This window comes from Lycium barbarum, chromosome 1, assembly GCF_019175385.1.
Source record: "Lycium barbarum isolate Lr01 chromosome 1, ASM1917538v2, whole genome shotgun sequence".
NCBI lineage: Eukaryota > Viridiplantae > Streptophyta > Magnoliopsida > Solanales > Solanaceae > Lycium > Lycium barbarum.
The window spans coordinates 20,792,767-20,864,855 of NC_083337.1; the positions used below are offsets into that span (position 1 = coordinate 20,792,767).

A 72,089-nucleotide genomic window follows, 5' to 3' on the forward strand; every position below is an offset into this window, starting at 1 on the left:
TGGTTTTCTAATATAGATTTGCGATCAGGTTATCACCAAGTTAGAGTTAGAGAAGCAGATGTTACCAAAACTGCTTTCAGGACCAGATACGGCCATTATGAATTCCGAGTAATGTCGTTTGGGTTGACTAATGCCCCGGCGGTTTTCATGAATTTAATAAATAATGTATTCAGGCCATTCCTGGATCTTTTCGTGATAGTATTTATTGATGATATCCTGGTATATTCTCGCACATAAGCAGAACATGCAGATCACTTGCGAACTGTGCTGGGAATCCTCCGAGCTCGGGAGTTATATGCAAAGATCCCAAAGTGCGAGTTTTGGCTAAATTCTGTGAAATTTCTATGCCATATTATTTCAGATGACGGTATACGGGTTGATACTCAAAAGATTGAAGCTGTAAAGAATTGGCCGAGACCTACGACACCCACAGAAGTGCGTAGCTTTCTGGGATTGGCAGGCTACTATAGAAGGTTTGTAGAGGCATTTTCTTCCATCGCAGGCCCATTGACGAAGCTAACTCAGAAATCAACCAAGTTTCAATGGAGTGATGGCTGCAAGCGCAGTTTTCAAGAGTTGAAAGACAGATTGACTTCAACTCCAGTTCTAACACTTCCGAACGGGCCAGATAGTTACGTTATATAGTGTGATGCTTCTGGTGTGGGATTAGGATGCGTTCTGATGCAGCATGGCAGAGTTATTGCATATGCCTCGAGACAGTTGCGGAAACATGAAAAGAATTACCCCACTCATGATCTCGAATTGGCTGCGGTTATTCATGCGTTGAAGATATGGAGGCATTATTTGTATGGTGTGCACGTCGATATTTACACAGATCACAAGGGCTTTCAATATATTTTCAAGCAGAAGGAGTTGAACCTGCGGCAGAGGCGGTGGCTAGAATTGCTGAAGGACTATGACGTGAACGTTTTATACCACCCCGGGAAGGCGAATGTAGTAGTCGACGCGCTTAGCCGCCGATCAATGGGCAGTTTAAGTGAAGTCCCTCCAGAGAAGAAGGAAATAGTTCATGATCTTTACCAGTTAGCTAATCTTGGAGTGCGAGTGACTGATTCGGGAAGCGCAGGAATCAGTGTTAGTGATCCTATAACCTCGCCTTTGAATATTGAAATAAAAGAACGCCAGTATGAAGATCCACAAATGTGTCATAACAGAGAAGTGTCTCGTGAAAAAGAGAAGTCTCCATTTGAAGTTTCCACAGATGAGGTCCTTAGATATCGAGGCAGACTATGTGTGCCGGATGTGGCAGAATTGCGTCAACGGATTATGGAGGAAGCACACTATTCTTGGTATTCTATTCACCCGGGTGCAACAAAGATGTATCACGATCTCAAAATGTTATATTGGTGGGATGGCATGAAAAAAAATATAGCAGAGTTTGCGGCTCAATGTCCGAATTGCAGACAAGTGAAGATTGAACATCAGAAGCCAGGAGGCTTATTGCAAGAGATGGAAATTCCTATATGGAAATGGGAAGTGGTCAACATGGATTTTGTTGTAGGATTACCCCGCTCCTGAGGCAAACATGATTCTATATGGGTGATTGTGGATAGGTTGACGAAAGCAGCTCATTTTCTTCAAGTCAGAACCACGTATTCGGCTGAAGACTACGCTAAATTGTACCTGAAAGAGATTGTGTGACTCCATGGTATTCCGATATCCATTATTACAGACAGAGGGGCACAGTTCACAGCTAAGTTCTGGAAGTCTTTTCAAGAGGGTTTAGGTACCCAAGTGAAGTTTAGTACGACATTTCACCCGCAGACCGATGGGCAGGCCGAGCGAACTATTCAGACTTTGGAGGATATGTTAAGGGCATGCATATTAGATTTTGGTGGTAGTTGGGAAGATCACTTACCCTTGATCGAGTTTGCCTATAATAACAGCTATCACTCCAGTATTCAAATGGCTCCATATGAAGCTCTATATGGAAGGAAATGTAGATCCCCGATTGGTTGGTTTGAAGTAGGAGAGGTACAACTAATAGGCCCTGAATTGATTCAATAAGCGGTGGAGAAAGTCAAAATGATCCGAGACCGATTGTTGACAGCTCAAAGTCGCCAAAAGTCTTATGCGGACAACCGCCGACGGGACCTGGAATTTCAAGTCAACGATTGGGTATTTTTGAAGGTGTCGCCAATGAAAGGGGTAATGAGATTCGATAAAAAGGGGAAACTGAGCCCAAGATATATTGGACCCTATAGAATTGTCCGTAAGGTGGGTCGTGTAGCCTACGAATTGGACTTGCCTTCAGAGCTTGAGTCCGTGCACCCAGTTTTCCATGTTTCGATGCTCCGCAAGTGCATTGGAGACCTAACAAGAATAGTTCCGGTTGATGATGTCCAAGTAACATAAAAATTAGCATATGAAGAAGTGCCTGTTGCTATTCTAGATAGACAAGTGCGAAGGCTCCGGAATAAAGAAGTGGCTTCAGTGAAGGTCTTATGGCGAAACAATAACAAGGAAGAAATGACTTGGGAAGCGGAGGAGAACATGAAAGCTAAATATCCGCATCTATTCCAATCTTCAGAAGAAGTCAATGATGACACGCCGAGATCATAAGATATGTATGCTTACTTTTTATGTTTTTGGTCGTGTGTGCCCATAGATATGTTGATGCTATGTTGTAGCCCGGTGAGGCAATGATATTGTGGGCTGTTGTGACAGGTTGGTAGTGCCCTATTACAGGGGAAACTCTAGCGAAAATTTTCTAGAATTCCCGAGTGTTTTAACATTCGAGAACGAATGTTCCAAAAAGGGGGGGGGGAGAATGTTACACCTTGTAAAATTCCCCGTACATGTACAGCGAATAGGACAGCGAAGGTCACAGCGAACGCGATGTTTTGAGAAGTACGAAATAGTAATTGATGACCCTAAACGAGAATTCAAAACCATCCGATATGAAGAAAGGAAGTTATTAAGGAAAGTGACTCGTATGTTGCATATCGGATAAACATTACGAGCAACGACTCAACAAGGGCATAATGATGTCGTAGAGTCACGTAATAACATCTCTTAGATTGGTATTGAAGTGCTAAACAAGTGTTAAGAAGGTTCCATAAGGATCGGAGATCAAACGAGTCGACGAGAACGGAAGTCGCTTCAGTTGGCATTATACGGCCAAACATACAGTCCGTATAAATTATACTGGCCGTATGTTGAACCGTATAATTGGCCAAGATGAAGATTGCATTCTGGACCAAATATACGGTCCAACATACGGTCAGTATAAATTATACGGACTGTATGTTGGTCCGTATAAAGTCCCACGGCCAGCTTTTTAAATTACATAAGGGATCATTTTTTTTCATTTCCTCCACTTCATTTCCCCTCTCTTCCATCCAAGAACACCCTAGAATATTCTCCCACATCCATCCACAAGAGAAATCAAAGGGGACCAAGATCAAAAACATCAAATTCATGAATCGAAGTCCATGAACCTCAACTAAAAGTCGTCCAAACTAAGAAATCCCAAAAGGGAAGAAACAAGGTTTTGGTGAAGAAGAAGGAATTCCACTCTAGACTTATTCCATCATCATCCAAGGTAAGTTTCATGGCTATATTAGGTTGTTTAGAGTATTGAAGGACTAAGGTGCTTGGATTGTAAGAAAATATAGGAAGTGAATTATAAACGAATGAGTAGTATTGTAATTGAATGGTAGCTAGAGGGAATCATGAGTATGAATAGGTTGTGGTTATGGATATGTTATAAAAGGCGTTTAGACGATGGGACAAGTACTAGATATGCAAAAAAATGCGATAACGAGACATAATCATAAATGTGGGAGAAATGGTGGATTTTGCTCAATGTGTACAAATGACGATTGCTGATATGATATTGTGCGTGTTGTTGTGAATGTTTGGGAGCTGAAATAGAATGTGGGAAAAGTCGTAGAAACAAAGGAAATGCTGCCCAATTCTCTCTAGAATTAACGATGTATTCTTATAGCCGATTAACTAATGTTAATGCGATCCTCTCGTGAAGGTAACGACGTGACATCGAAGGAAGGCAAGTGACCGATAACGAAGCTAAACGACAAGGTATGTGAGGCTCATCTCTTCTTTCAAAAGGCATGAATCCTTAAACCTTCCCTAATCCTTTTATAAGAGGAAGCTTATGAGTCTTCCGATATAACGTATCACATAAGGGTACGGAAGCGAAGGTGATGACGTTGTTCTTGTTAACACTCGCCTTACGTTCTATTCCCTTCAAGGCGAGGCACGATATTCACGGATGTTCATAATACGATCGGGGGTTTACGACCTTACGTCACCCCGATATACTGTGATCATTCTTAAAATCTAGAGTATACTGTTAATGCTAATGTATGACATGTAAATAAGATGATTAATGATGCTAGCTGATAATGTAACTATGTTACGTATATAATGCTAAGAATTGATAGGATGATGCTATGTTATGAGAGGTGTATTAATAATGTGAAATGTGAGTTGTGTGATGATATGATTTCACCGCACCTAGTTGGTCGGGCATGTCACCGCTAAGGCGGGCTGCATATGATTCCACCGCGCCTAATTGGCCGGACATGTCACCGCTAATGCGGGCTGCTATGTTTACACCGAGCCTAGAGGGCCGGACATGATCACCACTAGTGGGCGGCATTTAAGGGTTACCCGGACGCGGGTAACGATGTGGATTACGATGTGATGCTGTATGTGATGATGTATGAGAAGATATATTAGATATGATAACACATATACTATGATAATGTAAGATATGCTATATGTAAAAAGTATGTTGTTTATGACACTCATGCAGGTTATGTCCTTCTCTCATGACTTATGATCCTTCTAGTACGCTTGCTCATTTCATTCCTGCCTTACATACTCAGTACAACGTTCGTACTGACGTCCGTTTTCTTTGGACGCTGTGTTCATGCCCACAGGTAGACAAGGAGGCGAGCTTGACCCAGATTCCTAGTAGCTGCCAGCTGATTGAGAGCACTCCATCATCCGGAGGTGCTTATGCCTATTCTTTTGGTACATATATGCATTTTGGGCACGACGGAGTCTTGTTCCGTCTATATGTACAGTGTTTCAGTAGAGGCTCGTAGATACGCAGTGTGGGTTAGATGGTCTCACTAAATGACTACGACATATTTGTACATATTATTTTGTTAGCCTACAGAGGCCTATGTATATATAAATCAATCATATTTTTTTTTATATATAGAAAATGGTCATTTTATGATTATGCTCTACTGAATGACAAAGAAATGTAAAATGATTGTGAGGAAGTATGGGGTGCTCGGTGGTCAGCCCCGGGTACCCGTTGCGGCCCCTAGTCAGGTCGCGACAGTCATGTTGTCTTTTGCATGGTATTTTAAGAAAATGTCGATTAGAATTATAATTTGACTAATTTAACTTATTCATTATTTGATCTGCATTTGATATTTTTTTTACGACATTAATTTCTTTTCACATTTATTAGAATAAGAATAAAAATAAAAAATAATTAAATTCTATCTTATTTTAAAATATAAATATTTTAAGTATATTTATTTTAGTAAACATAACAAATAAATGACATGGCGGAACAGCAAATACAACAGTTTAATATCTAGATTAGATCTCAGGCTAATATAAAAAAAAAAAAAATTGTATGGTTTGACTACTTAACCTTTTGAAGAAAAACAATTTCATGGATTGACACGCACGTGGTAATGAATTCATAATTATTGACTTAATGAGATACATTGGAAATTACATGAATATTGTTTGATTTTTTAATAGGGGGTGCACTTTTTTTTTGGACATTATTAATTTGCACTATTTTTATGCATATATATATATATATATATATATATATATATATATATATATATATATATATATATATATATATATATATATATATATATATATATATATATATACTATGTTCAAAACACGATTAATGTAACATTGTAGTTTGTACTCCGTATCTAAAAGTTTATTATATTAGTGTTTACTACGAATACAAAGTCTGCACTTTTTTTTTTGACATTATTTTTTTTTAATAAACAAATAAATGGCATAGCGGAATAGCAAATGCAACAGTTTAATAGCTAGATTAGATCTCAGGCTAATATAAAAAAAGAAAGAAAATTGTATGATTTGACTACTTAACCTTTTGAAGAAAAGCAATTTCATGGATTGACACGCACGTGGTAATGAATTCATCATTATTGACTTAATGAGATACATTGAAAATTACATGAATATTGTTTGATTTTTTAATAGGGGGTGCACTTTTTTTTTTTTTTTGACATTATTAATTTGCACTATTTTTATGCATATATATATATATACATACTATGTTCAAAACACGATTAATATAACATTGTAGTTTGTACTCCGTATCTAAAAGTTTATTATATTAGTGTTTACTACGAATACAAAGTCTGCACTTTTTTTTTGACATTATTTTTTTTTTAATATGGGATTCGCTTTTTTTTGTTTTTTTTATATTACTTGATTTGTTAATATGGGGTCCACTTTTTTTACCGTGAGTTTGGAGATGGTGGGATCCACTTTTTTTTTTTATATTGCTTGATGTCGTTTAGTATGGGGTCCACCCTTTATGGAGTGCACTTTTTCTTTTTTGACATTATTAGTTTGTACTATTTTTATGCATATAATATATATATATATATATTATGTTCAAAACACGATTACTATAACATTGTAGTTTGTGCTCCGTATCTAAAATTTTATTATATTAGTGTTTGCTACGAATATAAAGTCTGCACTTTTTTTTTTAACATTATATTTTTTTTAATATGGGATTCGCTTTTTTTTTGTTTTTTTTTATATTGCTTGATTTTGATAATATGGGGTCCACTTTTTTTTTCCCATGAGTTTGGAGATGGTGAGTTCCATTTTGTTTCTTCCTTTTTTTTTTTTTGCTCGGTGTTATTTAGTATGCCCCCCCCCCCCCCCCCACACTAGTTTGTACTATTTTTATGCATATAATATATATACATATACTATGTTCAAAACACGATTACTATAACATTGTAGTTTGTGCTCCGTATCTAAAATTTTTTTCTTCCTTTTTTTTTTTTGCTCGGTGTTATTTAGTATGGGGCCACCCCCCCCCCCCCCCTTTTTTTTAAGGGACAGCGGACGATGAAGCATGGGTCTAAACCCATGCTTTATATAGTTTTTTTTTTTATATTGCTTGGTGTTGTTTAGTATGGGGCTCACCCTTTTGGACATTATTAGTTTGCACTATTTTTATGCATATATATATATATATATATACTATGTTCAAAACACGATTAATATAACATTATAGTTCGTGCTCCGTATCTAAAACTTTATTATATTAGTGTTTGCTATGAATACAAAGTCTGCACTTTTTTTTTGACATTGTTTGTTTTTTTAATATGGGATTCACTTTTTTTTTATATATTGCTTGATTTTGTCAATATGAGATACTATGTTCAAAACACAATTAATATAACATTGTAGTTTGTGCTCCGTATCTAAAACTTTATTATATTAGTATTTGCTACAAATACAAAGTCTGCACTCTTTTTTTTTACATTGTTTGTTTTTTTAAAATGGGATTCACTTTTTTTTATATTGCTTGATTTTGTTAATATGGAGTCCACCTTTTTTTTTTCCCCGTGAGTTTGGAGATGGTGGGTTCTACTTTATTTACTTTTTTTTTTTAAATATTGGTTGGTGTTTTTTTTTTTTTTAATATTGGTTGGTGTTTTTTTTTTTTTTAATATTGGTTGGTGTTTAATATGGGGACTGCACTTTTTTTTTAAATGCTTAATTGGTTGGTGTTTTTTTGAATTTTTTAATATTGGTTGGTGTATGTTGCTGTACAATAATTTCATTTGCTCCCACTAATGGGTTGATACGCATGTGGCAATAAATCCATCATTATTGATTTAATTGTTTGATTTTCTAAGCATTTTTGTATTTTAAGTATGTTGTTGTACAATAATTTCATTTGTTCTCTCTAATGGGTTGATACGCATGTGGCAATGAATCCATCATTATTGATTTAATTGTTTGATTTTCTAAGCACTTTTTTTTTAACATTGTTTGTTTTTTTAATATTGGATTCACTTTTTTTTTTCCGTGAGTTTGGATGTGGTGGGTTCCACTTTTTTTTCTTTTTTTTTATTACTGGTTGGTATTTAATATGGGGCCCACAATTTTAAAAAAAAATATTTATAGTTGTTTAAAATATGTGGGCTACAATTTTTTTTTAAATATTAGTAGTTTAAAATATGTGGGCCCAAATTTTTTTTTTTAAAAATTATTAGTAGTTGTTTAAAATATGTGAGCCCACAATTATTTTTTTGAGCCCACAAACGGACGACGAAAAAGTGGACGACGAAAAAGGTGCCCAACCCACCTTTCTATATAGTAGTAAAATGCTGTAAAATAACATTCCTATACACCGACCCTCTCTAAGTAACCAAGGATTAGGTATATTTGCGAGTTATTTTAGTAAAATTGGTAAAAGACAATAATCTGATAGCAATATTATTTAGATGTGAGTATTAATCCAATTAACCGGTAGGGATTGGTGAATTTGAGCTGAAGAAGATTGATATTTTAGACATGAAGGAATGCTCTTCCCCTGCTCCAACATGTTCTCTTTACAATTACTTTCCTTTTGTTTTTTAAGATAGGCTGTCCCTATTATGATACACTTCTTCATCATTTATAACATACAATTGAGTTTAATGGTTCAAAAGTGTAAAAAGTGGATCCACAAAAATAGATATAAATATATTATGTCAATAAATTGGAGAAGGTATTCATAAATAAGAGAAAAACAAAAAAAGTAGTGGACATGAATTTTTTGATTTAATCATAGGGCATCTAAGATTCACCTGCAAAACTTATGTGGCTATAGTCATGAGTTGGATGGATTAGTGCATGAACAGCTAAAGAAAAGAGAAAAAAATTACAATTAAGTGAGAATTGATACTTGTTCCTCTTGATAAATAATTAAGTTTTTAACCAAATGCATTATTAAGCCTCGTGAGTATTATTAGATCAATTCTAAAAAATATGTACATAAAATATCTAGTTTTACGGAAAGACTATATCTTCATGTGCCACAAAATTAGCTCTCTCGAGTTCAAGACATGAAACATTGATATATAGTTATAACCACAACAAGAAGTTAGGGGAAATTTCCCACATCTTTGGTCATTCTTACAAGCTTGGAGAGCTAGGATTTTTGCACCCACACTTGGGATTGAAGATTTAAAGACTTTGATGAGAAATTTCTTAATCTTTTACTCATTTAGTCAATTCCTTGCTATGTATTGACTATTTAAGTGTGTAGTATTTCATTCCAATGTTTGAAACTTGTTTTTGGAAATATACATGTCAAAGTTTTAGATTGAAACTCTTGTTATGCTTATGTATTGAATGATTTTTATTTCTAATGAAGTGGTCTTTGTTTCTTTGATTAATCTTGTTCTCTAATGTTTCTTAAGGAAGTAGCTAATCCTGGGACTCGCCCATTTACTTCGATTTGAGCTCGGAAGAGGAAAATTAAGGTAGGGAAAGATAAATTAACAAGAATTTGGGTTTTAAACCTCATCTAATAACTTGAGCCAAGAATACTAAAGTTAACTTCAATTGGTAGTGCTTAATATCATACTCTAAAGCTTGGAAAAGTTAAGAGTGAAATTCATTGATTTGGTTGGAAGACTTTCAACGAGATTTTAGAAACCATTATCTATTAACATAAACTCGCTCTTAGTTGTAAAATCGTGAAATACATTGGATCGTTACTTGAGAGTAATTTCCCTTGTATCCATGCTTGTGGCCATTGATCATTTTACTTGTTTTCTATGTTAGTTTACATTTTCGCATTAGTTGTAATTTTATTAAAAACAAAATATATCAAGTGTTCGGTTTAGTTTAGAAAGTGAAAAATCCTTACTTGCTTGATCCCATATTATATTGTTTTCAGTGGAATTCGACCCCGACTCATAGTTGAGTAAATTAAATTGCATACGACCGTGTACACCTTCTCTTTGAGGAGTGGATTTGGACGTTATCATATGCAAAGGAGAAACCAAGGGATCAAACTGATTCATTAAAGGAAAAAAAAACCCTCTTCATTGATCTATTTATTTTATTTTTCAATTTTTACAGCTTGTGATCTATAATTCACGATAGAACAAGACAACAAGTGAGCGTACTTTTATTCACTTTCTTCTAGCATTAAGAGCAAAAATATCTGTCAGGACCTCATGAACCAAATCATTAAACAAATCAAACTCCAAATCTAAGGTTAACTCTGCTTTCTCCTCTTCAAAATTGTTCCACCTCCCTACTCTATGCACATCCCTTATATAGGCCTCCCTTTTGTTCTCCATTTCCCACTCAAATTCCCCATTGTACTCTCCATTGATCCAAGATTTGGCTTCTCTCACTAACAATATTTCATCACTTTCATCAACATTGTTTTGAATCAATTCACGCCAAAAGAAATCCAACAAAAGTTGATCATCCAAATTTGTTTCAAAATCTTCCATACACAGGTTTCTAGTTTCTTTCAATTGGCTCAAGAGGTCATTTGCCTTTTCTTCAATGATCTCATTCATTTCTTGTTCTTGTTCTTCTTCATAATTCTCCTCTTTAAAGCTAGTGTTTCCTTTTGCAAACTTCTCAAACTCTTGAAATGTTTGCATGAGCATGCATGTTTCCCCTGTAACATAGTGGCAAATTAATCATCATTACTACGTATATATTACCTTGCCAGTTTAAATGTAAGAGATATAGTTTGAATCAACATGGAATTTATGAAAGAGATAATATACATTTTTTTTTTTGAAATTTCTAGTCTAAAAAATATGCTATGGAATGTGACTTATAAAACTTGTGGCACAAACATGTCATAACAGTTGTGCAGCTATAAAAGCTTCTCATTAAAGATAAAATGAGAAGTGTAAAGTTGATTGTTTTCAAATTTAGAAAAGTGTCATTCTTTTTAAAATGAACTAAGAAAGAAAGTGTGTCACATAAACTGGAACGGAAAGAACAACTACTAAAGAAAGTTAAATCGGAGGTAATTGATGTAATTGGAACTTACAAGAGAGATGTCCTCCTTGATCTTCACGAAATGGAGACTCAAGAACTGAGACTGGACTTTGCTGCTCATTTTCATCGGAGCATATTTGTTCCTGTTATAAGAGGCCATCAAATAAATATTATGTTATTATCTCAATTTGTTAAATCGATGACATGTATACTTCTTCACTTTTCTCCATATATTAATAATGTGCAACAATTAAACATTTATTATATCAGTCGAACAATCCATATCGCGGGGAACACCTAGTGGCAGAGCTATGTGATAGCAAGGGGGTCCAATCTATCTTTTTCTCTGAAAATTGTATTTTACAAATAGGACAAAAACTAATTCTTTTGATTATTTGTATACTGTTAAATTCCCTTGCTATAAGAGATGATCTAGGCGTAGACATTCTAATTTCTTTTCTCTTTTTAGAATTTCCTTGTATGTATTTCTGATCGCCACTAAGCACTGCTATCCTATCCTCAAAGAAAGAAAGAGGAAAGAAAGAAGGAGAGAGGGACAATTCATACCGTAAAAAAGAGCCTAGATTGTGTATATTTATCTTTGAATTTGGTATCATCTCTCGATCGAGATGCTTATTTGCTTAAAGTATTGGTAGGTACTTGTACTTATATATTTACTCAGATATGTATACAGTATATAGCTTTCATGAGATGAGGACTAAACGAGATTAATTACTCCATAATCCAATTTTTAAAAAAATTGTCAAAGTACTATATCATAGAGGCCACACCAAAAGAATAAAACTGATAACTCAGTAAATTAAACTTATACATCAAAGTACGGACGCAAAATTCATACAAGATGATGGCACAATATTAATAATAGTAATAACTCTATTAAGTTGAATATATATACATAAAAAAGAAGAACAAAATTAATAAAAAAGTTGAATAATTATTAGAGTTGAGATAGAGCTTTGAGACTCCATTAATGGAGTTATTGAAGCTTCAGCCATGGTTAGGCACAGTAGAGAAAATGATGAACCAAAAATGTGATAGTAGAGAGAGAAAGAGGAAATAAAAGTGGAATTGGGAAAATGAAAAGTGATTCATTTCTTTTGATGTGTCTTGCATATATTCACGATTACAAGTAAAGCAAAATATCTAATCTAGGCTCTAACCGACTAACTAACAAGTTAGTTGTATTCATTAAAATGTCACTGCTCAATAACTAACTTTGTGACAGACTGTCTAACTAACTTTGACTCAACTAATCAACTCAACTAGCATATAATAAATAATTGATCTCAACACGCCCCACCCCCCTCAAGTTGGAGGGGAAACATTCACCACCAACTTGTGCAAGATGGCAGAGTGCTTTGGTCCTGACAATGCTTTGGTCAAAACATCAGCCAGCTGATCGTCTGTTAGAATGTGATGAAGGCTGATAAGGCCTTCTTGCAGCTTGTCTCGAACAAAGTGGCAATCCACCTCTATATGCTTTGTTCTCTCATGGAACACTGGTTCTTTGCAATATGTACAGCTGCTTGACTATCACAAAATACTGATATAGGCAGCTTGCAATTCACAATCAATTCAGTCAGTAATCTTTCCAACCAAACTAACTCTCCTACCAATTTTCTGATGGCCCTGTACTCAGCTTCTGCTGAGGAGAGGGAAATGGTGGTTTGTTTCTTAGACTTCCAACTAATTGGATTGTTTCCCATAAGCACAACATAACCACTTACTGATCTTCTGGAGTCGGGGCATGCAGCCCAGTCTGAGTCATAATATCCAGTAATGGTGCAGTCTAGGTCCTTGGATAAGAAAATACCCAGTGTAGGATCATTCTTCAAATACCTCAGTACATGGAATGCTGCTTTCAGATGAGGTTCCCTGGGTGCTTGCAAGAATTGACTCAAGTGTTGAACACTAAAGGCAATGTCCATTCTAGTGTTGGTCAAGAAATTCAATTTCCCTATCAGCTTCCTGTAATATGTAGGATCGCTCAATAGTTTTCCTTCACCAGATCTGAGCTTCACCATGGGATCAAGAGGTGAAGCTACTGCTTTACAACTTGCACAATCAAACTCCTTAATTAGATCTGTGGCAAACTTCTTCTGAGATATTAGTACACCATCACTTTTATAGAGTATCTCAAGCCCCAGAAATAATGTAGCTTGCCTAAATCCTTAATCTTGAACTGTGCATGTAGAAAAGACTTCAAGGATGTAATCTCACTGAGGTCAGTTCCCGTTAATATCACATCATCAACATAAACAACAACAAAAACTGTAGAATGACCACTTTTTCTGTAAAATAAGGAATAATCACTATTTGAATGGGAGTAACCTCTGGAGCATAATGCTTGTGCTATCTTATCATACCATTGTCTACTTGCCTGTTTCAGGCCATATAATGATTTATTCAACTTGCAAACTAACCCTTCTTCATTCACCAAAAGGCCTTGTGGGATGTCCATGTACATTTTCTCATGCAAATCACCATGAAGGAAGGCATTGTTGACATCCAACTGGTATAGATCCCATCCCCTCTTTACTGCTAAACTAATTAATGTTCTAAGTGTGGTCATCTTTACTACAGGTGAGAAAGTCTCATTGTAGTCTACCCCAGCTTGCTGTGTGTATCCCTTCACTACTAGTCTAGCTTTGTATCTTTCAACTATGCCATCAGCCTTATAATTAATTTTATATACCCACCTGCATCCTATTGCTTTCTTACCTGTAGGCAACTTCACTAGATTCCAAGTTTTGTTAGCATACAGTGCTTCAAATTCAAGTGTCATTGCTTCCTGCCAAGCAGGTTCCATAACTGCCTCCTCATATGAGCATGGCTCATTATCATGTGAAATGTGTTTAATTGGTTGCTGACTGTTGGTGGTGAGGCTGGTGAGAGACATGTGATGGTCAGTATTATGATCATGGTCATGAGATGTCCTAGGCTGTAACTCTGGCAAAAGGTAATTGTAGTCTCTCAGAGTGCTAGAAATAGTGTGAGTTCTGCTAGTTCTTCTAGGTGCAGGGGTGTGGTGTGTATTGGTTGGTTGAGTGACATGTCCAGTGATGTGCCTAGGGGAAGATGAGTCTATATGTTCACTGTTGGTGGTTGAGGGGTTAGGTTCTGTCACATGATGGATATGAGTATTTGGCAAGGGGTGAGTAGTTTCAAGAGGTGTTGGTACAACAGTGTTGGTGACAGTATTGGTGGTGTGATCATTCACTTTAGAGAGCTTGACAAGGGCACTGATTGTAGAGTCTAAAAATTTTGAATGCACATCAAGTCGTTTCAAAATTGTATTGAAATTAGAATCAGGAAATGTAATAGCACAAGGAAACACATTTTCATAAAATGACACATCTCTGGAAATGTGGATTCTTTTGGTGCTCAAGTCTAGTACTTTGTATCCTTTTGTGTTGAAGGGGTAGATCTTGGTTCAAATTTTTCTAGATGAGTCTTAAGGTTATTAGGAAAACAAAGGCAGCCAAAGGATCTAAGATGTGAGTATGTGGGTTGTTTTTTATACAAATTTCAAAAGGGCATTTGTCCTGGAGAACCAAAGTAGGAAGTCTGTTTATGAGGTAAGTTGCTGTTAGAATGCACTCACCCCAATATCTGAGTGGAAGTCTGGATTGATATAATAGTGTTCTTGCAGTTTCAAGGAAATGTTTGTGTTTTCTTTCCACTACACCATTTTGTTGTGGTGTATATGGACAGGTCTTTTCGTGTATGATTCCCTTTTCTTGTAGGAAATTGGTGGTTTCATTATTGGTGAATCCTGATCCATTGTCAGTTCTTATTTTTTTTATTTTTTTTGTCTTGAACTGATTTTCTATGAGTGTGACAAAGGCTTTCAATGTCTGTAGGGTACTGCTTTTGCAACTTAACAGTTGAGTCCAGGTTGACCTACTAAAGTCATCAACTATAGTCAGAAAATACTTGTGATTGTCATGAGTTGGTATATGATAGGGACCCTATATGTCCAGATGCAGTAGGTCAAATACTTTGGTTGAGGTAGTGGTGGTCTTTGGTGGGAAAGGCAACCTTGCCTGCCTGGCCATGGGACAGACAGTGCATAGGAAAGGTTGCTTGGGTGAAAACTTGGCTGGTATGGTTTTGATGCTCATCATCTTCACAAAAGGTACATGACCTAGCCTGTTATGCCATAAGTGATCCACACAGTTTCCATGAGACATGCAGGACATAAGAGATTTAACAGAAACATTAGAAGAAACAAATTCATTGATATATGCAGGTTTATTATGACAAGTTCCTTTATTACATGAATGACTACTATTGACACATGAACTAGAACCAGTGGGTGGAACTTGTTTACTGTAGTTAGAAGAGTAGGGAGTAGAAGTAACAGTACGGCAATTGTGACATCTTGAGCAAAGGAAATAGAGCCCATTCTTTGCTCTACCAATCTCCAGAGGGCTCTTCATTGAAGGGCCCTGCATTAAACAAGAGAAACTGCTGAAACTAACAATTCCTTTTATTTGCAAGGCAAGACAATGCACAGAATTAAGTTGAATTTAAAACTGGGAACAAACAGCACTTTGTACAAGGTCAGTTTTGAAGTCAAACATGCATCACCAACTTTTGTCACCCTTACTCTATATCCATTTGGTAATGTGACTAGGAAGGGGTAAGGTAATGGTCTAATGTTGGTAAGGAGGGTTCTGTTATAGGTCATGTGATGTGATGCCCCTGAGTCTATAATCCATGAACACAGTCACATAATAGATTGTCAATCTCAGTTATAGAGGAATAGCAAGCTATGATACCTGCAAAATTGACAGCTCCACCAATGATGTTATCTGCAGCTTCCTTTGCAGACTGTCCAGTTGAGTTTCCACCTTGGATCTGGATGTGTTCCAACAGGTTGAGCAACTGATCATATTGTTGTTTAGTCAGTACATGGCCCTGCTTACTATAAGTTTGATTGTTGGTAGTCTCATAGTTCTTCCTTTTGTTAGTGCCATCATGGTTTCTTCCCATTTCTTCTGGCATCCCATATGCATTTGCAGCTGAACCAGTGTGTGAAGTATTATTCTTTCCCTTTGTGAACTTAAAATCAGCAGGAAAACCATGCAATTTGTAGCATTTATCCTTAGTGTGACCAGGTCTTTTTCAGAACTCACAAAACAAGTTGAACTTGTTTGGGGGCCTGCTACCAGAGCCTTTATATGAGTTGTGGCCTGGATTGTAGTTTGGTTGTAATTTGTTCTGAAATGAGTGCTGGTACTTGCAGCATTTACATGCATTGCAGTGGACTCTAAATTCAGTCGGTTGTAAAGTCTAACTTCTCTTTGTTTCTCCTCTTGAGACAAAATGGAGAAGGACTAAGCCATAGTGGGCAAAGGATTCATCATGAGAATACTACATCTAATCACTGTGTACACCTCATTGAGTCCCATCAAGAACTGGATGAGTCTCCTATCTTGTTCTGCTTTATGCATTTTAGTTTTTCCACCACATGTGCATAGACAAGTGCATTGGGAGTTGATGTCCAAAGTACTGATTTCCTCCCACAATTTCTTAATTTTTGTATAGTATCCAGTAATGTCAAAGTTACCTTGAGTGAGTTCATTGATTTCTCGTTAGAGTTGGTACAATTTTGCTCCATTTGTTTGGTCATATCTATCCTCCAATTCCTTCCATAATTCCCTTGCATTGTTAACGTATTGTAAGCTGTCACTTAGGTCCTTTGATAATGAGTGCAAAATCCACGAGGTGACTATATCATCAGACCTTTCCCATTGTGCATAGGTAGCTGATTTTGGATTAGGTTTCTCAACCTTACCATCAATGAATCCCAATTTATTTTTCACAGAAAGTGCTCTAAGCATTCCTCGTCTCCAAGATCTGTAACCAGTTCCATCAAACACTGATGGCAAAATTGAAGATCCAGCATTCTCTGATGGATACATATACAAGGGATTGGTTGAATCTACTGTTTCTTGATTTCGATCACGGTTTGTTTATTCGACAATAGGTGTCATTATTTTCACTTGAGTTAGGGGATTGTAAACAGTTGATTTCGAATAGGATACTAAAAATTGACTTAGAATTCAAAAGAAATGAAGAAATATCAAGAGAACAACAATTGATATGATATTTATCAGACTAGTACAGAGGAGGTATCACGAGAACAACAATTGAAACTTGTTATCAACAGAATAAGTAGAAATCAAACAAAATTGTGATTGAGAACTGAGAAATTTGACAAGTTCTAACCTAAGAATCACAATTCAATGAATTAGGAACAAAACAAATGAAATTGACCTGTTAATGTGATATCTGATCGAAACTTTGAAGATTGAATGCGGAATTCGAGCTTCACAGGCTCTGATACCATATTAGAGTTGAGATAGAGCTTTGAGACTCCATTAATGGAGTTATTGAAGCTTCAACCATGGTTAGGCACAGTAGAGAAAATGATGAACCAAAAATGTGATAGTAGAGAGAGAAAGAGGAAATAAAAGAGGAATTGGGAAAATGAAAAGTGATTCATTTCTTTTGATGTGTCTTGCATATATACACGATTACAAGTAAAGAAAAATATCTAATCTAGGCTCTAACCGACTAACTAACAAGTTAGCTGTATTTACTAAAATGCCACAACTCAATAACTAACTTTGTGACAGGCTGTCTAACTAACTTTGACTCAACTAATCAACTCAACTAGCATATAATAATCAATTGATCTCAACAATAGTGCGGGTCGAGTTCGTCGCACCGAGCTTGCCTAGTGCGGGTTACCTCTCCTGTGTGGTTTGCGAGCTATTGCATAGGAGCTGGGTTTACCCTGTGCGCACCCGAAGGGTAGCGGTTGCGGGTTCCCATGTCATAAAAAAAATTAATAAAAAAGAAACATATTACCTTTGAGTCCAATTTGATTCCTCGTCTCTCCCATGCAACAACTACGACCGACACCTACTTCAAGTAGATTACTTTTACCATAACATTCATCAATTATTTCACTATGCCAACAAGATAAATCCTCAGCAGTAAAATCACTGTCACACCAACTAGATATCTGGCTGCTTGTGGCAATACTAGTGGTGGTTGTCGTGGCGGTGGCGGTGCACCTATAAGTGTAATCTAACGGTGTAGATTTCTTTTGCACTAGGTCCCTAGATGATTTCCATTGTAAGATATCTTTGACTTTGACTGTAACTGAGACTTCATGGTTCTTAATATAGTTCTCGTTGTTCTCTTTGTAGTTCCTTCTTGTTCTTGATAGTTTTCTTGAAATGCTTCTAGGTAAATTGGATGGGGATTTAACGGAGGAAAACAGTAAGAACTTAACAATGTTTATGATCTTGTGAATGGCTGATATAGTAGCTGAAGCAGCTCTAGATGAACGACTTCTGAGTAGTTGAGATGATTTTTTGTTCAAAACTCTGGAATTACATTGGGTGTGTTGTTGTTGTTTTTGAGGGTAAGAAGGGGAATCATCTTCGAGGAAATCTTTAAGAAATTTTGGTGGACACTCGAAAGAAAATCTTGCTTGCGGACTAGGACATGAAGAAGACATGGCACAATTTTTTTATTTTTCTGAATCGAGGGTGTAATAGAGAACTTGAGATCGATCTAAACAATCAATCGAAGGAGCAAATTAAGCTTAGACCCTTTACTTTATATAAGGTGCACTCACGAATAATGTCAGGAAATTGCAAAAAAGGTAGAAATTGGGAACTAGGATCTTTCTTTCTTTATGTTGTGAGTAAACCCGTTAACCGGGTTAACCGGAACAGGACCGGTAACCGGTTAGGGAACTGGACCGGTAACCGGTTAGGGAACCGGTTAGGGAACTGGACCGGTAACCGGTTAGGGAACTGGACCGGTAACCGGTTAGGGAACCGGCCGGTTTCCGATTTTTTAACCGGAACCGTTTAACCGGTTCCGGTTTACCGGTTTGAAACCTCAAATCGGAACCGGTCCGGTTCAAAGTCTCCAAAACCTTTTTGTTTTTTGTTTTTTGTTTTTTGTTTTTTGTATTATATATATATATATATATATATATATATATATATATATATATATATATATATATATATATATTATAGTATTTATTAGTATATTGTAGGTATATTTACATATGTTATACAAGTTTATAAGTAAAGTTTAAATATTTACTGACTAACAGGCTAACAGCAAGTCAGCAATACAGAATATAAGTGTATACATATACATATATATATATATATATATATATATATATATATATATATATATATATATATATATATATATATATTAGTGTTATACTACATATACCTAAAATATAGTAAGAATATACGTATATATATCAATATACTTAGGTTATATAACTTTTATATATATATATATATATATATATATATATATATATATATATATATATATATATATATATATATATATATATATACATAGATATATATACATAGATATATGTTTAAGTATACTATATATACTTATAACTTATGTTATTTATAGCTTAATTTTTTTCTAAGTTTATAAATTCGTATATACGTATACATACATACATATATATATATATATATATATATATATATCTGTGTGTGTGTGTGTTTAAGTTATACTTATAGTATACTATACATTATAAGTATATTCTTAATATATTTTAGTTATTTTTCAAGTATATAACTTTCTAGTTTTTATTTTTAATATGAACACAAGTAAATAGAAGAAAGCTCAATGAGCCATATATTTTATTCATTCTTGGATAACATTTATTTGCAAGTTGTAGTTTTATTTAACTTGCAAATAATACATGAGTTGTACAGAAATAGTAGAATAATAAAATCACCAATTTTGAACCATTTCGTTAATTTCCCCCACATCATATTCGGTCATGGAAATATCTTCAAAGTCTTCCATTTGGTCCGGTCCACTAGCTATCAAATCTTCAATTTCTTCCTCTTCGCCTTCCTCCGCTTCTAAGTTTTGGTTGCGTCGCTCCGATCTTATCTAATCGCGAATGCACACTAGTACTTGCAAGCTAAAGCCGGATAATGAATGTCTATGGTCTCCAATTTGCTGTCTTCCTTGGCTAAATGTGCTCTCCGAAGCCACAGTTGATACTTGAATCGTAAGGATATCTCGAGCCATTCTTGAAAGTACCGGATAGCTTGCCTTGTACTTCTTCCACCATGCTAAGACGTCCAAGTCATCCAGTTCCTTGATATCCACATTTGGCTGCATCAAATAAAAGTTATATTCATCAAAGTTTGCAGTACAAGAAGAAGTTGGCTGTGAATGTAAAACTTTTAAACCCGACAAGCCCTTTTTGCTACTCCGAGAAGTCGTAGGGCGTGGAGCAACGGGTGTAGCACGTTCTTCCAAACTAGAATAATGAGTAAAAACTTTTATAAACTCATCATCAATAGCGAGTTCGGCTTCAGCTAAAGATGGTTGAACTCCCTCTTCAATTTCTAAAAATGTATAAATTTGACTAACCAAACTTTTAGTATAAGACACTTTTAAACAAAGATTTAAAAGAGAACCCAATATAAATAAAGTTGGGATGGGAAAAAATACTTCTTAAATTTGATTATCATTTCAAAAATAGCCACTTGATAACCGGGTTTATATTTATACTCTTGTAAAACTCTAGCTATTTCCGCTAAGTAGGCTAAAATTCCGGTTACCGTGGGATAGAATTGTCTAGAAAAAGCAAGAGTTGCATTATAAAAAAATTCTAAGAGTTCAACACATTCTTTAACATCTTCCCAATGCGAAAAATTTAACCAATCATCACTATCAGTATTATATTTGTTGTGAACTTGTTGTATGGGAATCCTATACTCATATGCTTGTTGTAGCATAATGTAAGTGTAGTTCCACCTAGTCTCAATTTCTACTTGAATTTTCCTAGATCTAAGGTTATTTTCCACACAAGCATTCTTAAAATCTCTAATTCTTCCCCTATTAGCATTACAAAAAAGAAACACAACCGCATCTCTAACTTTTTGAACAGAATCTTCAAAATGCACAAGACCATATTTAACAATTAAGTTTAAAATGTGACAACTACATCTTGCATGAAAAATATTTCTTAGCGGAGGGTTTAGTTCTCTTTTTATAAGACCTATCGCCTTTGTATTATTAGAAGCATTATCTAAAGCAATACAAAGTGTTTTTCTATAAATGTTAAAAAATCTCATAATAGTAGACATTGAATCCGCTAAAAAAATTTCATCGTGACGACCTTTTCCTTCATCATATAAAAAAGCTATAATTATTTTTTGCATAACCAGTTGTCATCAACCCAATGACATGTAATAGCAAAAAAATCTAACTTGTTAAGACTAAGACCCAAATCAGCGGTAAGACAAACATTACAATTTAAAGAATTAAATACATGGCGCAAATAAAATCTATATTTTTTTAAACAAATCTATAGCATCGGCTCTATAAGTACTTCTAGGAATACCCTCAAATAACGGATTATAACAACGTTGAATGTAAGTAACAAACCCCAAACCTGAGGGAAAGGAAAATGGTAAACAATCATAAGCTACCATTTTAGCTATTTCTACACGCTCTTTTTTCTTGTCATACTTAAAATTTCTACTGGTTCGTGGGTCTAGCGTCATTTGAATACCCCCCCACATTTGAACCCGTTTGCTCTCCCCAAACATCCATATGTTTGGTTCTCATATGACCATTTAGTGTACCCGTTCCACCATCCTTACCAGTTCCTTGCTTAAAACTAAATACTTGTCCACATAAGGTACATGTAGCTGATTGGTTTTCCCTATTCTTAGTCATAAGTTTCCAAACTTTAGCTGTTGGCTTACGAGTTCTAGGCGGTTTGTCTTGTGTATATGATTGTGCAAGACATGTATCTCCTATAGGATTTTCGGGGGGTTGTGTTTCTTCATCATCATCATCTTCATTAAAAGTGTCGGTAAAATGTTGTTGCATTGCCTCATGACCTAAAAGTTGATTATTTCCACCAACATCAATACCTAAATTAGGTGTTTCTTCCACAAATGTTTCCTCATTAAGCCCACCCCTAACAATACCACTACTACTACCGACACCACGTCTTAATCTCTTTGACATTATTAAATAGAATTAATTTAAATCACAATCAAATAAATCACAAGAAAATAAATTACAATAAATTAAATTGCTAGAATTAAATTGCGAAAAATAAATTGCTAGAATTAAATTACGAAAAATAAAGATAGAGTTGGAACGAAGGTACCAAATTGCCGGATTAATTTCCAACAAAGTGAAGGCGGCTAGAATTGCAAATCCACCAAAGCTACTTCGGATTGTTGCAAAATCACCAACTCCACCAACAATATTATAATTGCAAAATTAATAATTGAAAGTTGAAACTATAATAAGACTTTGTGGCTAATTATTGCAAAGAAACTATAATTGAGAGATTGAGATTTGAGAGAAAGAGAAGAAGAGTGAATTGGTGTGAATTAAAATGAAAATGAAGAAGGGTTTATATAGGGGTGGGGGATGAGTTAAAGTGTTAAAAAAAAGTTTGGGGGTTGGGGGGCCAAAAATTAATTTTATGACCGTTTGGCAACGGCCATTTTTGCAAATGGACCGTTGCCAACGGTCCATTAACGGACAAGGCCCAACGCCCAACCCCAACGACTATAATTTTTTTTTATTTCACCCGTTTAACCGGTCCGGTTCCGGTTTCAAAAAAATCGGAACCGAACCGGTAATAATTAAACGGTTAACCGGAACTGGTTAACCGGTTCTACCGGTTCTAGTTCCGATTTTACCGGTCCGGTTACCGATTTTAACCGGTTTAACCGAACCAGTTGACGGGTTTAGTTGTGAGTTACTATAATAACACATATGTATGTGGAATGGTCCTCAAGGCGAAAAATCGATTCGATGAATCTAGAGAAAGAAGACAAACCACACGTAGAAGCATGGATGCTTCAATAACTAGGACTAGGATCTTTATTTAGTTCGTAGTATTATAATATTAAATATGTGTTCAGTAAGTCATAACTTGATCACAATATAATTACGCATGCGCTCAAAGAATATCGCACAGATCTAAGATTTTTAAAATATGGGTGCTCCAAAAATAAGAGAAAAAAAGAAGTATATATTAAATGGGAATTAATTGATCTCAATTCTTAAGGATAAATAACTCAACATTCAACTTTCAACTAAGTATACCATTTAGAACCTGTTTGGATTGACTTATTTTAGGTGCTTTTAAGTCAAAATAGCTTTTAAGCACTTTTGTATTGTTTGGGTAAAATAAAAAAGACTTTTAAACACTTATTTTTAAGCCAAAATGACCATTTTTTTGTGCGGATTGCCCTTCTTTTGGGGTGGTCTTTAAATTTTGCCCCTCATATTTGTGGTCTTTAAATTATGCCCCTCATATTGCTGGTCTTTAATTTTTGCCATTCGCATTGCAACTCTGAGCGTTCACACAGAAATCATGAGGTTCTGAGTTCGAAATCCCGCTCAAGCATAAATTTAAAAAAAAAAATTGCAAGGCAAAGTTTGGGTCATGTGTATGCCGGACCCGACATACTCTTAACAATTAAAGAATTACCAAATTTATGCCGGACCTGGCATACTCATGCCTTATGGGCAGATTTGGCATAAGTATGCCGGGTCCGGCATAACTTTGGTAATTCCTTCACAAGTTTATGCCAGTGGGGGCATACTTTTAATGGGCAAACTTTAATGCCAGACTCGACATAAACTTGTGAAGGAATTACCAAAGTTATGCCGGACCCGACATACTTATGCCAAGTCTGCCCATAAGGCATAAGTATGCCGGGTCCGGCATAACTTTGGTAATTTCTTCACAAGTGTATGCCAGTGGGGGCATAGCGAAATTTAAACTCTACCTTGCGATTTTTTTTTTTAAATTTTGACTGTGTGGGGGTTCAAACCTGGAACCCATGAGTTTTAGCCGAAGGGCAAAATTTAATGATTTTAAAGATGAGGGGCAAAATTTAAAGACCACCCCAAAAGAAGGGCCCTAAAATGACAAACATAAGCATAAGCTCGAATTTCTAACTTATGACTTTTGACTTATAAGTCAAAAATCATAAGCCCATCCAAACGGGCTCTTAGCCTTTTTAGAGCATGGTGCCAGCAGATAATATTAGACCAATTTTAAAAAATATATACATAAAATATCTAGTTTTAAACAGAGACCACGAGTTCATGTGCACCCTAATTTAGGCCTAAATCCGGCCCTGGGCATGGCGGATAAAAATATGAGCAATTAGGATTTATTAATTAACATAAAAAATATCAGGTGATTTTTTTTCTTCTAATCAATCTAAGTTTTATTAGGTAAAATTATTTGATATTTATATTAGTTGTAGCCAACACATATCAAAAATAGTTGAGATGTGCACGACTAGATCACTTTAACACCACCATTATTTTTATAAACCTCAGATTTAACGTGGTATAGTATTTGGGTGTTCGAAGGATGTCGGTAATGAGCCCAGAGAAGTAGAGATTTGACTGACTTCGTATTTACTGTATATATATCTGCAGATTTTTTCTTGTCAGTTTTTTGTTTCCAATCACACGTAAAGAGTCGAGGTAATTACTATGTGCCTTCATTATCAAAAAATTTAATTATGATGGACAAGTTTCTGAACAGTACTCAGCTTAAATTGTGTCAAGGATTATGGTAATACATAATTCTGGGGGTAAATGCTTCGAAATTGCAAATTTAATGCTTTATAACTTTCACTTTTAAATTTTCCTGCTTGTTATTATACACTCTTGAAGAATAATTTATTATCAACAGATTACATATATGTAATATGAAAAGTATTAATTTGGGAAACTTACGGTGCAACCTTTATTTTTTGATGGCTAACAAACAAATTAAACTTAGTTAAGCTTTAAGACAACGAATTATAAAATCATTTTTTCTTGAGGTTAATGTGTCGGCTTGTTAAGTAATAAGGATGTGACATAGCTTGATCCTAACTGGAATCTTAAATAAGATGATTGTGCTTCATTTTATAGTCGCAATCAGATCTAATTTATTTTGAGATATGAAAAGATTGACACCACAAACAAGCATCACTTTGTTTGACTTTGCTAACTTTGACGGTGTGTTTTGTCCTTTTGACAATTAAGGATGGTTTTTCCTAAGCCTTAGATTAAATAAACACGGAGATGCAAAAACTATCTGGCTTTTTGGAGCGTAGTGAGTTGAGGAAATATGACGAAGCATGGAAGACCCTTCCTTTGTGTTGGGTAAAAAATGTGAAGAGTTATGGACCAAAACATTTTTGTGTCCGTGCAACTTGATGTGCTAATGCCATATTCACAAAAAAAAAATATATATATTATGTGTTTCACACAGCTAGTGTTGAGAATGTATGCTATGAAAGATAGGATCGAGTTTGATATATCAACCGCTTATAAGTCCACAATGACTACACGATATGAATTTTGATTTGGTGAACTAAAGTTAGTCTTAGGTGTAATAGGATTCCCAGTTACTGCGCGCGATCGTATAATGAGGTGCTCCTCGTCGGTTATAATTGGAACGACGCGAGTTCTCAATTCAGAAAGATGAAGGCTAACTATTCCTTTTTGGAACGAAAAGAAGAAAGGATGGTCGTAGATCACTGATGTCGAATTCACAAAAAAGATCATATGTGAAAGAATCGTCATACAACTGACATTAATTGTGTGACTTTTTTCCTCACAAATTAGTGAACCCAAATCGTTAGCTTTTAGGTCCACTAACTCTTGATCCAGGCAAAAAAAATCTCACACAATTAGTGTTAATTGCATGAGACATAAAATAAAAAATTCCCTATAAACCTATTGGTGAAAGATTGAACATGCATTCCCGAAACAGTACATTTCGGACTAAATGATTAAACAGTGAAAGAATAAACAGATATTTATAAAAATAAAATCAACCTTGTCTCCTCTCACTCTATCATGAAAATCTGCCTAAGTGACAAATACTCACAGGCTAATGGCACGTGCAGTTTGGTCTCTTCCTAGATATCTAAGATCCAGTTAAGCCAAGGTATCCAATGTCATTATGTTGATCTCTTTTCGTTGGACGACCCCCGGTTAGGATGATTTCAAGTCGGTAAGAGAAAATTTCTCCAACTTTATCACTCAATCAGTATATTAACAGGAGCCTTAGGCCTCATTCGTTTGGACTTAACAGAAGAATGATTCAAGTCTGAGGTCATTAAGTACACTGTTAACGTTAAGATTTAAGTATTTATTTAGTCTGAATTATTAAGATCTTCAATAAAATCTTAATTTCATTAAGATGTACTAGTCTCTGGGCACGTGTGTGCCGAGTTATCTAGTATGCTTTGGAAAATAATATAAGTATTATCAAATTAAAATTTTGAATATATAATTATACATGAAAGATCATAGTACAAGTTTTTGTGAAGAGTCAATATCAATTGTTGGTGATTTGTTTTTCGAGGTCGAGCTGATTATATATTGAATATATGAAGATGAACAATCAAACATATCAAAAAAGCTGAGAAAACTAAGTCCGAAAAGTTTGAACTCAATTAAACGTTAGAGATATTTTAAAAAATATACAGCTTTTGAAAATATTTACGCCACTTAGCCCAATATACATATTATTAGTTTCTGTGAACGTGTATTGCACGTTGATCTCCAATCATTCTTATAATTAGTAGTAGAGCTAGAAATTCAATTAAGAGAATTCAAAAAATAAATTTCTTCTGTCAAAGGGATACACAATTCATATTCATGCAAAAAAAAAATAAAAAAAATTAGTATCCTATTTACATAGTACATTTTTCAACAAAGGGGTTCACTCACCCCTCTGCCTCCGTACCATTTTTTTTCTTCCCCCCTCCCCCTTTTTGTTTTTTTAATTCAACCACTAAGAAGACTTAGTGGGTATTTATTTAGGAATAATAAAAAAAAGCAATCCATCAGCTGTCTTAAAACATAAAAAAAAAAAAACAACAAAATTCAGCTAACTGTCGACCAACAAAAAACACCAAAGGAAAATTAGGAAAGTTCTCTATCAGTGGTTCTTCGATGTAACGCCGGCGACGCCTAATCGGACTTCACCCAAGTGCAAATGCAAGCTTCTATGCTTTGGATTCACTTTTTCGCATCTCAAACTCTCACCAGATGCGTGAAAACCATTGCCATGGAGTTGAATCTCTGAGAAGGCCAAATCTGTCCTTTCAGGTAAAGTTTCTACCACCCACTTCAAATCTTCCTAATAAAGTTCCCATGATGTTAATTGCTTGGAGTCTTGAGTTAGAATCTCCTCCTTTCTATAGAAAACATTTTCTAGTTACCGCTGAGAATGATTCTATCTACATAGATCTGTTGTGCTGCTACAATGATGATTATTGATCCTATATCACTCTGTAATCTGTCTAAATTTCTGATTAATTCCTCACACTCTTTATTCTCCCAGTGCTTAGAGTATATTTGAGTTAAGTTACCATCATCTAAGATAGATGATGTTAACATTCAATCCAAAATATCTCTAATCACCTATAGAACAAGAATGTAAAGTTTCAACACAGACCCTTCATTGTACTCTGAATGCTTGATATTGCTATTTCATTTGTTTCCCATCTATTGCTATTTCTACAATGGAATGAGCCACAGACGGATACCACCATTAGTAGTCCTAACAATTTCTGGGTTGCAAAGTCAAATCTGCATATCATTGTATCCAGAGTTTTTGCCATTCCTGAATCTTAAATTAGGGACTTGATGCTTGTCTAGATTAAGTAATTTCCTCCCTACACTAGGCAGATCAGAAAATGTGTTAAAACTTGTTGTACCAGCAAAACCAAAAGCTATGTTAGTTAAGAAATCAGCCACTGTATTGCCTTCCCTGAAATCATGCTGGATTACTACATTAAAACCTTCCATCAGTTTCTTTATTCTATCCACCAATGTAATAATACACCAAGGAGTTTCCCACTTTCCTTCCACTATGTTCTTCATCAACAAAGAGTCAGTTTCCATGATTAAAGGATGTAAATCCTTTTCCACACAATATCTTAATCCTTCCAAAACTGCTCTTGCTTCAGCCACCACATTGGTACTTTGTCCAACTCCCTGGTATTGTGCATATACTAAATCTCCATTACAATCCCTCACACAAAAGCCATAGGAACTAGGGCCTGGATTCCCTTTAGACGCACCATCAGTGTTACATTTATACCATCTCTCAAAGGGAAATTTCCAACATACAGTTTTAGTACATAAAATAGGCATGTATCCTTCTAAGAAAGAAATCAAATCAGGCCATAAGAAGGGATGTTATTAAGCCAAGGATAAGTCATTTTAGCAAGGTAATACAAATTATTATTGATTTCATGTATCGCCCTTTTCAGACTTACCCTTCCTCCATGTTTGATTATGTTTCTTCTCTTCCATAGTTCCCAAGTGATCATAGCTGGGACTGCATATAATATGGGCTTGAATTTCTTAGCACATTTTATCTTCCACCAGTTTCTGGCCACCTAATGAAACTGTACCATACTCATTTGTATACCCACTGCATTCTTGAACACTCTCCACACTTCTGAAGCAAAGTTTCCTGTTAGGAATAATTGTTGAACTGTCTCCTGTTGAGGATTAGAACAACAATAACATCTAGACACTACGGGAATTCTCATCCTCGTCAATTTATCATCAGTAGGCAATTAATTTCCAGAGTCTCCATAGAAAGAAGGAAATTTTAAATGGCATCCCTTTAATCCACATGTGTGTATAGTCCTCTTGTTCTTGTTTCCTGTGTGTCACTAAATTCCATGCACTATTCACTGTAAATTTCCCTGTGCTTGTTGGCATCCACCAGGGCCTGTCCCAAGTCCCTTGCAACTGATCAATATGAATTTCTGATTTAACGTGGTCTACAATATCAGAAGGGAAAGATTGATTCAACAAATCATCCTTCCAGCAATCTCCTTCTATTAGATCAATCACATCAACCAGTTCTTCATTTATTGGGTATTCTATGGGAAATAAATGATGTAATGCCCTCAATTTAGTCCAATTATCATACCACACATTGGTGTATCCCCCTTTGATTTCCCACCAAATCTCATGTTCCACAACTTCCCTCATTTCTAGCATTTTCTTCCACACTTGTGTTCTCCTCTTCCATTGAACCAAAGTAGGAATCAGTTTCTTATAGTACTTGTTCCACACGTAATTTGCCCACATAGTTGCAGTAGTTCTAAATCTCCACCATAACTTAGCAAATAGAGCATTAGAAATATCAAATAATGACTTGAATCCAAGGCCCCCTTCCTAAGTTGGTAAACATACATCCTGCCATGCAGCCTAGTGCCTACTTTTCTTTTCCTCTTATTACACCAAAAATATTTGGCAAAAATTTTATGGAGCTCATTTAAAACACATTTAGGAGGTGCAAGCACTGATAAAAGATGTCTAGGCATACTTTGAAGGACACTTCTAATCAAAACAGCCTTCCCTCCATAAGATAGCAACTTCCCTTTCCAAGAATGTAACCTACCCTTCACTTTTTCAATAAGCTTAGAATAGAATGTCTTCTTTTTTCTAGCATGATAAAAGCTGTGAGAATATCCTTATCTATGTCATGACGATGTATCTTCAGTGTGAGTTGTTGTTCTGTGTCTAATACCACCTCCCATTGTACACCAATATCCATAAACACCCAAATTTTCCCATTAACATTAGCTATGGCTGCTTCCATTCCTAGTTTTGTTTTGTATTTTTGAATATGTCTACAATTCTAAAATGGCTCCATTAGGGCAACTATGAAGCACTTGTGTTGCCTTTGCATGTTAATCAGTCTCTGAAAGGCCTGTTGAGTGTTAACAGACCTAATATTCCATATTAAAGCCTTAATCATCATTTAACTTTGGATGAACCTGTTCTCTTTGGTATGAGCCTCTTAATCTGTTGATTTTCCTGGTTCTTCTGTCTCTTCCCACTTTTTTGCTAAAGCCTTTGGTGAAATATCTGCCTCTCTAATTGCTTTATTAATGTTGTTTGATCTGTTTACAACCCCTTTGTCTTCCTCCAAGTGCTGCTCCTCCTCTAAGCTGATCTGTATCTCTGCTTCAGTAACTTTATGTGCAACAATGTCTTGTAGTGCTGCTTTTCGCTTTTGTGATGATCCCTTTTCTGCACTTTTATTTATTTTTGCCTCTTTATTTTCTAATGCAGTGTTCAAACATGCTTCAGGGATATACTGCTGCTCTACATGTTCCTCAGGTGTTTCAGTACTCTCCATCATATCCCTTTCACCCATGGCCTTGTTGAAGGTATCTCCTCTTTCTGCATATTTATTCATGATTGCCTTATTGTTATCCTTTATAAAGTTCAAAAAGACTGCAGATACAGTCTCTTCAGAATCTTCAATCTCTTCATGATTATTCAGCATATCATTATCCACTTGGTCGGTTTGTCCTGCTCCATCCAGCTGCTGCTGACTATCCTCTTGTATACCTGTTATTAATTGCTCTGCATTCTGATTCTTTCCAACATTTACTTCTGTCATCAATTCATGAGAAGTTGCATTTGGATCCTCATCATCTGGTGGTTTTTCTTCAGGTTTGTGCCCCTTCGTATTTTGATCTTGCTTCTCTATAAATTCTGTATTATTTTTCACTCCCAGTTGTTCATTGGGAAAAGATGCACATGATGATGTATCTTTGACTGTATTTTCATTCTCCCTTTGTTTCTCGTCTTCATCTACCTTTTATTCTGCCCTCCTAGCGATCCCCTTTTTCTCTAAAGGTAAGGAAATGGAATTTACTTTTTGAGATCCCCCATATGTATCAGTCTCTTCTGCTTCCTCTATTCTATCCCCCCATTTCCTCTTTGATTCCTCTGATCATACTTCAACCGTTATCTCTTTTGCTCTCTCATTATTTCTATTAATATCCCCATGATGATTAAGAACTTTACCAAAACTAGTTTCAACCCAAGGTTTTGCACCTTCGCTGTCCTTAGCTCTGTCTTGTACCTGTTCCTCCCCCTTAGTTCCTTTGTTATTTCCTGTAATGTTCTCTCCATTGTTGATTTGCATGTCTGTTCCTATCTCCTTGACGTTGGTGTTGTCTACAATCTCTTCCCCATCTCCATCAGTTAATAAAGCATCAAACTTGTTGTGAGTATGAATCTGATTATGAGCTTTAGACTTGGTTTCCTGATCTTTCTTCTCTTTCTCCCCCTTCTCTCTGTCTCATTACCCTTCTGATCCTTTTTTGGATTCCAATTTTGTACATTGCCAACCACGTTCCCACTTGTTAACACCTTGAGAGGATACTTATGGGTATTTCTATGATTGTGATTTTCCTTCTTGCTTGCTGGTTTTGGATCTGTTGTCGGTTGCTGAATGCTTTGTTCCCTTTGACCAAAAATAAAACAACAAATAATACATATCTTTAGCGAACTTGCAAACAGAGCATAGTATATAGGGCAAAGGTGCAAATATACCCCTCAACTTTGCGATTTAGAGCAGATATACCTCTCGTTACAAAAGCGGTGTATATATACCCCTGCTGTTACAAAATGGTGCAAATATACCCCTGTTATTCCAAAATGATGCAAATATACCCTTTTTGCTGACGGGATTTTAAAAAAAAATCATTTAGGTTGTTTTTTAATTAAAAAAAATGTTACATGACTTTAAAAAAAAAAGTCTACCAATTTTTTTTAGTAGACATATTTTTCTGAAGCCACATGGTAATTCTTTTTCCTGGTATGTCGGGTCTGGTTCGTTTGAAATAATATCTCTGTGACTTTAAAAAAATAAGTCTACCCACATTTTTAGACAAACCAGACCCGACCCATCAGAAAAAAAAAATACTATGTGGCTTTAGAAAAGTATGTTTACTAAAAAAAATGGGTAGACTTTTTTCTAAAGTCACATGGCATTTTTTTTAATTAAAAAAATAATCTAAATGATTCTTTTTTTAAAATCCCGTCAGCGAAAAAGGTATATTTGCACTATTTTGTAACGGCAGGGGTATATATATACCACTTTTGTAACGAGGGTATATCTGCTCTAAATCGCAAAGTTGAGGGGTATATTTACAACTTTGCCCTAGTATATATTTCTTTGCCATATAAGTACTGTATGACTTAAACAACTATTTGCATTACTGAAATGCCTACTCCGCAACGACAAGCATGTTCTCTTCGAACGAAGAGCACCGGATGCATTTTGTAGGTTTTTGTTCAACATCTCCTCAACCTTGATAAATGGTAATAACTGTAAGGGAACTATCAAATAATACAAGGAGCAAAAAGAAGTACTATCTAAACAAAGAAGAGATACAATAGTGACGCATAACTCAATCTAAGAAAGTCTTTTACTATCAACTTGTAGTAAATATAGCAGTAATTAGCGCCCTCAAATTTTCATTTTTCCTGTACCTTGATAATGAATGATGGTCAACACCATGGTTTATTATCTCAACCAGATAAGCAATATCAGTTGCTATCCAAAATAAGACTATCAAAAGTAAGACTATGTTATGACACGCTCCGTAGAGAAAAGTCTGAGTCCGGAGCCAAAATGGCATATTTTTACAGCAATTACACCAAAATAGGCTGTCTTTTTTTTTTTATACCCAAATGGGTATTTCGTTGATCATTCAAAATACCCCAGTTACTGTTCATAGCAGCAACTCTTTTTTTTTTTTTTGCTATTTCGTGGATTGTTCCACGAAATAGCTTTTTTTTAAATTTTTTTTTGCATTTCGTGGAACAATCCACGAAATAGCTTTTTTTTTTTTTTTTTTTTTTTTTTTTTTGCTATTTCGTGGATTGTTCCACGAAATAGCTTTTTTTTTTTTTTTTTTTTTTTTTTTGCATTTCGTGGAACAATCCACGAAATAGTTTTTTTTTTTTTTTTTTTTAAATTTCGTGAAAAAAATGATTTTTTTTTTAACACAATCCACGAAATAGATGTTTTTTTATTTTATTTCGTGAATAAAAAAAGAAATAGGAAATTATAATTTTTTTTTGTTTTTGCATTTCGTGTATTAAAAAACGAAATAGGATAATTTTTTTTCTAATTTCGTTCGTATAAAAAGGAAATTGGAAAATATATATATATATATATATATATATATATATATATATATATATATATATATATATATATATATATATTATTTCGTGTATTAATGAAGGAAATTGATTTGTTTTTTTATTTTTTTTGCATTTCGTAATCTAATGAACGAAATAGGTTTTTTTTTTTGTATTTAGTGAATAAAAAAACGAAATAGGAAATTATATATATATATATATATATATATATATATATATATATATATATTTTGCATTTCGTGTATTAAAAAACGAAATAGGAAAATAATTTTATTTTCATTTCGTTTATATAAAAATGAAATAGGAATATATATATATATTTCATTCATGTACCAATGAAATATTTCGTGGATTGTTCCACGAAATGCAAAAAAAAAAAAAACAGTTTTATTTATATTAACAAACTGTTTTATTTTTTAATTTAAAACTGTTTTTTTTAATTTTTTATTTTGCATTTCGTGGAACAATCCACGAAATATAAAAAAAACAGTTTTTTTATATATTTTTGAAATTGATCTTATATATATATATATATATATTCCAAATTGATTAAAAGCCATTTTTTAATTTTTTTAAAATATATTTTTCAAAAAACTTAGTGTTTAACTGTAAGGTTATTTTAGTCAACTTTATATATCGAGAAAATTAGTCAGCTTTATTTTCAAAAATTGAAACCGCAGAAGTGAAATTGACATTCACAGATACATTATCCCTGGATTTTTACGTTGAAATCTATTGTGTATCATCATCTTATAAGTAAATAAAACTGAAAATTTCATGCCAATTTGGGGAAAAATTGAAATTGAATGTGATAAAAGGCGTTTTTTTAAAAATCGGCTCGGCCAAACCGCCTTGCGGCAGTTTGTGTGCATAGATCTCGGAAAAATACCCAAAATCAAAAAAAAAAATCGCGTAAATCGGACGTCCGAGCGCAAAGTTATGACCATCTAAAGTTTGACGACTTTACAACTAGTTTTTCTCCCTATAGTTTTTAGAATTATATTTATATTTAAAATAAAATTATGTCTTGACTTTACAATTATTTTTTTTTTCGTTTATTAAAAAATGAAATAAGATTTTTTTTTATTTCGTGAATATATAAATGTTTTTATAAATGAAACACAAATATATATATATATATATATATATTCATCCTATTTCATTGGTACATGAATGAAATATATATATATATATATATATATATATATATATATATATATATATATATATTCCTATTTTTTATTTTCCTATTTCGTTTTTTAATACACGAAATGCAATATATATATATATATATATATATATATATATATATATATATATATATATATAATTTCCTATTTCGTTTTTTTATTCACTAAATACAAAAAAAAAAAAAAAACTTATTTCGTTCATTAGATTACGAAATGCAAAAAAAATAAAAAAACAAATCAATTTCCTTCATTAATACACGAAATAATATATATATATATATATATATATATATATATATATATATATATATATTTTCCAATTTCCTTTTTATACGAACGAAATTAGAAATTTTTTTATCCTATTTCGTTTTTTAATACACGAAATGCAAAAACAAAAAAATAATTATAATTTCTTATTTCTTTTTTTATTCACGAAATAAAATAAAAAAACATCTATTTCGTGGATTGTGTCATGATATGTAAAAAAAAAATCATTTTTTTCACGAAATTAAAAAAAAAAAAAAAAAAAAAACTATTTCGTGGATTGTTCCACGAAATGCAAAAAAAAATTAAAAAAAAAAAGAGTTGCTGCTATGAACAGTAACTGGGACCCATTTGGGTATAAAAACAAAAAGACAACCTATTTTGGTCTAATTGCTGTAAAAATATGCCATTTTGGCTCCGGACTCCTTCCATCTCTTAGCAATTTCTTAAATAAAAAAAAAACAAAAATGGAACAGAAAATCACTCAAACCAATTTCTTTTGCCATATATCACATCAAATAATATGCATGGATTTTAATTTTATTATTTAAGTGGCTTCGCAAACTACTACCCAAGATACTCAATCTAATTAGGGAAAAGGTGCAAATATACCCCTCAACTTTGCGAGTTAGAGCAGATATACCCTCATTATAAAAATGGTGTAAATACATCCCTGCCGTTACAAAAATAGTGCAAATATACCCTTTTTGCTGGCGGAATTTAAAAAAAAAATTATTTTGTTTATCTTTTTAATTAAGAAAAATACCACGTTGCTTTAAAAAAAAAAATCTACCCATTTTTTTGTAGTAGACATATTTTTCTAAAGCCACGTGATAAACTTTTTTTGGTGGATCGGTCTTGTTCGTTTAATAAAATGGGTAGATTTTTTTTTTTAAAGCCACAGAGATATTTTTTTAAATGAATCAGACCCGACCCACCGGAAAAGAAATTTATCATGTGACGTTAGAAAAATATGTCTACGCAAAAAAAATGAGTACACTTTTTTCTAAAGCCACATGGCATTTTTCTTAATTAAAAAATAAGCTAAATAATTTTTAGAAAAAATCCCGTTAGCGAAAAGGTATATTTACACTATTTGTGTAAGGGCAGGGGTATATTTGCACTATTTTGTAACAGCAAGGGTATATATACACTACATTTTTAACGGGGTATATCTGCTCTAAATCACAAAGTTGAGGGGTATATTTACACCTTTGCCCTTCTAATTTTAATTAGAAAAACCTCAACGTTTCTGAATTAATAATTCGGATAAGGTTAGAAATAGGCGAAATATGATAACCTACCAAATTTGGATACTTGTTGGATATTCCCTGTGTGTTTTAGCTTCCTTTCATCAACTACCTGCTTGAAATACATTACCCGAATTAAATTTGATAAAACAACACTAATTACCCATTGGACTGAAACTAATTACCCGCTCATGCCTCCACTCAAATTATTTTCGTTTCTACCCAATCCAGCCCAAAGTATTTACCCGACGTACCCTCTCCCCCAAAATCCTTCCTCCATGATACCATCGCAGTATATTTATATATCATGATGGTATCATGGAGGACTAAGAGAATCCGTCTCAGTATATTTATATACCGCAATAGTATCACGGAGGAGTGAGGAGTCTCTCATTGAAGGACTTAAGCAGTCCTCCATGATACCATTACAATATATGTGTATAAAATGATGGTATCATAGAGATTTTTTTGAGAAAAGTGTCTTTTAAATAAATAATATGATACCATCTCAGTATATTTATATACCATGTCGGTATAATAATTTTGGGGACATTTCGGGTAAATTGTTTTAATTTTTTCTGGGGGTCCGAAAGTAATGGAAGTAGGAACGGGTATAATTTGCCTCCAATGGGCATGCGTGATCTTTCCCCATTAAATTTTGTCGAGTCGAGGCGACAACAGCCTGGGATACTATTATTTCTCTTAATTGATATTGTTTTATATTGTTTATAAACATAATTTTTATGCATGGGTGATAATTAATGTTGTTTGGGAATGGGATGATCAAGCATATGTTCAAGAAACAAGAGAAGATTATTTCTTTAATCAATGTCATAGCACGATAAGTATTAGAAAGAAGGAAAACTCTCCCAAATTGTCTATGTAGCCTCTCAAAATTAAGTACAAATGTTTCTGTATCGTGCAAGACTCTATTAGACACTACTCCATGACTTCTAAGAATTTGAAAATCTAGACTCTGATACCGAGTTTGTTACGAGCCCAATCAGACATAAGGTCGTGACATAATACCCAACAAATCACTACCCTTTGCAGAAAAACTCTCTGCTCTCAATATGCTTCAAATGAGAAGGTGACATAGTAAAACCAGTTCATAATAGAAATGCGGAAGGATAATTTAAATCGGATGAATTTGGTCTCTAGCAATTTTCTCCTAACTTAAATCTTAACTAAGTTTTCTGACAATATGGAACGGTCGTAGACTTTATTACACAAGTGTGTTCCAACTCATTTATCTGACTTACAAACTGTATGCAAACTGTAAAGCAAAAAAAAAAAAACGCTAGAGATTCTACGTGGAAATTCATCCAGGCTCGAATGGATGTCACGACCTACCCCTCTGTAGGATTTCAATCAAACTTATAAAAACACCGAGGCAAAGTAGATTACTCCCGCAATCTAGAGGACCTACCCCCACTACTAAAAAAACTGTATTTTCCGACCTAAAAAAATGGTCATTTCCGACCTCATGAGGTCGGTTTTGGGCAAAAACCAACCTCAAAATTAGGTCGGAAAAGAGTTGGTCGGAAATATTACCGACCTCATGAGGTCGGTAATATTTTTTTAGTCGAATATTAATTATATGAAATACCGACCTCATGAGGTCAGTAATTTGCAATTCCTTGAAAATTTTTGCAGAAAACCAACCTCATGAGGTCAGTAATTTGCAATTTCTAGAAATATTTTGTAGAAAACCGACCTCATGAGGTCGGTAATTTGCAATTCCCTGAAAATTTTTGCAGAAAACCGACCTCATGAGGTCGGTAATTTGCAATTTCTGGAAATATTTTGCAAAAAACCGACCTCATGAGGTCGGTATTTTATGTGTCTGGCCCCAAAACCGACCTCATGAGATCGGTACCCCGCAAGAAAAATGGCAGCACCTAGCTGTTTTTCCAGCTGCTCCCCTGTCAAAATGAAAATAATTTTACTTTCAACTAAAACCAGCTCAAATAGCTGCCAACAATACACCAAACTACTATAAATACATAAAACATTAAACTACTATTACAACACATATACTACAACCACCAATACATCAAATTCAATTTGAAACTACTTCAAAGTTGAATAAAAACATCAATCATTCACAAGAGACTTAAGCTACTTCAACCTTTGCAAACATCAAAACAACATTAAACTACTTCAACATTTGTAAACATCCACAAAACATTAAACTAGTCTACATTAAGTTAGTCTACAACATTAGACTACTTCACCCCTCGCAAACATCAAGATGGTTGACGCGAACATCCAAAGTCAGGTTCTTTCAGCTTGGCCTTTTTGTTAGATTCTGTGGACTTCGATGATGCGGACTTCCTTTTAGAGTTCTTTTCTCTGAATACTGTAAAAAGAAAGAAGAAAATATAAAGGCAAAGATAGCTGTAAGTTCATTTCATCACCATAGTAAATATTGCCTCATTTCGAACCAGATAACTAAAGCGAGTTAAAGCAATAATCTATCAGTTATCATACAACTATACAAACATCCATCAGCAAATGATACTTGTCTGACTAGTCTGAAGCTTATCAAAAGAGGATAACTCGAATTAAGAGATCAAGTAGAATGAGCCCAGAAAAGACAGGATTATAAATACTAATGATTCAGTTTAGTTTAAAGTAGAGATTTAATTGAGATGATGCTTACATATTACGTAAACAAGGGGCAAAAGAGCTTTTGATTATGTGAAATATCAGATAAACTCAAAACACATGAGAAGACTATAAGCTAGAACAAAAAATGGAAAATAGTTTTATTCTTCTAATTCATATGAAGAGAATGATTAATAAGCTAAAGTTCAAATATTAAAACTTAATCATCTGTCCCAAAATACTTACTCCGTCCAAGTTAAACTCAGGACATTGTTTTTAAGACTCGCTACATTTCCTAGACAAGAGAGACAAAGATACACTACTAAAGTTGTACATTCGCTATACTTGGTATTAACACCAATAAAGAGATCAGCCATTCAGAGTGCTCAATAAGCATTAATACGCTCAACTTGTATGGGTTAAAGAGAGCTAGTGTGCCTGGCAACTCTCAAAATATTCCCAGTCTTTAAAATGTGAGCATTTATTTTCTAATTTCAGCTCTATTAGTTGTTTTGACCTTTCATAGAGTACCTCCCGACAAGACTAATAAAAATATGTAACGCATGGTTTCACATCTGTTCCACCATAATTAGCCAGGAGAAGAAGACAATCATTAACCTTTCTGGAGTGAGAAATAGTGCATGTTTTGAGAATAAAAAGAATCATATTTCTAGAGTCAAGAACCTGTGGCCGCATAATCTATTTTTTTTTATTTTTTTTTGTGTGTGAAGAGGGTTTTGCTAGACAACATGGAGCAGTATATGGATTGGATTACTTAGATTCACTTGGAAATTATGTAACTTGAATCTATTGTAGGGGCTATATTCTTGTTGTACTTCTGTGTACCTTACTAGTAAAACTTTTACCTCATCAAAAAAAAAAAAAAAAAGACGACCTTTTCATATTGGCTTTAGACCTGGTGGATTAACACACATCTGCTCTCTGTACAGCTCGAAAGATCTCTGACCATAATCCTCACCGACTATTCAATTCCTTCTAAGTTCTATGCCCCAACACAACAGAATGGGCATAGTTGCTTATTACTGAACTATATGTCTCCTTTTGACCAACATATGCACAACATAAATTTTTCTATGGAGTGTGAGTAGCAATGAAGGAGAAGATATGTATTAATACTCTAGTCTCTCTTTCTACCTTTATCTTTTGGTTGGGAGTGAAGTTTTTAGAAGTTAGAAGGCCTCATCTCTCCATAGTAATGCAAGGTAATTTAATGTCTGCGGTACTCTAGCTTCTTCATGTTAATAAAATAACATAGAAGTTTCAACAACACAATATCTCTTCTTATTCAGAGAGACCTCAACAAGTGCCACCCTCCAACTTGATGAGGCCACAAGGCTTCATTGGTTTTAGAAAAACAAAGAAAAACGAAGAAAATATGCTTAACCGTTGACCTAAACAAGCTATCAAGCATCATACACCTGATCACATTATGCAACCTGCCAATTATAGTTAGTACTTAACTCGATGAAAATATTTACGTGGCAAAGGGAAGTAAACAATAATCTTTTGAAAGCCCACCAGTAATAATATTACTTAGTTTTAGTAGAAAGATATTGTCTACGGTTTCAAGCAATAAGAAGAATAAGAGGAATCACAGCAAAGAGAAGCAATAACTATTCATTGAAATCCAACACTTGGTTTTGCCCATTAAGATACGTAGCACATCGTTCTTAAAGTAATATAGAACTAAATAGACACAACAATCTAGAAATCTGACCCCAAAGCTGACATTTGATTGTACGCATCTATGAATGAAAGGACTTGCTTACAATGGAAAGCACTCAGCTTCATCAGAAAATATAGAGAGTCATCAAAGAATTTTAGAGCAGTGAAAAGGAACTTACCCTCGAGAGAAGCTTTGAGAGGTTCGATGAGCTCGGGAAACTCAATCTCTTCAAGGGCCTTGAACACATCCTCCGCATTTATTGTTTGCCTCTTAGACTCCTTGCATATGTCATTAGCACTGCAATTGCACGTTGCAAATGAGCTCACTCATTGAAGTAAAATATCACATAGGAGGAAAAGGAAAAACATTCCCATCTTATTATGTCCCACATCAATCCAATAAATTAACCCATTCACTTTAGCACTTGCTTAGACCCGCAATATATCACTTTTTTAGCAATTATCATTAAGTCTCCGGAGACAACCGGGGCATCTTTTGGCTATACAGCCTCATTTTCATAAGCCAGACGGCTACACTCTTACTCTACTCTCTACCTTATCATTTACTTTACTAACTTTACCTACTTTCACCTGAACTTTACAGGGATCTGCCACCTGAACTTTATAGGGGTTTGCATTCACTTTATAATTTTACCCTGAACTTTACAGGGATCTGCATTCACTTGAACTTTACAGGGGTTTGCATTCACTTTATAATTTTACCCTGAACTTTACAAGGGTTTGCATTCACTTTACAACTTTACCCTGAACTATACAGGGATCTGCATTCACCTGAAATTTACAGGGGTTTGCATTCACTTTACAATTTTACCCTGAACTTTACAGGGATCTGCATTCACCTGAACTTTACAGGGGTTTGCATTCACTTTACAATTTTACCCTGAACTTTACAGGGATCTGCATTCACCTGAACTTTACAGGGATCTACATTCACCTGAACTTTACAGAAGTTTGCATTCACTTTACAATTTTACCCTGAACTTTACAGGGATCTGCATTCACCTAAACTTTACAGGGGTTTGCATTCACTTTACAACTTTACCCCTGAACTTTACAGGGATCGGCATTCACATGAACTTTACAGGGTTTGCATCAAGTCTCCGAAAACAACCGGAGACATTATCCTAAACTTTACAGGGTTTGCATCATGACTCCGAAAACAACCGGAGATATCATTTACATTTTATCCTGAACTTTACAGGATTGCATCAAGTCTCCGAAAACAACCGGAGACATTATCCTGAACTTTACAGGGTTTGCATCATAACTCCGAAAACAACCGGAGACATCATTTACATTTTTATCCTGAACTTTACAGGATCACATCAAGTTTCCGAAAACAACCGGAAACATTAACCTGAACTTTACAGGGATCTGAATCATTTACTTTACATACTTTAACGACTTTACCGTGAACTTTACAGAGACATCATACTTTACTTTACCCCGGACTTTACTGGAATTTATATCAAATCTCTGAATACAACCGGAGACATCACATGGATACACAGCCTCACCTGCACAAGCCAAACGGCTATACACTTACTTTACTTTTTACTTTATTACTTTACTTTATCATCTACTTTACTTACTTTAATGACTTTACCTTAAATTCCGCAGACATCATTTATCATCGAGTCATGGGAGACAGCCGGAGGCCTTATTACTATCATTAAAGTCTCCAAATACAACTAGAGATATTATTACATCCTCGGCATACACATCACACATTCATTCAAGTCCCTGAAGACAACCAGAGATGACATTTGGCCACACTGCCTCATTATAAGCCACACGGCCTCATCTTCATCCTCACTTTCACACTCATATTTATCATCATTTACACTCTTTATGAGTTTTACACTTTCAACTTTATACCAAACTGTATTACTGATTTTGACAGAAAATACAACCTACAGAGACACAACGCAACGTGGAACTTTATCTTATGCAGTGAACTGGGGCAAATTTGCTGAAGAGGAATATCAAACTCCTAAGCAAAGGTCACAGATCTACTCTCGAACTAGATTCTGTCTATGTCCACAAATACGTGATACGTAGGTTGATTTTTCTTTCATATACACCGCTAAGACTCTACTCATTCAACTCCTCTCATAATCTTGTAAGCCTGTCTATATCCCAGTGTCTCCATAACTCAACACTGGGGCATTTTTTGAAAATTTACATCGTGTCTAGTAGAGTCCTACTTATAGGTGGGTTGCGCGCCACATTTATAATTAGGAGGCTATGAACATATGTTCCATTCTCGAACATTCTTGTCACCTGTCTACAACCCCTGCAAAGTTATAAACCCATAAATAACATTCTCTCAACAGGTTCGACTATAATTCTTTCCATCCCATAATAAGGTCCACCAAAGTCTTTTTTTTAATTATGTCGGTCTTTTTGTTAAAATATCATGTTAACCAATTCATACATTATACTATACTTATAAATAGATTTTCAACATACTTTCTTTCATAAAATGTTCACCTCTTACACTTAGTCTAATTAAATTTGAGTCCGGTCGGTTAACCATTGTTAATGGGTCTTAAAGGGTGCCTAATACCTTCCCTTTAGACTAATTGAACCCTTACCTAGAATCTTAAGTTTCGCAGACCTTAAACAGAGCTAACTTTAGAAAATAACTTTAATAAACTTTAGGTGTCCTAATTCACCATAAATAATTAGGTGGCGACTCCTTAAAATAAACAAAAGAGGAATCACCAATATGTTATACTCTACTTTAACCCGGTTAAAATGGGAAATGACACATATCCCCTGTGCTTTCTTCTTTCCCTTGAACCTTTTCACTGTCCATCTCAGCCTGCATGGCGTCATCAAACCCATCCACTATTTCTTTTTCACTCTCTAGTATATTAGACAATCCCACTCTTTTCTTCGATAATTTACTATCTATGACTGAGATGGAGTCCTCTGCTCCTTTTTCACTACTAAAGGAATTAGGATTACCTGAGATTTTCGTACCAACTTCATTTTCCGTAGTGGTACCTCCATTTTCTGAGTCCTGTATATCTTCACAAATTGCCTTTTCAGGAACAAACCTTTGGATATTGGTATTTAAACCCTCAGAGCTCATGAAATTGCTTGAAACTTCCACTCTATCATCCCTTGCGTTAATTTCCTCAGTGGTTTGAAGGAATTTGGAGACTGAGAGTGTTTGACCACTTCCGTCTGAAGTTGTTTTTCTAGATGGAATGGGATTTAAGGATGTGTCTTCAGAAGGTGAGGGGAAGAGTTTTATGTCTGAGATAGCTTGAGAAGAGGACTCGTTGTTAAACATGATGGATTTCAGCCAGGGTTTTGAGAGGAAGAAAAGGGATTTGAGTTTGTGAATGTTACACTAACACAGGGAACTGAGAAGAGGGGTTTAGTAAGAGAGACACAAACAGTAGCCTTAAATGTTTGAGACAAGCAGCCGATTCTGATTGGTTAATACCTGAAGTTTCTTACAAACCGGGTCGGTCCAGGAAGGATGTAACGTTTGGGCTCAGGATTTTGGGCGGGAAGATTTTTAATGACATGACATGTTAGCAGTTTAACACATATATATAAGCATTGTAGAGACTACTAACCTGAGTTACAAGAACCAAGTTCCTTGACAGTTTTCTTTAAAGCAGCAAGGAACTCGGAGGTATGTAATGACTCCAATACTTATGCTGTCCTGAGAGTAGTATGAGAGTATGCTCCTCCTTGGTCACTATAATTTGGAATGTGAAGAACTTCTTCTAATCGTGTTGTCTCTTCTTCAGTGGCAGCTTTTGACTATCCTTTCCTCACCCAAGTCTTCTGGTAGAATTAATGACTCCATTTGGGAACCCGCATTGATCGGGTCCCTTAGAGTGAGAAGCAGTGTGAATTAAGCTTTCTTCTTTTAATTTAGGCAACTCTTCCTTTTCCTTCTACAGACCAGGTTCCTCCTATCTTGACTTCTGTTTGACTGTATCTTCACTTTGAAGAAGGTCGAAGATGTTGGTGTTTCATGATCCACACTCGTCTGCCCTCATACTCATCCTGAGCTTTGTTTGTCATCTCTTTCCCTCTACATGATGTATTCAATAGTTCTTTCATATGGCTGTTTAGATGATGATTTTCTTTAGTAACTTCCTCAACTTGCTCTTGTAGATCTACATTACCAATTACCATATCATCCCTTTCTTGATCTTGAGAGGTCTCACTACCCTTAATTTTGAGAAGATCAAGATTTGTACTGATTTTGTCAATTCCATCATGTGCACCTTTGAGAGCGTCCCAGATCTCCTTTGTTGTTTCACAAGAGGAAGCTAGATTGTACTCCCCTGATCCAATGCTTTGAAAAAGAATCTTTTTAGTTTCTTGATCTTTTTGCAGAGTAAAGCCATTCAGCTTGAGGAGATGAGGACCATAACAGATCATGTCCCATAGATCTGTATCCTTACTCGTGATGAAGTCGTGCATTCTAACCTTACACCATTCATAGTGTTCAGCGCTGAAGCTTGATGGTCTTGAGATAGATTCTCCCTTTTTTGGGTTTAATGAACTAGCCATGAAGAGATCCTTTCTAGGTGTCAACCTTTTAGAAAGAACCCGCTCTGATACCAATTGATATAGGCTATGCGTCCACCGAACACAATATATGAGGGACCTGGTTGTGTACCAGTTCCCTTATACAATGCAGTACAAGAATCGACACAAGATTTTTACGTGGAAAACTCCTTGCTCAAGGGATTAAAAACCACGACCTACCCCAGTAGGATTTCAACTCCACTAACCGAGCAACTCAGCTTACAACTCTATCGTAAGCTAGGAATTAAGTCCCATAAACCCTCACTCTTATAATAACGCTTATGCAACCCTCACACATGACTACCCCTAGCCAAGCACACTAATACACCTAGACTCACCCAGCCTAGTGTACCACTCAAAGGCACCCTTTGAGAATTTCAGCATAGTGACTAACTCTAGCCACACACTAATACAACTAAGCCAAATACCACTCAAGAGCTTGTGGAAGCAATCTTGAGAATTTAGGACACCTACAAACAACTTCTTTTTATGGAAGAGTAGGTTTACAGTTTAAGCACCAATGAACAAAGACTTACAACAACCTAACGAACATAGACTAAACTCATATCAGGATCTGGTTCTTCAGCTTGAAAGTAACTTTGTTCTTGAGAGATCTAGAGAACTTGTGTCGGCAGCTTTGCACGATTTAGATTCGATTCTCAAGTCTACCAAATATGTTGCCATCATGTTGTATTTATAGTGGGAGCATCTCGGGTAAAAAGAGACCACTCTTCAATTTTGACCTAAAGCATGGGTCAACTCACTACTGTACTTATGTGCTGCAAGTGCCTCAGCTTTACAGCAGTCTCTGCCGATAGTGCAAGGTGCACAGAGAGCAGATTACAGACTTAGTCTCTTATCTAGTTCTGAAACAGTTTGACAATCATCAAAACACAAATGCACTTGGAACTATCACTACTCTTTCAAGTTAGTAAAGTTTTGAGGAAAGTCCTACAAAGGCAGGTCGTGATTTTTACTCCCTTGAACAAGAAGGGTTTTCACGTAAAATAGTTTGTGTTTTCATTTCTGCACTTCACTTTCAGTTTGAGTTTGGATTACTGAAATTAAAGAATCAGGCTCTTCAATATGCGAAAATCGACCAAGACACAATTCACCTCCTCTTTTGTCTAGATGCATTGCTAAAATAACAAAAACATAAATGGTTATTTGAGCACTTATATTATTTTCCTTATAAGGGGAATGAAAAGTAAAAGGAAATATAATACGACGGGATTACCATATAAAAAATTAAACTCCTGTTAATAGTGTAAAAATTCAAGCAACACACCAATTGGATTACTAAGGCCTAATTTATTTTCATTAAGATTAAGACATATCTAAATGCACATTTCAATACTTAAGATATTTCTAGATCTGAATACTAAATGATTAAGACTGTTTACTTTTTAGCATCTGAATGTGCATAATTTATTTATTTCTAAACATAATATATATACAACCAAATAAAAAAGTACTTAAATAGTAGAAAAAAATATAATTTAATAAAATAAAATCATTATTTGAAAAGAAAAAAAATTATGTTCGCTAGTGATGGTGGTGGTGAGGGTTGGTGTTAGTGGCTAGTAATGGTGGTGGTGATAGATGTGATGGTGGAGGTGGTTGGTGTTGTAATGACTGGCTTGGTTGATGTTAGTAGTATGTGGTGGTTGAAGAATGTGTGGTGGTTGACGATGTGTTTGGTGGTAGTTGGCGGTGGAGGTAGTTGTGATGGTGGAGGTGCTTAGTAGTAAGAATTGGCTGCAGTGGTGGCAGTGGCTAATAATAGTGGTAGAGGTGGCACGACAATGACGATGAAGCTTGCAGTAGTGGATATAATTATAATAATGGAGGTGGTAGATGTGGTAACGACTAACAGTAGTGGTTGGTAGCGATAGTGGTTGTCAGTGATGGTTGTGATGACATATATAGTGGCCGGTTGTTTTCGATGGTAGTGGTGGTGGTGGTTGTGAAGGAACAGGTAGTTAGTGTAGTGGCTGGTGTGATTGTGGACAAAGTGGAGGTGAAAATTATCCACACAAAAATCATGTTATACTAAAAGTGAAAAGCAACAAAATTAAAAGTTAAAATATTAAAATGCCCATTAAAAGTTGATTGACATTTATATCCTTCAATTCAATCATAAAATATTCTTTTTAGTATTAAATTATTATGCAAAGATGTAAATGACCTAGCGATTTTTACGATGGATTACTATTGAATTGTAAGTTAATTATTAGAAAGACAGCCAAAGGATCCTTAATTATATTGTACAATGAATTAGCCAAAAGAAAGAAATTAGGCTTGAGTAACGTGCATACCTTTTCCTAACACTAATTGGGAATTAAGTGCTTTAAATGTGCATGTATGTGTCCTTTGTCACATGAAGAAACCCAACAATCATTTTAAGGCCATATCTTTAGCATGACTTTTGAATTCCTTTTGTCTTTAGACATACTTCTTGGCTTATAAATACAAGGCAAAATACATCAAAACACCCCTAAACTATACCGAAAATGTCGATATCACACTTAAACTATACAGATGACCCATTACACACCTAATATATTTTAAAGTGCTATTTATTACCCATTAGAAGCTGATGTTGCAAAAATAAAAATTATAATTCAAAAATAGGCAAGTGAAGTCAAAATTAAAATAAAAATGATTTTTAAATAATTCCTCCACCACTACTACCCCCAACCCCAACCCCACGCACCCCACCCCCTTTTCTTCTCCTCTACGCACCCCGACCCCCTCTTTCTCATCTTCATCTTCTTCCATTCCCACCCTCACTGCCTTCCCCCCCGGTCACTGCCGCCCCCCTCTTCCTCATCTTCCTCTTTTCCTCCACACCCCCTGTCACTGCTCCCTTCCACGTTACCCCACTCCCTCTTCTCCTCCACTTTCACGCCACCCCCGCCCCGACGCCCACCCCCACCCCCATCGAAAAAATTGAATTGAGGAACAAATCATCCAATTCCTCGACAAATTCGTCCTACTTACACTCAAATTCGTCCAAGTTTAAGAAACAATACGTAACTACAATGAAGAAATTGCACGAATTACCCTTCAAATGGACTTTTAATAACAATGAAGAAATTTCACGAACTGCCCTTCTAATGGATTGGATAATTTTTCTTCATTGTTGTTAAACAATGAAGAAATTGCACGAACAGTCCTTCAAATGGATTGGATAATTCTTCTTCATTGTTGTTAAACAATGAAGAAATTGCACGAACTGCCCTTTAAATGGACTGGAGAAATTTTCTTCATTGTTATTAAACAATGAAGAAATTGCACGAACTGCCCTTTAAATGGACTGGAGAAATTTTCTTCATTGTTATTAAACAATGAAGAAATTGCACGAACTGCCCTTCAAATGGACTGGAGAAATTGAAATTACACGAACTGCCCTTCAAATGGACGTTTAAAAGAGATTTGGGTGATGTTAGTGATGGGGTAGTGGTTGAGGGGTTAGTGACGGAGAAGATGAACAAGAGGAAGAAGGGGGGCGGGGGGGGGGGGGGGGGGGGTGAGGGGTTATTTATATTTTACAATAAAGGAAAAATAAATTAACTAAAAGAAAAGAAAAATAATTTAAAATTTAAAATTTAAAAGAAATCTGATTTGGCGCTGACGTGGCAGGCGAGTGTATTACACTTTCAATTGTGCAAGTGGTCATCAATTCGCAGGGGGTAAATAATTTCAGTTTTTAGATGTTCAGGTGTGTAATAGGTCGCCCGTAGAGTTTAGGTGTGATATCGACATTTTGGGTATAGTTTAAGGGTGATTTGATGTATTTTGCCTAAATACAATTGTGTGCTTCACAAGACTTTTCTGAGTCCGGAGCCAAAATGGCATATTTTTACAGCAATTACACCAAAATAGGCTGTCTTTTTTTTTTTTATACCCAAATGGGTATTTCGTTGATCATTCAACGAAATACCCCAGTTACTGTTCATAGCAGCAACTCTTTTTTTTTTTTTTGCTAATTCGTGGATTGTTCCACGAAATAGCTTTTTTTTAAATTTTTTTTTGCATTTCGTGGAACAATCCACGAAATAGCTTTTTTTTTTTTTTTTTTTTTTGCATTTCGTGGAACAATCCACGAAATAGTTTTTTTTTTTTTTTTTTTTTTTAAATTTCGTGAAAAAAATGATTTTTTTTTTAACACAATCCACGAAATAGATGTTTTTTTATTTTATTTCGTGAATAAAAAAAGAAATAGGAAATTATAATTTTTTTTTGTTTTTGCATTTCGTGTATTAAAAAACGAAATAGGATAAGTTTTTTTCTAATTTCGTTCGTATAAAAAGGAAATTGGAAAATATATATATATATATATATATATATATATATATATATATATATATATATTATTTCGTGTATTAATGAAGGAAATTGATTTGTTTTTTTATTTTTTTTGCATTTCGTAATCTAATGAACGAAATAGGTTTTTTTTTTTGTATTTAGTGAATAAAAAAACGAAATAGGAAATTATATACATATATATATATATATATATATATATATATATATATATATATATATATATATATATATATATATTTTGCATTTCGTGTATTAAAAAACGAAATAGGAAAATAATTTTATTTTCATTTCGTTTATATAAAAATGAAATAGGAATATATATATATATTTCATTCATGTACCAATGAAATATTTCGTGGATTGTTCCACGAAATGCAAAATAAAAAAATAAAAAAAACATATTTCGTGGATTGTTCCACGAAATGCAAAAAAAAAAAAAACAGTTTTATTTATATTAACGAAACTGTTTTATTTTTTAATTTAAAACTGTTTTTTTTAATTTTTTATTTTGCATTTCGTGGAACAATCCACGAAATATAAAATAAAAACAGTTTTTTTATATATTTTTGAAATTGATCTTATATATATATATATATTCCAAATTGATTAAAAGCCATTTTTTAATTTTTTTAAAATATATTTTTCAAAAAACTTAGTGTTTAACTGTAAGGTTATTTTAGTCAACTTTATATATCGAGAAAATTAGTCAGCTTTATTTTCAAAAATTGAAACCGCAGAAGTGAAATTGACATTCACAGATACATTATCCCTGGATTTTTACGTTGAAATCTATTGCGTATCATCATCTTATAAGTAAATAAAACTGAAAATTTCATGCCAATTTGGGGAAAAATTGAAATTGAATGTGATAAAAGGCGTTTTTTTAAAAATCGGCTCGGCCAAACCGCCTTGCGGCAGTTTGTGTGCATAGATCTCGGAAAAATACCCAAAATCAAAAAAAAAATCGCGTAAATCGGACGTCCGAGCGCAAAGTTATGACCATCTAAAGTTTGACGACTTTACAACTAGTTTTTCTCCCTATAGTTTTTAGAATTATATTTATATTTAAAATAAAATTATGTCTTGACTTTACAATTATTATTTTTTTCGTTTATTAAAAAATGAAATAAGATTTTTTTTATTTCGTGAATATATAAATGTTTTTATAAATGAAACACAAATATATATATATATATATATATATTCATCCTATTTCATTGGTACATGAATGAAATATATATATATATATATATATATATATATATATATATATATATTCCTATTTTTTATTTTCCTATTTCGTTTTTTAATACACGAAATGCAATATATATATATATATATATATATATATATATATATGTATATAATTTCCTATTTCGTTTTTTTATTCACTAAATACAAAAAAAAATAAAAAAACAAATCAATTTCCTTCATTAATACACGAAATAATATATATATATATATATATATATATATATATATATATATATATATATATATATATATATATTTTCCAATTTCCTTTTTATACGAACGAAATTAGAAAATTTTTTATCCTATTTCGTTTTTTAATACACGAAATGCAAAAACAAAAAAAAAATTATAATTTCTTATTTCTTTTTTTATTCACGAAATAAAATAAAAAAACATCTATTTCGTGGATTGTGTCATGATATGTAAAAAAAAAATCATTTTTTTCACGAAATTAAAAAAAAAAAAAAAAAACTATTTCGTGGATTGTTCCACGAAATGCAAAAAAAAATTAAAAAAAAAAAGAGTTGCTGCTATGAACAGTAACTGGAGTATTTCGTTGAATGATCAACGAAATACCCATTTGGGTATAAAAACAAAAAGACAGCCTATTTTGGTCTAATTGCTGTAAAAATATGCCATTTTGGCTCCGGACTCGAAATTAGGCGGATGGCATATTTAGCTAAGTTATCATAAAGCAATTATACTACGATAGAAAAGTGCAGACGTTAACATAGAAAATTAAATGGTTCCGAAAGAACAAAATCATACTATATAGGACGACCATAAGGAATTAAAGGATTTCAAAACATGCATTATTTTAGGGAAAAGGGTCAAAAATGCCCCTCTATTTTGAGAAAAGGGCTAAAAATATCATCCGTTACGAATTTGGGTCAAAAATACCCCTCCTGTCATTAAAGTTTTCAAGCATACCCTTGTCTTAACAGAAATTGCCAAATTCCCCAAAATAACCTAATTTTATTTTTTAAACCTGTTTAGAATATACTTGGATCGCTAAATTCATACTAGATAAGCCATAACTACAACTTCGCGTATCAAATCAATAAATAATTCGAGATATTTATATTGTGGTTTCCGTTTCTTGATTCATGTCAAGCCAATCAGAACGAAAAATCAAATAGTTGGTTGTATGATCGTATGAGTTTTTATATTTAGTAGGGTCGGATTTAAATGGAGCGGGTTTAAAAAATGAAATCGGATTATTTTAGAAAATTTGGGGATTTCCGTTAAGACAGGAATATATTTGAAAACTTTAATGACGAGAGGAGTATGTTTTACCCAAATTCGTAACGAGGGATATTTTTAGCCCTTTTTACAAAATAGAGGGGTAATTTTGACCCTTTTCCCATTATTTTATTATCGAAAAAGGGTCAAGGGTTCATCGTGAACTCTGGATTTTTTGTTTAATTCTAGGGGTCATTTGGTAGGAGAGATAAGTTATTCCATTTATTAGATGGGATAACTTATCCAACCTTCTATATGGGATTACTTATCCCACATATTATCCCATATAGAGGTGACGTGTCCATTTCTTACAAAGGGACATCAATCCTATTCTAAGAGCCCGTTTGGATTGGCTTATAAGTTGGCTTATAAGCTGTTTTCAGCTTTTTTGAGTGTTTGGCTGGCCAGCTTAAAGTCATTTTATGCTTAAAATAAGCTCAAAAAAATAATTGGACCCATTTGACTTAGTTTATCTAAAGCAGCTTATAAGCTGAAAACAACTTATAAGCCAAAAAAAATAAGTTGGACTACCCCAACTTATTTTTTTCAGCTTATAAGCTGCAAACAGCTTTAAGCTGTAAGCCAATCCAAACGGGCTCTAACTTGTTATTTAAATACATGAAATTGCTCCACCAACTGGGAACCCCTACATTCAGTAGAGCTATAGAAAAGAAAGTCAGAAGACAGATGCACAACTGGGGAGTTTTGTGCAGTGGACAGTTCCACTCTTGTTTGTGTTTTAGAAAATGAGCACACAAAGTAGGAACTACTTTCGTTAGGCTAAAGTGGTCAGAATCCACTTGTATAATAGCAATAAAATAATTTTAATATTCCCTCCCAGAACAATACTAGCAGCTCTGTCTCCCCACTAATTTGTAATGATGCATATTAAGTTAATTTAATATAATTACTCCAGTTTACCAAAAAAAAGGGGTAAATTTAGAATTTCAAGAATAGTGGTGTAGTGTCATGAATGGGGGGATTCAAGATTTTGAATTTGACCGGTTCACTCTTTAGACTGTTATTAATGAACACACTACACTGTGAAATTATAGATTTAAAAAATTATATTATATTTTTTGAAAACTAATGATCTTTTAAATAAATTCTATATTTTGTGTTGAAAATATTGGAATTAGTTAAACTCATTGTTGTATGCTACATCCGCCACTGGATGTTACTAGACTTAATATAGACATATGGTTTAATTATAAAATTTTACGATTGCCTTAAAGGCATAACTAGTGGTTGTAATATTACTGAAAAAAGCTACTACAATATTTATATGAATTTAAGTATCCCAGTTTATTAAAAAAAAGTATGACTCAAAAAAACTCATGTAAGGATGTTTGGACTTTTAAGTTAGGACAAATACAGCACTTCCCTTTTACAACATAGGAGGGAGAGGGCATCGTTCCACCCCTATCTCTTAAAGCTACGGCATCCACCGATTGAATCGACTTTGCTAGTTGGCTTTGTTGCTATCAAAGCATAATATTTTATGTACTCTTTCCCACGTTCACAATTTGTGTGCCAGCGAATACCTTTTCTCCTTAGCCAATCAAAATCTTCTGATGACCATAACCGCGTTTCCCGAGTGGAAGAACTTAAAATTATGTTCTTTGAAATTTGAGATATATTTTCTTAATTAGCAAAATTCTGTTGTATTTGATAGATTATGTAAATATTAGTTAGAATATTTCGTAGTCTACTATTTTAGGTTAGAATATTTTGTATATTTTGTAATTTCCTATTTTAGGTCAGAATATTTTGTATAATAACCAATTCAAGGAATGAAAGGAAACACGAAAAATATTTCCTACATGGTATCAGATTAGGGTTTCTTTCTTCTTCCTCCTTCCGCTACGCCCTAGTCCCTCTTTCTTCTTCCTCTTTCCGTCGCCCCTTTTTTATTTTTATTTTTTTCCGCCATGGCCGACGCAACTACCACTCCGGCTAAGCCCTCGTTCCACCCGGCCCTCGCGGTCTCCAATATCAAGAATCACATCTCTGTTACTCTTGAGATGGAGAACTCACAATACGGAACATGGACCGAGCTTTTCAAAATTCATGCTTGTTCTCACAAGATCCTTCATCACATCATTCCTCCACCCAAAGGTAAGGAGAAGCCAACTCCCAACACTGATGAGGAAGTCGAATTATGGACGACCATTGACGTCACCGTGCTTCAATGGATATATTCGACAATTTCGAATGATCTGTTAAACACCATCATCGAACTAGATGCTACTGCCATGGACGCTTGGGTTCGCTTGCGTGATATATTCCAAGATCATCAAACCTCTCGTGCGGTGACTCTCGAACAAGGATTCACGACGACTCGTATGGAGGATTTTCCCAATGCCTCCGCCTATTGTCAACGTCTAAAGAGCCTTGCGGATCAACTGAAAAACGTTGGGGCTCCCGTGAAGAATAACCGCCTTGTCCTTCAACTGGTTTCTGGTCTCACTGAAGCGTACAAAGGGGCTGGGACACAAATTCGCCATGCAAAGCCGCTCCCATTCACAGAGGCTCAGTCTTCCCTTGTTTTGGAAGAACGTGAACTTGCGGCAATGGTGTCTCACGGGTCTGGTTCGGCTATGGTAGCCTCGGTCGACGATGCGCCACCGCCCTCGGACAACACAAGCTCACGCCGAGGGAAACCCAAAAATTCCCGCAGCCAAAATTCTGGAACTGGCCGTAAGGGAGGCCCTAGCCGCGGCTCAGGCGGCGGAAAATTCACCGGCGGCCGCGGTGGTTCAGCCCGTAGCAGCCAGCGGGCTCCCCTTCGCAGCAGTGGACTGCCGACCAGTTTGGTCACTGGCAGTGGGTCCCGCGGCCTCGCTGGGCTGCTCCTCCCCCCTGCCCATACCCGACGGCTTCTTGGGCTCGTCCCCCGCCAGTCCCGCCACGGCAGTAGGGTTTATTAGGCCCTTCTCCAGCCCAGCAGCTCTACACGGTAGCAGTGGCCTCTCATGGGTCGTATGTTCCAACCGACATTGAGTCCGCAATGCACACCATGACCTTGAACCGGCCCGATCAAAATTGGTACATGGATACCGGGGCCACTTCTCATATGACATCCTCGGACGGTAATCTCTCGTCTTATTTTAATTTGAGCAATCAAAATAATGGTATTGTTGTGGGAAATGGTCATTCGATTCCAATTCGTGATTGTGGTCATACTAGTTTGCCTCCCCCATACCCCTCTTTATCCTTGCGGAATGTCTTACATGCTCCTAAACTCATTAAGAATTTAATTTCAGTAAGGAAGTTTACTACTGATAATTCTGTGGCTGTTGAATTTGATCCATATGGGTTTTCTGTGAAGGATTTTCAGACGGGGATGGCACTAATGCGGTGTGATAGTCGGGGAGATCTTTATCCAGTCACCACCATCAAATATCCAACCACCACTCCATCAACCTTTGCGGCGTTGTCCTTTCCTTTTTGGCATGATCGTTTGGGTCATCCAGGAAATTCTATCTTAGATTGTCTTAGGCTTAATAAAAGCATTGAATGTAATAAATCTATTCATTCTAGTATTTGTCGTTCTTGCGTTCTTGGTAAACACATTAAGTTGCCGTTTGATTCTTCTATTTCCGAAACTTTGATGCCATTTGATATTATTCATAGTGATTTGTGGACCTCTCCCGTGTTAAGTTCATTGGGTCATCGGTATTATGTTCTTTTTTTGGATGATTTTTCGAAGTTTTTATGGACTTTTCCTTTGGCTAAGAAATCCGACGTCTATGAGAAATTCTTAGCTTTAAAAATCCACATTCATACCCAATTTGAACGTCATATTAAAAATGTCCAATGTGATAATGGGAAGGAATATGATAATGGTCAATTCGGGAAATTTTGTGAGTCTAATGGGATGTCATTTCGTCTTTCTTGTCCACATACGTCATCACAAAATGGGAAAGCCAAAAGAAAATTCCGTTCTATCAATAATATCACTCAGACTCTCTTTGCTCATGCTTCTCTCCCCCCTTCGTTTTGGCATCACGCCTTACAAATGGAAACATATCTTCTTAATATTTTACCAAGTAAATTATTTGGTCACGTTTCTCCTCTTCAAGTGCTATACCAAAGAAAGCCATCTTACTCTCATCTTCGGGTTTTTGGGTGTTTATGCTATCCCCTCTTTCCTTCTCCGACTATCCATAAATTGCAAGCCCGATCTACACCGTGTGTATTTTTGGGGTATCCTACGAATCATACAGGGTATAAGTGTTATGATTTATCGTCTCACAAAATCATTATTTCTCGTCACGTGATTTTTGATGAGAATGTTTTCCCATTTTCCAATTTACATTCTCCCATTTCAACTATTTATGATTTTTTGGATAATGGGATTTCCCCATTTTGGTTGCATCATATGGCTTCTACTCCGAATAGTCGGCTCAGCCCCCCCCCCCCCCCCACCCCCCACCCCCCACGCTGCTCCCGTGACACAGCCGACTACCCCCCATCCCACCGTGGCACCCGTGAACCAGCCGACTGCCCCCCCTCCCACCGTGGCACGCACTGCCCAGTCCCCTCCGTTGGCAGCCGCCTCCCCTACCGCACCTACCCCTCTGCCTTAGGCCAACAGCCCTCGGCTCCATCTCTCCCACCTACACAAACATCACCCCGGCCACCCCAATCTACCAATCCACCCCGAATGGTGACCCGGAGTCAGCATGGTATTTTTAAGCCAAAACGTACGTTTAACTTGAATACCATGGTTACGAAATCCCCTCTCCCTCGTAACCCTGTGACCGCCCTTCGTGACCCGAATTGGAAAATGGCTATGGATGATGAATTTGATTCTCTTATTAAAAATAAGACGTGAGAGTTGGTGCCCCGTCCACCTAATGTGAATGTTATTCGTTCTATGTGGATTTTCACTCATAAAGAAAAGTCTAATGGCGATTTTGAGAGGCATAAAGCCCGTCTTGTAGGTGATGGTAAGACTCAACAGGTTGGCATTGATTGTGGTGAGACCTTCAGTCCGGTGGTCAAGCCGGCTACGATCCATACCGTTCTCAGTCTTTCATTATCAAAGAAGTGGCCTATTCATCAGCTAGATGTCAAGAATGCTTTCTTACACGGTGAGCTCAAGGAAACAGTGTATATGCATCAACCTCTGGGTTTCAGAGATCCCACTCATCCGGATTATGTATGTTTACTCCGTAAGTCCTTATATGGACTTAAGCAGGCCCCGAGGGAATGGTACAAGCGTTTTGCAGATTATGTCTCTTCTCTTGGTTTTTCAAACAACAGATCTGACAATTCTTTGTTCATCTACAAAAAGGGGTCCGATATGGCATACATGTTACTTTATGTTGATGATATTATTCTTACTGCTTCCTCAGATTCTCTCCGATGCTCCATTATGGCTCTCCTTGCCTCGGAATTTGCTATGAAGGATTTGGGTCCTTTGAATTATTTCCTTGGCATTCATGTCACTCGCCATAAGGATGGCATGTTTCTTTCGCAACGCAAGTATGCCGAAGAAATCATTGATCGAGCTGGGATGTCTTCTTGTAAGGCTACTTCTACTCCGGTTGATACTAAACCGAAGGTGAGCAGCACATCGGGTGCTTCATATGATAACCCGACTCACTATCGCAGTCTCGCAGTTGCACTTCAGTATCTTACTTTCACGAGGCCGGATATCTCTTATGCTATTCAACAGGTATGCTTACACATGCATCACTCCAAAAAAATAGATAATTTGCGGAGGTTAAAAGTTGCAATTCGCGAAGGTTTTAGCCTCCACTAGTTGCTAGAATAGGCTAAAACCTCCGCAAATTGCAACTTTCAACCTTCGCAAATTACCTTTTTATTTTGTAGTGCGTGCACCGCGAGAGGTTCATATGCATTGTTACACCTCGGAAAATTTTCCGTTGGTACGCAAGTGGATGAACTAGTGATGAATATGAGTGCATGATGTCTATGGGCAAGAAACGGCGTTTGATGACCTTAGGCGAGATTTCGAAAGTATCCGATGTGAGACGAGAAAGTTGGCTAAGTTAAGATGAGATACAAGGTGAGCAATATATGTGCATGGACGGGGGTGATTAAAATGAGAAGTCTAAGAAATATGGGAAGTTGCAAAATTGCAACTGCCCAGTGGTCGTAAATTGCAAAATACGGACTGTAAATTGCAATACGGTCCGTAAACTGGCAGTCGTAAACTGCCATGCAAGGTTTCAACTTTCTGCCCAGTCAAGAAATGGTAAAATACGACCAGGTGGACGGACCGTAAAGTGATTTACGGCCCGTAAACCATGGTCCTAAACCACCATGAAGGCAGCCCAGCTTCTGGTTCTGGAAATGGTTAAATACGCCCATGGAGGACGAGCCGTATAGTGGAATACGGGCCGTAAACCTCCATGGACGACCACTGTTCATCTCAGCACAGATTTCACAAGTCATTAAATAAAGGGACCAACACTTGTTTTATTTCATTACAACATTACACCACTTCTCTCTAAAAATTCTCTCTACATTTATTATATGAGTTTTCAAGGATTATAAGCCATCAATAACATTAAGACAAGTGAATCAAGGATAAGGGAATCATCAAGGATCACCCAAGTCAAGAAATCCAAATGGAGAAAAACTAGGGTTTGGCTCAAAGTGGGGTATTATCAACCAAAGCTTGTTCCTATAACTTCTAAGGTAAGATTCATGATTTTTACATGATGTTTAAGGTATTGGAGAATTAAAATACATGGATTGTATAAAATGTGGCCAACTAGGTCATGAATGGTGAATAGTGACATTTTGTGGAATATTTGGAATTGAATCATGAATGTTGTTGTGTTGTGATATGAATGCATTATAAATGGTACTAAAATCATGAACTAGACACTTTAGACGAATGGACGAAGTTGGATGTTATGACCATGAATATGGGTGAATTAGAGGCAAATTGAGAAATCTAGATAATGTTGATAATGTGAATGACTAATGACCATTGTTATTATATTAAATGAAGGTATAAACGCTAGCATTGGAAGGAAACGTGCAAGTGTAAACTAGTTCGACGAAAAGGTATGTGAGGCTAACCCTTCTTTCATAAGGCATGGTTCCTTGGCCAAACTCTTAAATCCTCTTTAAGAGTATGTTGTATTCAAGTGATTGACACTCCGAGCTCATAAGCTCACGACCCTTGATACGTGCTACGAATGTACTACGCACCCCATTGACGAGTAAGCATAAGATAGAGATGTAGCGAGAACGATGATGATAGTGATGACGATGATAATAATAATGATGCTAAAGGTGCCCACGGGCTATTATATTCACATGTGCCTACGAAGGGCTATAATGACACCCCGAGCTTATAATGCCGGGTAGAATATATGTATATGATTATGTATAAAGTATGTATACGATTACGTAACGCGCGCACACCTCTGCTGATGGTACGGATAACCCTGAAGCCTTGGTAGGGCCAGGTAGAAATAACATTGAGCCTTGGTTGGCTAAGTACGTCTGAAACATCGAACTTTATGGTCGGGCACGCTATGTATGTATATAAGTGTATAGCTATGTATACAATATGAATATGAATGTGAAAAGATTATGTATATAAATGTGAATAGGGGCATATATACGAATACGAGCACTATTATGAAATATGCATGAGAAATGGAAAGTCCCTATGAAAGGCAGGTAAGTGTCATGATGATGATATTATTGTCTTCCCTCATGTGCCACTTCGTATATTGTCTATGATGCTTCTATATTGATATTAATCATGCTTTACATACTCAGTACATTATTCGTACTGACGTCCTTTGGTTTGTGGACGATGCGTCATGCCCGCAGGTGCACAGGGAGACAGACTTGATCCATAGCTGCTTATTCAGAGATTTCATAGAGAGCTCCATTTCCTTCGGAGCCATAGCTTTTGGGTACTCATTCTTTTGTGTATATAATTATGGGCATAGCAGGGTCCTGTCCCGCTAATGTGATATGTCATACTCTTAGAGGCTCGTAGTCATGTGTATGTGGGTAGAGATGTTCGGCCATGTCGGCCCATGTTTTGTATATCTTTTGTTGGCCTCGTCGGCCTTGTACTTATGATGTGGCATAGATGCCTATGATGTGTTTAATGATGATGGTCGTCTAATGGGATCAATATGATTAATGATAAGAAAAGCACGAATTGACTTATGGTTCACCTAGATGTTATGTTATGTACGATAAGGGGGTGCCCGGGTAGGGTAGCACCGGGTGCTCGTCGCAGCCCCTAGCCGGGTCGTGACAAAAGTGGTATCAGAGCAGTTCAGTCCTAGGATGTGTCTACGAGCCGTGTCTAATAGAGTCTTGGTTATGGGTGTGTTGCGCGCCACACTTATAAACAAGAAGCTGCGGACATTTTAGGAATATATGACCTTCTTTCTTCATAAGAATCGTGCGATAGAGCTATGATGTAAGAAATTCTTGTTCCTAAATCGTGTGTTGTGTATTTCAGAGATGCCTAAAAAGAAAAAGGCTACAGCAGCCCAAAAGGGCAAGACGGTGGCAGAAAAGCGGGCTGAAAGAGCACCGCCACCGGTAGTAGAGGAAGATGAGTCCCAGAGTGCGGCTCAATCTCAGTCCTCCCAGACAGTGCCTATTACCGAGGAGCACGTGAGAGCCTCAGCCCCAGCTCCCGCTCCTCCACCGAATGTTTCGGGCCAAGATGTGAGAGAGGCCATTAATTTGTTAACTCAGTTGGTTGCGGCCCAGGCTCAGAGACAAAGTTCAGGGCTTGGCGATAGGGCAGTTAGTGCAAGGGCCCGTGATTTTATTACTCTAAACCCTCTGGAATTCTTGGGTCAAAATCGGAGGAGGATCCCCAGGACTTTATTGATGGTATGCTAAGGACGCTCTGGTTGATACATGCTTCAGACACCGAGTCGGTAGATCTAGCGTCATATAGATTGAGAGATGTCTCGATCCAGTGGTATACGGTGTGGATGGCTTCACGGGGGGCCAATGCACCTCCCCCAGTATGGCAAGAGTTTGTTGATGCTTTTCTCCGTCATTATATGCCCCCAGAAGTTCGGCGAGCTAGGGCCGATAAATTCTTAAATTTGAGGCAAGGCAGTATGAGTGCTCTAGAGTATAGCCTCCGTTTTAACTCCTTGGCCAGGTATGCTTCGGCCATGGTAGCAGATATGGGCGACCGGGTACACCAATTTGTAAAGGGCCTAGGGCCCCATCTGATGGACAAATGCTTGACTGCGTCCCTTCAGGATGGCATGGATATTGCACGCATTCAGGCACATGCTCAGGAATTAGAGGAACACTTAGAGTAGCGGAGAAATGAACGGGAGCAAGATAGGGGGCATAACAAGAGGGCTAGACCTTCGGGTTCGAGGGGCGAGTCTAGAGGCGGACACAGGCAGCAGTTTCCCAGCCATTCGGGTTATTCCATGACCGGTCCACCTCCACGGTTTTCAGGCCAAGGCCTTGATAAATTTGTTCGTTCAGGGCCGAGTCAGAGTTATTCAGGGTCCCAGTTCAGAGGTGATTCAGGCCAGTCAAGGCCGCCTGTGCCACGATGTTCCCAGTGTGGGAAGTCGCATTGGGGTCAGTGCCGATTGGGTTCAGATGTTTGCTATTCATGTGGTCGACCGGGCTATATTATGCGTGATTGCCCCTCAGTGCATGGTAGAGGTAGGACCCAGCCATCAGGGTCGGTAGCCGGATCTTCGGCATCTGTACGCCCTACGGGGCCAGGTTCACATGCGCCAGTCGGCCATGGTAGAGGTAGAGGCAGAGCTCCCAGTACTAGCGGTCCTCAGCACCGTATTTATGCTTTGGCTGGACGCCAAGATCTTGAGTCTTCTCCTGATGTGGTCACAGGTATATTATCGGTATTCTCTCATGATGTATATGCTTTGATTGATCCGGGCTCCCCATTATCATATGTTACTCCATATATTGCGGGTCGATTTATAATTGAGCCGGAGTCTATCAAACCTTTTGAGGTGTCTACACCCGTGGGTGACTCGGTAATAGCTAGCCGAGTATATAGGAATTGTGTGATTGTGATTTGTGATCGTCGTACCATGATTGATTTGCATAAGCTAGAAATGGTAGATTTTGACGTTATTATGGGCATGGATTGGTTGGCTTCTTGTTATGCCAATGTTGATTGCCGAATGAAGATGGTTCGTTTCCAGTTTCCGGGAGAACCAGTCTTAGAATGGAAAGGGAATGTGGCATCGCCAAAAGGTAGGTTTATTTCCTATCTGAAGGCAAGGAAAATGATCACAAAAGGGTGCATTTATCATCTAGTACGAGTTCAAGATGTAGAAGCTGAGTCGCCGACTTTACAGTCAGTTCCAGTGGTGAACGAATTTCCGGATGTGTTCCCGGAAGAGCTTCCAGGCCTTCCTCCCGAACGGGAAATTGATTTTTCCATTGATGTGTTGCCAGGCACCACACCTATATCTATTCCCCCATATAGAATGGCACCCGCGGAATTGAAAGAGTTGAAGGAACAATTGAGGGACTTGCTTGATAAAGGCTTCATTAGGCCTAGTTCATCCCCGTGGGGAGCACCCGTATTGTTCGTCCGGAAGAAGGATGGCTCCTTGAGAATGTGCATTGATTATCGGCAATTGAAGAAAGTGACGATTAAGAACAAGTATCCCCTCCCAAGGATTGATGATTTATTTGATCAATTGCAAGGTGTCAAATGGTTTTCAAAGATTAATTTGAGGTCCGGGTATCACCAAGTAAGAGTTAGGGAGAAAGATATCCCTAAGACAGCTTTCAGAATAAGATATGGCCATTTCAAGTTCCGAGTAATGTCGTTTGGGTTAACTAATGCACCGGAAGCGTTTATGGACTTAATGAATAATGTATTCAGACCTTTTCTGGATCTATTCGTGATTGTATTCATCGACGATATCCTGGTGTATTCTAGATCCGAGACAGATCATGCGGAGCATCTGCGTATAGTCCTTGGAGTTCTGCGAGCTCGAGAGTTGTTTGCAAAATTCTCCAAGTGTGAGTTTTGGTTGAACTCGGTATCATTTCTGGGCCATATTGTTGCAGCTGATGGTATTCGAGTGGATAGCCAAAAGATCGAGGCCGTGAAGACTTGGCCAAGGCCCACGACTCCTATGGAGGTTCGTAGCTTTTTGGGCTTAGCAGGCTATTACAGAAGATTTGTTGAGGGGTTTTCTTCTATTTCTGCGCCACTCACCAAGCTGACTCAGAAGTCAACTAAGTTTCAATGGACAGATGCTTGCGAGCGTAGTTTCCAAGAGTTGAAAGACCGATTGACTTCAGCCCCGGTCTTGACACTTCCCGAGGGATTGGAAGGATATGTTATTTATTGTGATGCTTCAGGCGTCGGGCTATGTTGTGTACTGATGTAACACGGTAAGGGGATTGCGTACGCTTCTAGGCAATTGTAGAAACATGAACAAAATTACCCGACCCATGATTTAGAATTAGCCGCAGTGGTCCATGCATTAAAGATATGGCGACATTATTTATATGGTGTCCATGTGGATGTTTATACAGATCATAAGAGCCTTCAGTATATCTTCAAGCAGAAAGAGTTGAATATGCGACAACGACGATGGTCGGAGTTGCTAAAGGATTACGATGTTGATATCTTGTATCACCCCGGAAAGGCTAACGTTGTGGCTGACGCTCTTAGCCGCAGATCCATGGGAAGTCTAAGTGATGTACAACCAGAAAAGAAAGAGATGGCCCGTGAGCTTCAACAGTTAGCGAGCCTAGGAGTCCGAGTAGTGGACTCAGGTAGCAGCGGAGATACTATTTAGAATTCAGCAGTTTCATCGCTAGTAGCGGAAGTAAAAGAGCGACAATATGAGGATCCCATGCTAATGCAGTACAGAGATACACTCCCTCAGAAGGAGGAGTCATCATTTGATATTTCGGAAGACGGAGTTCTCCGATGTCGAGGCAGGTTATGTGTTCCCGATGTGGTAGGTCTACGTCACCAAATATTGAGGGAAGCTCATTGTTCCCGTTACTCCGTTCACCCCGGAGCGACGAGAATGTATCATGATCTTAAGTGTATATATTGGTGGAATGGGATGAAGAAAGACGTAGCGGAATTTGTAGCTTAATGTCCTAATTGCCAACAAGTGAAGATCGAGCACCAAAAGCCGAGTGGCTTGTTGCAAGCTATAGAAATCCCGACGTGGAAGTGGGAAGTGATTAATATGGACTTCATCACAGGGTTACCCCGTTCTCGACGTAAATATGATTCTATATGGGTGATCGTGGATAGACTCACAAAGTCAGCGCATTTCTTACCGGTCAGAACGACCTATATGGCAGAAGATTATGCCAAGCTTTATCTTAAAGAGATAGTTAGACTACATGGCGTTCCGGTATCTATTATCTTCGATAGAGGGACTCAGTTTACAGCTAAGTTTTGGGAGTCTTTCCAAGAGGGTTTAGGGACCCAAGTGCGCCTTAGCACGACGTTTCACCCACAGACCGATGGGCAGGCCGAACGTACCATTCAGAATCTTGAAGATATGTTGCGAGCATGTATGTTAGATTTTGGAGGAAATTGGGATGATCATTTGCCACTCATTGAATTTGCTTACAATAATAGTTACCATTCCAACATTCAAATGGCACCGTATGAAGCTCTATATGGGCGAAAGTGTAGATCCCCAATTGGGTGGTTTGAAACCGGAGAAACTAAGTTGATAGGGCCAGACTTGGTCCAGCAAGCAATAAATAAAGTTAAGCTCATACAAGATCGATTGCTAGCGGCTCAAAGTCATCAAAAGTCCTATGCGGATAATCGTCGAAGAGACTTAGAGTTCGAAGTGAAAGATTGGGTATTCTTGAAAGTGTCGCCGATGAAGGGCGTAATGAGATTTGGCAAAAAGGGGAAGCTCAGTCCCCGGTATATTAGGCCATACGAAATTGTACGCAAGATAGGCAAAGTGGCCTATGAGTTAAATCTACCTCCAGACTTGGAGTCAGTTCATCCAGTATTTCATGTTTCGATGCTTCGGAAATGTGTTGGAGATCCTACTAGGATCGTCCCAGTGAATGATGTGCAAGTGACAGAGAAATTTACTTATGAAGAGATACCCATTGCCATACTAGATAGGCAAGTACGGAGACTTAGAAACAAAGAAGTGGCCTCAGTTAAGGTCTTATGGAGGAAAAACAATCGAGAGGAAATAACGTGGGAAGCAGAAGAGAGTATGTGATCCAAATACCCACATCTATTTCAGCCCTTGGAAGAAGTACAAAATGAGACGTCGAGATCATAAGGTATGCATGTTTTCCTTTTATGCTTTTGGGTCGTGTGTGGCCAATTTTTATGTAATTATGTAGTGGCCCTGTGTGGCATCGATATTATGGGCTGTTGTGGCAGGGTGGCAATGCCCTAATGTAGGGGAAACTCTGGCAATTTTTTTTTTTTTTTTAGAATCCCCGAAGACTTTAACATTCGAGGACGAATGTTCTTAAGGGGGGGAGAATGTTACACGTCGGAAAAATTTTCGTTGGTACGCAAGTGGATGAACTAGTGATGAATATGAGTGCATGATGTCTATGGGCAAGAAATGGCGTTTGATGACCTTAGGCGAGATTTCGAAAGTATCCGATGTGAGACGAGGAAGTTGGCTAAGTTAAGATGAGATACAAGGTGAGCAATGCATGTGCATGGACGGGGGTGATTAAAATGAGAAGTCTAAGAAATATGGGAAGTTGCAAAATTGCAACTGCCCAGTGGTCGTAAATTGCAAAATACGGACCGTAAATTGCAATACGGTCCGTAAACTGGCAGTCGTAAACTGCCATGCAAGGTTTCAACTTTCTGCCCAGTCAAGAAATGGTAAAATACGACCAGGTGGACGGACCGTAAAGTGATTTACGGCCCGTAAACCATGGTCCTAAACCACCATGAAGGCAGCCCAGCTTCTGGTTCTGGAAATGGTTAAATACGCCCATGGAGGACGAGCCGTATAGTGGAATACGGGCCGTAAACCTCCATGGACGACCACTGTTCATCTCAGCACAGATTTCACAAGTCATTAAATAAAGGGACCAACACTTGTTTTATTTCATTACAACATTACACCACTTCTCTCTAAAACTTCTCTCTACATTTATTATATGAGTTTTCAAGGATTATAAGCCATCAATAACATTAAGACAAGTGAATCAAGGATAAGGGAATCATCAAGGATCACCCAAGTCAAGAAATCCAAATGGAGAAAAACTAGGGTTTGGCTCAAAGTGGGGTATTATCAACCAAAGCTTGTTCCTACAACTTCTAAGGTAAGATTCATGATTTTTACATGATGTTTAAGGTATTGGAGAATTAAAATACATGGATTGTAGAAAATGTGGTCAACTAGGTCACGAATGGTGAATAGTGACATTTTGTGGAATAGTTGGAATTGAATCATGAATGTTGTTGTGTTGTGATATGAATGCATTATAAATGGTACTAAAATCATGAACTAGACACTTTAGACGAATGGACGAAGTTGGATGTTATGACCATGAATATGGGTGAATTAGAGGCAAATTGAGAAATCTAGATAATGTTGATAATGTGAATGACTAATGACCATTGTTATTATATTAAATAAAGGTATAAACGCTAGCATTGGAAGGAAACGTGCAAGTGTAAACTAGTTCGATGAAAAGGTATGTGAGGCTAACCCTTCTTTCATAAGGCATGGTTCCTTGGCCAAACTCTTGAATCTTCTATACGAGTATGTTGTATTCAAGTGATTGACACTCCGAGCTCATAAGCTCACGACCCTTGATACGTGCTACGAATGTACTACGCACCCCATTGACGAGTAAGCATAAGATAGAGATGTAGCGAGAACGATGATGATAGTGATGACAATGATAATAATAATGATGCTAAAGGTGCCCACGGGCTATTATATTCACATGTGCCTACGAAGGGCTATAATGACACCCCGAGCTTATAATGCCGGGTAGAATATATGTATATGATTATGTATAAAGTATGTATACGATTACGTAACGCGCGCACACCTCTGCAGATGGTACGGATAACCCTGAAGCCTTGGTAGGGCCAGGTAGAAATAACATTGAGCCTTGGTTGGCTAAGTACGTCTGAAACACCGAACTTTATGGTCGGGCACACTATGTATGTATATAAGTGTATAGCTATGTATACGATATGAATATGAATGTGAAAAGACTATGTATATAAATGCGAATAGGGGCATATATACGAATACGAGCACTATTATGAAATACGCATGAGAAATGGAAAGTCCCTATGAAAGGCAGGTAAGTGTCATGATAATGATATTATTGTCTTCCCTCCTGTGCCACTTCGTATATTGTCTATGATGCTTCTATATTGATGTTAATCATGCTTTACATACTCAGTACATTCTTCGTACTGACGTCCTTTTGTTTGTGGACGTTGCGTCATGCCCGCAGGTGCACAGGGAGACAGACTTGATCCATAGCTGCTTATTCAGAGATTTCATAGAGAGCTCCATTTCCTTCGGAGCCATAGCTTTTGGGTACTCATTATTTTGTGTATATAATTATGGGCATAGCGGGGTCCTGTCCCGATAATGTGATATGTCATACTCTTAGAGGCTCGTAGTCATGTGTATGTGGGTAGAGATGTTCGTCCATGTTGGCCCATGTTTTGTATATCTTTTGTTGGCCTCGTCGGCCTTGTACTTATGATGTGGCATAGATGCCTATGATGTGTTTAATGATGATGGTCGTCTAATGGGATCAATATGATTAACGATAAGAAAAGCACGAATTGACTTATGGTTCACCTAGATGTTATGTTATGTACGATAAGGGGGTGCCCGGGTGGGGTAGCACCGGGTGCTCGTCGCGGCCCCTAGCCGGGTCGTGACATGCATGCTCTTAAGCGTATCATCCGTTACATTCAGGGTACACTTGACTATGGTTTGCATCTTTATCCATCCTCAGTTACTGACCTCCTTTCCTACACTAATGCGGATTGGGGGGGTTGCCCTGACACACGTCGGTCAACGTCTGGTTATTGTGTCTTCCTTGGGGATAAATTGATATCGTGGTCTTCGAAACGCCAACCTACCCTCTCTCGTTCGAGTGCTGAGGCGGAGTATAGGGGGGTTGCTAATGTTGTCTCCGAGTCATGCTGGCTTCGCAATCTTCTGTTAGAATTACATTGTCCTATTCATAAGGCTACTATGGTGTATTGTGACAATGTGAGTGCCATTTATCTTTCGAGAAATCCGGTGCAACATCAGCGCACCAAACACATTGAAATGGACATTCACTTTGTTCGTGAGAAGGTTGCGCGAGGACAGGTTTGTGCCCTTCATGTTCCATCCCGTTATCAGATTGCTGATATTTTCACCAAGGGACTACCACAAGTCTTATTTGAAGATTTTCGGGACAGTCTCAGCATTCGTAAACCTCCCGTTTCGACTGCGAGGGTGTGATAGATTATGTAAATATTAGTTAGAATATTTTGTAGTCTACTATTTTAGGTTAGAATATTTTGTATATTTTGTAATCTCCTATTTTAGGTCAGAATATTTTGTATATTAACCAATTCAAGGAATGAAAGGAAACACGGAAAATATTTCCTACAGTATTAGCTGGTTTTTATTTAACAGAAGATTGAAAATACCCATAGTAAGTTGCAAAACTTAACACCAAAGAGTATATAGACCTTAGTTTTGTAGTTGTGGTAGCTTCGTAGCAGAGGTTTTTTCGTGGCTTAAAGAAACATACAGTGATTATGTATATGTAATTTTGTTCTACAAATGATAATTTTATATATATATATATATATATATATATATATATATATATATATATATATATATATATATATATATATATATATTGCAACCAGGGACTATTACTAGTGAAAATAGTTCCTTTTAAGTAGATATTGAAATATTCTAATACAAAATCACCAAGTTTGTGGCTCTAAAAAAACAGATTGAAATTGCATTTCCTCCCATGAGAAAATAAAAACGGGTATAATCTGGTACTCTGTACAATAATAACATTAATAATAATAATAATAATAATAATAATAATAATAATAATAATAACACTCATTTACGTTTATTTATTATGAGGATTCACTATTAATTGAAAAATTCTACGTTGGGTTGTCAATTTACTATAATCCTCCTCTATTTGAATTTTAGACCGGTAATGTGACCAAGTTCATACCAGCGAAATTAAGTTAATTCGGCGCTCTCTGTTTACAATCTTGCAAGCAAGGAAAAATGACATTGGATGAATGTTAACAAACGTAAGCCTGGTTAACTTTTATTCTTTCTAATCATGCCAATTACTCATATAACATTAGTGGAAAAAAGAATTGCTCCTTATTACTTGCTCCAATTGTGTAAATTGCACAAAATGCCCTCACAGGCTCACCTCCATAGACTAGAATTTTGTAAAGAGCCACTTACCACTATTGAACACCCTGCCAGAGATAAGGCACTTGGATTCTCTTGAAGGATAATAATTGCCCCATCCTCCCCTTATTCGTTGGCAGTTGCGGAAGTCCCAAAACATAAAGCAAAATAAATATTCCCTCAATCTCAATTTATTTGATATATATATATATATATATATATGTATGTATGTATATCAACTTAAAGATATAAATGAAACATAACGTGGGAGTACATTTCCAGTTGTTCGTGATTGTCATCTCGTTGCTCATTTACCATATCACCATGAATTATTTTACTTATGTATATAAGCATATCTCACTTGAAAATACTGTTTTCCGACTATTTCGGGATATTTATAAAATCTTGTTTATGACTATTGTGAGAATAACAAATTTTCTAGAAATGCACATATTTATTAGTAATCTGTGTTTAAAACAGTAAATTAGAATATACGAAATAATTTGAAAACAATTAAATGAAAAAATCAGAAATGTTAATTAAATATTCGAGCCCACATAATTCACTTTGTGTCCTTAAGGAATTTAATCCCCTCACTGTACTCGAGATTTTAGATTTCTTCTTCCCAGGATAGAACGGATATACCTGTTAGTGGAGTAGTGGTACCTCAAACATCAATAACTTGGTCGAATTCAACAAACGGAGCAAGAGCAAATGACACGACTCTTCGATGTTTTTATGTTTGGAAAAACAATGCATAGAAGAGGGAAGAAATTTCAAAATTTTCAGTCTTTCAAATCTGATGAAAATGGCTAAGTATTTATAACCAACAAAGTAAAGGAGTGAAGAGAGGTGAAGACTTTTCCATTAAAAGGTGCAATGGTTCATTTTCCATTTACACCTATTCATATAAAAAAAAAAAACCCCAACAATACTTTCTAATTGAGAAAATTAGGCTATTGTCAAACCAAAAGGTGAAAAATATACTCTTGTTTTCCTCCTCATCAACCTTTTTCTTTTCATCATTGTCACCTAGCATCCATACGCAGTATTTCAAGAGGATGGATTCACTATTACTTTTAAGATAAGATATAATTTTTATAGTGACATCAACTTGGCGAGCAAAAGATAAGTAAGTTGTTTTATAATCACAACGGCATCAAAGAGATGCAGAAGATAAGATATAAATTTTATAATGACATTAACTTGGCGAGCAAAAGATAAGTAAGTTTGTTTTATAATCACAGCAGCATCGAAGAGATGCATAATTAAAGGCTACTTTAGTATTAATTCTTTTAAAATGCAAAAATACAGCAAGTAGGTTTCAATCCCTCAACCTTCAGGAATTACACCTAGTATATATATATATATATACATATACATATACATATACTAGATGGCTTATGGCCCGTGCCACGGGCCCGATATTGCATGTCGTAATTACAGTTGCTTTGACATGAAAATGCTATGCGCGTGCAGATATATACCTTTGCATTCTGACGGGCTTAAAATTTACATTCATACCATTTATATTTATATTTTTATTTTTTAATTCTGAACTTAATACCATTATATTTAAGCAATGACCATCTTAAGACCCAGCTCAAGTGTACAAAGAACTAATTGATCCTTGATCAAACAATGGCACCTGCCATGTCTGATCTAGTTTTAGGTAGTACTAGTAACTTAATACCTAAAACAGAAGACTGAACATACTCAACACGAAATCCCTTACTGAACTTGCAAAAATAAATTTCCTGTGAAAATGCTACTCTACGGTGGCTGGTTAGCAAGACTACTCGGAGTTCCTAATTCCAACTCTTCCGCAGTTTATTCCATCAATAATTAAAACCCATTTGACAGTATATTCAAAGAACCCATCTGAAAGATTTTTCCCTCTTCAGTCTTCACAATTCAGATGTTTCCATGCAGTAATTTTTCTTTGCCAGTTTAAAAGGTATTTCAGCCACAATAAAATTGCTCCCTTCACGTGTTCTCAGAGAATCCAGCCCAAACTCCAAATTCATGTAGAATAATGGAAGCAGCGACAGTCAAATTCAATGACGCAGTAGGGTACCATATTGTGGAATATATACCAAGAAATCACATACCATTCACATACATTCATACTATTTACATGTTGTAAGGTATACTGTTGGTAAGCTCCTTTCTTATTTTTTTTTTACGAAAACCTTGGCGCCTGTAAAGTAGTTAGTGTTAGGCTATCTCATTACAGGATTATAAATAAGATAGTAGAGAGAAACGGTAGAAGCAAGAGGAATAAACAATGGACCTATAGTATTTCTCAAGCGAAGTTGTCTTGGCACCCGCGGACCCCTTTTTGCTGACGGGTTTTTAATTTTTTTTTTTTTAAAGGCATTGAGATATTTTTTTAAACGAATCAGACCCGACCCACCAGAATATTTTTTACCATGCGGCGTTAGAAAAATATGTTTACTAAAAAAAGGGTAGACTTTTTTTAAAGCCACATGGCGTTTCTTTTAATTAAAAAAAAGCTAAATGATTTTTTTTTTAAATCCCGTTAGCGAAAAGGATATATTTGCACTATTTGTGTAATGACGGGGGTATATTTGTACCATTTTGTAACAACAGGGGTATATTTACACCACTTTTATAATGGGGGATATATCTGCTCTAAATCGCAAAGTTGGAGTATATTTGCACCTTTGCCCAAAATATAATAAAAAGAATATTCTCACCTTCATCAGAAATGTAACATTAGTTGTATCCGGTGAGTTTATTGTAGAAACTCAAAGTTATGAATTGATCAAATTCTACGCTCAAAATAATTAATTTTGAATACTAAGTATATCATCTTTCAGATACTATCACATTTTCGTAATGAGCGGAGCACACAGGTTAACTTGAATCTCTTAGTTGGAAAATATTGTTTATGCAGGGTCAAAATTATTTTTTAAAAATATATATAGTAGATTTACTCTATATTTTGACTTCTTCGTATATTCACTTTAAATCTCTTTAGTGAAAAGCTTGATTCCGCCACTAATTTTATCCAAATAGATTTGTCTGGAAATCCACACAAAATAATACGACTTGAGATAAAAAAAAATGTAAGTACTTTG

General features: G+C 36.2%; 1 protein-coding gene and 1 long non-coding RNA gene across 11 annotated transcripts; one reads left to right on the forward strand and one right to left on the reverse strand.

The window, feature by feature from the left end:
• The first annotated feature begins 26,738 nt into the window (after positions 1–26,738).
• On the forward strand, positions 26,739–59,732 carry LOC132633062 (uncharacterized). 9 transcript variants are annotated; one of them, XM_060349272.1, is made up of 4 exons: positions 26,739–27,282; positions 30,277–30,374; positions 30,448–30,663; positions 59,417–59,732. In XM_060349272.1, the coding sequence occupies exons 2-4, from the start codon at positions 30,360–30,362 to the stop codon at positions 59,555–59,557; spliced, it is 372 nt and encodes a 123-aa protein (XP_060205255.1). In that variant the 5' UTR covers positions 26,739–27,282; positions 30,277–30,359; the 3' UTR covers positions 59,558–59,732. The 9 variants fall into 9 exon arrangements, 3 of the variants coding, with proteins under 3 accessions (XP_060205255.1, XP_060205247.1, XP_060205264.1); XM_060349264.1 differs by having other exon boundaries at positions 26,749–27,282; positions 30,295–30,374; positions 59,417–59,730; XR_009579554.1 differs by lacking the exon at positions 59,417–59,732 and adding an exon at positions 41,813–42,111 and having other exon boundaries at positions 26,755–27,282; positions 30,441–30,663.
• Positions 37,847–41,813, reverse strand: LOC132633094 (uncharacterized). Of its 2 annotated transcripts, XR_009579559.1 has the most exons (3): positions 40,895–41,813; positions 40,351–40,853; positions 37,847–38,237 (listed from the first exon to the last, which is right to left on the reverse strand). It is a non-coding gene; the product is annotated as an uncharacterized LOC132633094 (long non-coding RNA). The 2 variants fall into 2 exon arrangements; XR_009579558.1 differs by having other exon boundaries at positions 40,351–41,813.
• Positions 59,733–72,089: the final 12,357 nt, after the last annotated feature.

What these genes read in the sequence shown, in the direction of transcription:
- LOC132633062 (XM_060349272.1), top strand. An exon ending in ATCTGGTGGTTTTTCTTCAG is followed by an intron (nt 30,664 to 59,416) that starts GTTTGTGCCCCT and finishes TCATGCCCGCAG; the next exon opens with GTGCACAGGGAGACAGACTT.